Source organism: Lissotriton vulgaris, chromosome 3_2, assembly GCF_964263255.1.
Source record: "Lissotriton vulgaris chromosome 3_2, aLisVul1.2, whole genome shotgun sequence".
In the NCBI taxonomy this organism is placed as follows: domain Eukaryota; kingdom Metazoa; phylum Chordata; class Amphibia; order Caudata; family Salamandridae; genus Lissotriton; species Lissotriton vulgaris.
The window spans coordinates 253,205,855-253,277,943 of NC_141690.1; positions in this window are offsets into that span (position 1 = coordinate 253,205,855).

Genomic DNA, 72,089 nt, shown 5'->3' on the forward strand with positions numbered 1-72,089 from the left:
GAGCACATTCAACTGCATACACAACAATACAATTTCTTTAAGCAGTCTCACAATCCATTTGCAACGTGCTGCCTGACTATTGATACACTCAACCACGGTCATGTTATCAGACCAGAACACCACAGAGTGATCTCGGAACCCCTCAGGCCATGTTTTCAGGGCCACCAAAATAGGGAAGAGTTCGAGGAAAGCAATGTTACTTGTCAGCCCGCACTCGTGCCACCATGTCGGCCATTTCTGAGCCGACCATTGCGTACCGAATATGGCGCCAAAACCTATACTCCCCGCCGAATCTGTCCACAGCCCCAGCTCCTCGGAGGACACCGCCGGCTTGTTCCAGACAATTCGACCATTGAAATCCGCCAGGAATGCCAACCAAATGCGCATGTCCTGGCGAATCTCTGCCGAGAGCCTCGTGCTGTGATGTCCCTCCTTAAGGCCGACCATGGCTTGTGCAATCGAGCGGGAAAAGGGGCGGGCCATTGGGATTACTCTAAGGGCAAAATTCAACTGGCCCACCGTTTGTTGCAATTGATGTAGGTTTACTTTAGTCTCTCGAATACATGTTTCAAGGGATGCCCTGAATTTCAACACCTTCTCTTTGGGCAACCGAAAACAACCTTCCTCCGAGTCGAGCTCGTTCCCCAGAAACTCGAGTGAAGTCGAGGGACCCACAGTCTTACCTGGTGCCAATGGCACGCCAAAGTGATTCATTAAGACACAAAACTCTTTTAAAGCCTGTCCACATTCTGGATCCCCGGCTGCCCCCAGGAACAGAAAGTCATCGAGATAATGCATCACATGCTGAAAACCCGTCTTTCTTGTGAATACCCATTGCAAAAAACAACTGAACTTTTCAAAATAAGCACAAGATATGGAGCAACCCATTGGCATACATTTATCCATGTAATAGCGACCCTGAAACATGAAACCAAGGAGACGCTGATCGTCTGGGTGTACCGGGAGCAACCGGAATGCTGACTCGATGTCTGATTTGGCCATCAGCGCTCCGGGCCCCAGGCGATTCAACATGGCGACGGCCTCATCGAAAGATGCGTACCGCACCGAACACACTTCCGGGTCTATCGCATCATTCACGGAAAGACCTCGTGGGGCTGACAAATTATGTATTAGCCTGAACTCACCCGGGTCCTTCTTGGGGACCACCCCTAAGGGGGAACAAACAAAGTTAGCAACCGGTGGTAAATCGAAAGGACCGGCAACCCGCCCTTGAGTTACCTCTTTCCCAATCTTTACCTGTACCACCGCCGTATGCTGCGGGACCGACAGTTGGTTCTTACAATTTGTTTCACCCTGAAAATTCCCCACTGGAATGCGGAAGCCATACGAAAACCCGTCTCGCAACACCCCAGCGGAGACATGATCCGGGTATTCATTGAGCCAAGGAATCATTGCCATGGTATCAACCGGGGTAGGTAAAGGCGCCCCTCGGACTATTTCAGACCTGTTTGGCGCTTCCCCTACCACCGTTATCACCCGTTTTGGCTCTGCACATGGACTCGGGATGAGAGGACTGTCCACACCCCCCACATTCGTGTCTAAACTTGCATGACCCCTGAGGCCTTGTACATTTTCCCCTGTTAAAATTCCAACAAATCCCCTTTTTACCTGCGTTGCCACTCGACTTCGAGTGATGCTCGTTACCTGCACCCGTCCGAAAGGGTGTCCCAGAGGTTTGGCGGGAAGACTCACCCCCGCTACCCCCCGACAATGGTACCTTTAACATGCCTGAATTCTCCATTTTTTGCCAAGAAATAGAGTCATAACAATCCCAAGTTAGAGCTGGGTCGTGCTCCTTAGCCTTCCTAAAAATATTGTCATAACAAAACCACTGATTGCCCTCGTACGCTAGAGAATACTCCATAATACGTGTCTGATAAATAGGCAATTCCGTCAACAACTCAGGCCTTCGCTCACCCATAATGGAGGTGAAAATGCCAAACGCTCTGCCCCAAGTACCTATGTTCTCGTCGACCTTAAAGGCGGCCATTTTTGCGCGCCAAACACTCGGATGCATAAGCTCTTTTTGGGCCTTCACATGCTCGATCTCGTAATGGTCAGTAAGCAAAGAAAACATGTTCACATACTTCTCAGCCCAAATCTTTTCCTTAATTTCGAGTGGAACATGCTGGGCCACTTTCTCCCTTTGCGAGGGTACAGACCCCTCCCCCGCAATCGGCAGTAGCCGCTTACCTGAACTAGGTGCTGTACTTGCTGGCGAACTTGCGCCTGCTGCGATTTCAGCCACCGGAACCTGCGAGGGAACAGAAGATGGTGCCTTCGCAGCCTGTCTAGATTCCCGCAATTGCCTCATTACTGCCCTGGCGTCGTCCGCCGTGGTGCCCTCACTATCCTTTCCCAACCACGCTGCCAGTTGTGCAGCCAACTCGGGAGGCATATCTTCTCCGTTCACGGGGGTGACTACCACGGGGATCGGATGCCCCTCCTTCGGAACGGGGATTGGCTCCTCTATCGGTGTATCGGGAACCGGGGCCTCCCCCCCAGGTGCCCCCCTCTTGGACCTCTTGCCTCTCCCGCTAGGGACTACTCCCGGCAATGCTGGTCCGACGATTCGCTTCGGGCCTCCCTCCCCGTTTTTTACCGCCATCTGTTTCTTCAACTCGGCTACCTCCTTTACGAGCATGCAGAGCATCTGATCGGTACCGACCCGCTTTCCGACCTTCTTGCCCGGCATTCTCCAACGAAGATATCTGTAAAACAAGAACAAAATTACAACGCTCAAAATTGGCTCTTCGTTCCGTCTCGAGCTCACGTGCAGCGGGGAGGTGCAGCTTCAGAGCACAGGAACAAGAGGATGCTTTCTTGGCTTGTTGCTCCTTTTATCCGTCTTCGGGCGGGCGTAAACCCGCCTCCGCCTGCCCCCCGGGGGCGTGGTCGGCGGCGTCAGCGTCTAGGACGACCCACTCCAGGGCGGGATAAGGCGCGCCCCGGCTACGCCGCTTCGGGCATACCAGCCGAGACTCGCCTACCGCCCAAGATGGCCTCCCGGGGGGATCGGGGTACTCCACCATACGTTCGGGGGGACCGAGTGGTCGCCCCTTTCCATTTATAAGAACTAATATTTTAAAAGGGATAAAAAAAAATATAGGAAAAAATAGAGATGCAAAATAAAATGTTGCAAAATTTTCTGCAAAATAAAAAAAATTTCACTAGTCAGCAAATAATTTAAAAAGGCATATAGTAACATTATATGTGTAATTGGAATGTAATGATTGGAAAATAAATTTTAACAAATAATGAAAATAAAAAAATAAAAATTACAAACTATTTAGCAAAAAATTTGGATAAGTACATCTTTTACCACTTGTATGAAAATATTTAAAAATAATAAAATAAACATAATATTAGTTTTAGGAATATAATGTGTGCAAATAAATGAAATAAAATATTAAAAGAATAGAAGAAATATTAGAGTCTAAAAGTTGCAAATTTATCTGCTAATTAAAACATTTAGCACTAGTCTGCAAAAAAAGTTAAAAATAAAATTTTTAAATAATTTATTTTAAGGAATATAAATAGTGGACAATATTTTATACAATAAGATTATACTAAAATAGTAATACTAATTTATACATGGTCAGTGTCTAGCAACTTCCCTGATATTAGGTAGAGTGGAGTAGGAATATAAATATTTTTATGGTCTGTGTCCAGCACCTTCTCTGATATTAGCTTGTCAGGAGTTGGAATAGTAATTAATAATTGGTCAGTGTCCAGCACCTTCTCTGATATTAGCTTCACTGGAGTAGGAATAGTAAATAATAATTGGTCAGTGTCCAGCACCTTCCCTGATATTAGCTTGACTGGAGTAGGAATAGTAATTATTAATTGGTCAGTGTCCAGCACCTTTCCTGATATTAGCTAGACTGGAGTTGGAATAATAATTTATTTTTTTCTGTGTCCAGCACCTTACCTGATATTAGCTAGACTGGAGTTGGAATAGTAAATATTAATTGGTCAGTGTCCAGCATCTTCCCTGATATTAGATTGACTGGAGTTGGAATAGTAATGATTAATTGGTCAGTGTCCAGCACCTTCCCTGATAATAGCTTGACTGGAGTAGGAATAGTAATTATTAATTGGTCAGTGTCCAGCCCCTTCCCTGATATTAGCTAGAGTGGAGTAGGAATAGTAAATAATAATTGGTCAGTGTCCAGCACCTTCCCTGATATTAGCTTGACCGGAGTAGGAATAGTAATTATTAATTGGTCAGTGTCCAGCACCTTCCCTGATATTAGCTAGACTGGAGTTGGAATATTAATTTTATTGTTTCTGTGTCCAGCACCTCCCCTGATATTAGCTTGACTGGAGTTGGAATAGTAATTATTAATTGGTCAGTGTCCAGCATCTTCTCTGATATTAGCTAGAATGGAGTTGGAATATTAATTGTATTGTTTCTGTGTCCAGCACCTTCCCTGATATTAGCTTGACTGGAGTTGGAATAGTAATTATTAATTGGTCAGTGTCCAGCACCTTCCCTGATATTAGCGAGACTGGAGTTGGAATATTAATTTTATTGTTTCTGTGTCCAGCACCTTCCCTGATATTAGCTTGACTGGAGTTGGAATAGTAATTATTTATTAGTCAGTGTCAAGCACCTTCCCTGATATTAGCTTGACTGGAGTTGGCATAGTAGTTATTAATTTGTCAGTGTCCAGCACCTTCCCTGATATTAGCTTGACTGGAGTTGGAATAGTAATTATTAATTGGTCAGTGTCCAGCACCTTCCCTGATATTAGCTAGAATGGAGTTGGAATATTAATTTTATTGTTTCTGTGTCCAGCACCTTCCCTGATATTAGCTTGACTGGAGTTGGAATAGTAATTATTAATTGGTCAGTGTCCAGCTCCTTCCCTGATATTAGCTAGACTGGAGTTGGAATATTAATTTTATTGTTTCTGTGTCCAGCACCTTCCCTGATATTAGCTTGACTGGAGTAGGAATAGTAATTATTAATTGGTCAGTGTCCAGCACCTTTCCTGATATTAGCTAGACTGGAGTAGGAATAGTAAATAATAATTGGTCAGTGTCCAGCACCTTCCCTGATATTAGCTTGACTGGAGTAGGAATAGTAATTATTAATTGGTCAGTCTCCAGCACCTTCCCTGATATTAGATAGACTGGAGTTTGAATATTATTTCATTTTTTCTGTGTCCAGCACCTTCCCTGATATTAGCTTGACTGGAGTAGGAATAGTAATTATTAATTGGTCAGTGTCCAGTTCCTTCCCTGATATTAGCTAGACTGGAGTTGGAATATTAATTTTATTTTTTCTGTGTCCAGCACCTTCCCTGATATTAGCTTGACTGGAGTTGGAATAGTAATTTTTATTTGGTCAGTGTCCAGCACCTTCCCTGATATTAGCTAGACTGGAGTTGGAATATGAATTTTATTTTTTCTGTGTCCAGCACCTTCCATGATATTAGCTAGACTGGAGTTGGAATAGTAATTTTTATTTGGTCAGTGTCCAGCACCTTCCATGATATTAGCTTGACTGGAGTAAGAATAGTAATTAATAATTGGTCAGTGTCCAGCACCTTCCCTGATATTAGCTAGACTGGAGTTGGAATAGTAATTTTTATTTGGTCAGTGTCCAGCACCTTTCCTGATATTAGCTTGTCTGGAGTTGGAATATTAATTTTATTTTTTCTGTGTCCAGCACCTTCCCTGATATTAGTTAAAATGGAGTTGGAATAGTAATTACTAATTGGTTTGTGTCCAGCACCTTCCCTGATATTAGCTAGACTGGAGTTGGAATAGTAATTAATAATTGGTCAGTGTCCAGCACCTTCCCTGATATTAGCTTGACTGGAGTAGGAATAGTAATTAATAATTGGTCAGTGTCCAGCACCTTCCCTGATATTAGCTTGACTGGAGTAGCAATAGTAAATATTAATTGGTCAGTGTCCAGCACATTTGCATATAATTGTACATTACTGTGTTATTATATTAGAAAATAATGCAACATGGATGTTTACACAAAACTTTATTCAGATTTTTTTATTTCTTAAACCACAATCAAAATTAACATAACATTATTTTGCAATGTAGTATTTGCAGAATGACACATTATCATTTATGTACATGTTGTAAATTATCACACAAAATTATTTCACACCTTTTTTTCAGTAAATAATCATTTTTTATTCATTAAGTTTGAATAACAAGTATTTATATTTAATAAAATAATAAATCACTTTTGTATCTGCTTCTTCCACTTATATTTAATAATGTTAATATTATATATTAATATTATTAAATATATATTTTTATTATTTACATTTTTATAAAGTAACAGGATATTTCTTATATTTGTTAAAGATATGTAAATACAAATTAAGACATTTTTTGGTACATATTTAATACAATGTTCATTTTAAATAAAACATATAAATATATTATGTTGTAAACTTTATAACAGTATAGGGGAACAATATGTTTAATAATAATATCTGGTATTGGAAAAAGATTATTTATGCAATTATATTCTTTTATAATACTTAGTAAGTATTACAAAACATTTAGTAATAATTAATAAAAATAATAACAAATATATTTATTATTAGTATTATTAATTACTAAACATAATAATTTATCTCTTCTTTTCAGAAACACACACATTCAGCCAAAGAAAAATGCATTATTTTAGGTCATTGTTTATATATCAAATGGTTATAATTTTTATATTAATAACAATAAATAAGTTATATTATTTATTATTATTAATAATTCCCTTAAAAAATTGTAATGTTTTGTTAAAAAGAAACAAAAAGTTATTCCAATAAATGTACACAATAAGAAATTATTTACATCTAATATTTCCAGTTTAACATAATTGTTTAATATTATTAATATATAATAATTACTATATATTAATTAATATTAAAAATATATATTTTTTGAAACACTTTAAATTATAATGAGTCTTGTGTATTAATTTTATATAAAAAGTATGGGTATGTATTATATTTTTAACTATAACATTGTATTTTCTATAATACCTTTTCAAATATGGTTTAAGGGGACTACTTTTTTACCACGTAAGGTTATTGAGCTTCTTTCAGGACTGGAGAAGCTCGCGGTTGGGAGTTGCTTCACGTGGAGAGAGGTAAGGTTAATTTTACATTCAATTTTTAACTGAGTGATGCTGTTTGAGGGTATATTCGAACTGTGTAGAGTTTTTGTGCGTATGTATGAATTGTTTATGTAGCTTTTAGGTGAAATGTCGTAGTTATGGATGCGTCGTGTATGTTTCAGTTCTAGTGTTCTTTTAAGTGTTAGGAAATGTCTTCTTACATGGTTAATGTTAATTGTGAGTGTATTTACAAATGTTATGGGGTATTTGTGGGTGGGTTTCGTTATGTATGCTTTTGTACAGGTTCCGGTTCCTCGCATGAAAAGTACATGGAATGAAGCGTGTTTTTTTGAGGAGAAACTAATGTATGACTTATTATGGTTATATTTTTACATGTATCTCCTATTTTTCGTGATTGCCTGGAGCGGATTTAATTTTTTTTTAACATTTTTCGGGTTTTTGGAGGGTTTCGTATTGGATTGATACACTAATATGCGTGACTGTTTTTTTTAAAGGTGTGTGTATATCACTTTAAATACTAAAGTGTCCACACTAGTGTTTTCGGGATTTCCTGGAGCGTTTATTTCATTTTTACATAACTTTCGGGTTTTTGAGGGTTTCCGATATTGGAATTGTCCTGCATTGGAAGGGATTGTATGGATTTTATTTTGCTGGATTACGTCTTTCTCATCTACATAAATTGTAAGTCTTTAAAGTTATTTTTTATTGGGTGGGAAATGTCGATATTTATGTAATGTGTATGTGTGATGTTATTATAAATATTGCATATTTGTTCAGAAATAATGTCCCAAAATTTTATTAATATGTTAAACAAATATGTATTATTTATAATTGTTTAGAAATGTTTATGAATTTTTTATTTGCCATTCTTGTAAGAAGACATTAGTATTTTTTGTTTACTTTTTTATAGTAGGCTTTTAGCTATTACTGACAGGTTTTCTAATCCTCTAGTTGTAGGATGTAGTGTGACTTGACTTTGCAGGAGTCTGAACATTTGTTTAGTTTGTTTAGTTAGTTTTGGACCAATTTGGGTCACAGATTGTTCCATTCTTAGTTCTTGATAGCTTTGTTCTTTTTTTAAAGCTTCTAGTAGGTTATGGAATGTGGGTTTGGCTCTGCTAGTGGTAGCTTGGAATGCATTATGCCACCCTTCTATTTGTTTTTTTTTTTTTTTTTTAATTATTTGTATAGCGCAGCTGATACCTTGCAGGCTTCCTGGCGCTGGAGAATACTCTACTGAAGAAGAGACCGAAAGTATATATAGGCGGGGGAGTCTAAGGGAATAGCCAGGTCTTGATGCGCTTCCTAAATGGAAGAAGTTGAGGGATCTGGCGTATGTCAATGGGCAGGCTGTTCCATAATTTGGCCGCTGCGACCCTAAAGGATCTACCCCCGGTTCTGGGTTTGTTGTATCTGGGCACCTTTACCAGACAAGCCGAGGATGATCGCAAATCTCTGGTAGGAGTGTACCACAGAAACAGGGCTTGCAGGGGCCTGGGCCCAAGTCCATGCAGAGCCTTGAATACAATGCAGAGGGACTTGAAAGCCACACGCTGCTTTAGGGGTAGCCAGTGCAGCTCGGCCAGTGCCGCTGTGGCCGAAGACCTTCTCGTCCAGCCAAGATCCAGCTTGGCAGCGGCTGATTGAATTCGTTGCAGCCGGTCCAGCAACGTGACTGGAGACTCAAGGAGCAGGGCGTTACAATAATCGAGGCGACTGAGAATCGTACACCTGACTACCAACGCCCGGGCTTGTGCAGGGAGAAGTGGCATAATTTTTCGCAGGGAGTGTAGCAGAGCCGTGCAAATCCCCACTGTTTTTGCCACCTGGGTTTCCATACTCAGCTTGTTATTGAGCATGACTCCCAGGTTGCGGACCGAGGAGACTGGCTGAGGTTTGTCCCTTGTCTCTGGAGGCCAGAAGTCATTCGGGAACTGGCGAGGTATATTGGTGCCAGCGCAAAACAGAACCTCTGTTTTGGAGGAGTTGAATTGGAGAGAGTTTCTGTGGAGCCACCCAGCCGTCTCTCTTAGGCAGTCATGGAAGGAGGTCAGAGGGATGGAATCTTCTCCTTCCCAGGAGAGAATGAGCTGGGTGTCATCCGCGTAATTAATCGTTTTTAAACTAAATCACTTAATTAATGTGATCAGCGGTTTAAGGTACACATTAAAAAGGATGGGACTGATGACAGATCCCTGGGGAACTCCCTGTGGCACAGGTGAGAAAGCGGATTGGAATGGGGGAGGGAGACAGCCTGTCTCCTGTCCCGCAGGTAAGAGTGAAACCAAAGCAAAGCTGTGCCATCCACACCAGCTTCCCCGAGTCTCAGCAGCAGCGTCCTGTGGTTGACCGTATCGAATGCGGCAGACTAGTCCAGCAGTATTAGTGCTACTGGCTGGCCCCTGTCTGCACGCATGCGAAGATCCTCCATGGCTGTCAAGACCGCAGTTTCGGTGCAGTGGGCAGGGCGGAAACCGAACTGGAGATCGTCTAAAAAGTTGTTCTGCTCAAGATGAGTGGAGAGGCAGGAGCTAACCCATCGTTCAGCGACTTTCACAGGGAATGGCAGTAGGGAGATGGGTCGATAGTTAGAGAGACAATCTGGGCTCAGGGAGGGTTTTTTTAGGAGCGGAGTGACAAGCGCCTGTTTCCACGGGGTTGGGACGTAGCCACAGTGCAGAGACTGGTTACATATTTGGCGCAAGGTGCCAAAAAGTTCTGTTCCAGAGCTTTTCCAAATTTTTGGAGGCAGGTGGTCGAGCGGGGAACCCGAGGTGATTCCGAGCGCCAGGCTTTCAAACTCGGGTTCAGAGATCGGGGGGAATTCTCGCAGTCTAGCCGTGGAGCTGGAGACTCGAGGCGACAAGTCGTGAGAGCTGGTGCTGGCTCCCTGGATGTTGGGGTCTCCCAGTGAGGGGGGGGTCTTCAGGTTTTGAATGATAATGTTGATTTTATTAATGAAAAATGTTGCAAGATTATCACAGAGGGCTTGGGTGGGAGGCTGCGTCGACGTGGCACAGTCTGGGTGAGTTAAATTTTTAAGTATCTGAAAAATACTTTTCGAACTATTGGTGGCGTTGGTAATAGTAGAACAGTAGTAGTTAGCCTTTTTTTGGACAATGGCAATTTTGTACGCCCGAAGGTTGTCTTTCCAGAGAGTTTTGTTGGTGTCGGAATATCCTTGCCTCCACTTTCTCTCTGATTGTCTGCAGGCAAGTTTAAGGGCTCTCAATGAGTCGTCGAACCAAGGGGCGGGTGCTCTTCTCTTTGGTTTGCACTTTTTCTGAGGGACGAGGCGCTCTGAAGTGTTGGTGATCCTAGTGCAGAGGGACATGTAATTGTCCTCCACCGACTGAGCGGTGGAGAAGCTGTCTTCCACCTCAAATACGGGGCCGGCCAGTCTTAGTTTGTCTAAGGCTTTCCAATCTCTATACAGAGGGGCAGAGGTGGTGCTGAGAGACGGTCTGCTGGCTCTGCCGCCGGCTATGTGAAATTTGATAAGCGCATGGTCAGTCCAGCACATAGGCAGAATGTCGCTCAGGAAAACCAACTGGGGAGAGGAGAAAATTAGATCAAGCTGGTGTCCAGCAGAGTGTGTGGGTTTACTGACCAGTTGGGAGAGTCCCATACCTTCGCAGGAAAGTAAAAGATTGTTTAGAGCAGAGTCCAGACTGCCATTAGGCCATAGGTTAAAGTCACCCAGAACAATCAACTTGTTGTGGGAGGTGGCCATATTGGTAAGAGTAGTAAGGAGCGACTGCTGCTGTGTGGAATTAAAAGCTCCCGGCGGGCGGTAACATATCACAGCCGTGAAAGTTATTCCGGAGAGACAATTGATTGAGAGACCAAGTATTTCCGTACCAGCCACTGGGTCCATTTCAAGTGTTTTTATGGACCAGGAGGCTCTATATATTATGGCGACTCCACCACCCCGACCCTTGGGTCTAGGGAGATGCACTGTTGTTTGTTTTTGCCTCTTGGTTTAATGTACTAAGATAGACATTCCACCAAGGGATGTGGAATTTGGGTTGGCGTCGATGTCCAGATCTGTGCAACCTTCCCACCCAAGTATCTTCGGAATAGTCCAGTAATGGGGTTAGTTTATCTTCATTCCTCTTGTAATATGTGCTGTCAATTAATAAATTATAGTGTTCCGCTACATCGGTAACAGGAACATAGGCCAGTGCTATCAATTTTTTAATTTGATAGGCAAAGGTGCTATCTGTTGAGTATAGAATACTTAAGGTTGATTTCTGGAGATGTCTCCATATGCTCTGATTGAAATGATAGTAGCAACCCTGGATTGATGGTTGGGGAAATGTTTTCAAAATGCTATTAATCATAGCTAATTCGAAATCAATAATTATTTTTTGTGGAAAATAATTATTGATTTCGTTTTTGAGAACATTTAATATTTCTGTATAAGTGTTTTGCTGTTTGTTAGGTAACAAACAGTAAATGAAAGGGATGTTATAGTTATGGTATAAACCGTGGATGGAATATAGTTGATAAAAAGGTTTTGGGCATGGTTTAAATGTTCCATCCATCATCCATTGGGGACATTGTTGGATTTTTATTAAATTACTTGCAGTTGCAAACATTATGATTCTGTTTGTACTGCTTTCATTGTCAAAAAGGATAAATTTGTCTTTATTGTGTGTTATGCTCATTTCTGGCGAAATAATATTTTCCTCAAATGTAGTAGGGTTAGGTTGTGTTGTGGTAGTTAGTCTTTTAGTGCGTGCAATTGTGCGTTTAAGGGGGTCAATAGAGGGTAGTTGACCTGAAGCATGGGCTGGGACTTTTAACAGTTCTTCTTTAAGGATTTGTGTTGTTGGTTTGTCACTTTGTGTACTAGCAGTTTTTATACTTTCCAAAGCATCTCTTATTTCTATTTCTGTGACATTGGGGGGATGATTGTGTTCCCTGGTAAATAACACATTTGTTTCTTCAGTAGTAGCCCTCCCATAACATTTGTTTGAGTAATATTTGGTACATTTCCAGAAAACTTTTCTACCACTTTGTCTTTCCTGATTATAAACATAACCCATATAACATAACAGTAATTTATTTTTCTGTGACATAACAAATTCTGCACCTTCTGTCATTTTGTTGTACTTGTTCTAGGAAAGAGTAGAAAGAAACAAATTTTAAAAAGATATATTTCACTTTGTGGTGCAAACATAATTTTTGATGCATTTATACTTACAGTTACTAAAAGTTGTTATCAAAAATGCTGAACTGTGTTTTGAAGGATTATCTTGTATGTTCTTCTTTAATTACTGTTGGTATGAAAATATAGAAATGCAAAGTAAATGTTTAGACATAACAAACGTTTTTCCTAGGATAAAGCTGTTTTCTATTTAGCTTACTAGTACATTTGATGTAAACATTACATATACTTACTTGTTTAAATTGTTGAGTTGTAGTATTTGGTGGAGTACATCAAGGTAGTAAAGTAGAGATCTGTAGAGAAGATAGAATAAATAAATGTAATTTATTAGTAAAAATATTATGAACGGTTGGGAAATGGGAAACATTTAAAAATATACTTACTTGTAAAAAGTAGTTTTGTTTGCTGTAGGTAGAGTAGATGTATGATGTATTCAGAATATCTGTAGAGGAAATATAAAATATATAACATGGTGTTTAGAACATAGTTTTAGTTTTTTTCGGGAGTTTTAGACAAATTACAAGTATACTTACATTTTTAACAAGGGTAGTCTTGTCTTTTGGTATAGTTGATGTAGGATATTTTTATATGATCTGTAGGGAAGATGTAATATGCAAGAAAAGTTGTTTAGAAAAGTTGTTTAGAAAATAGCATATTTAATTTAGGGTATTTAATAACAAATACATATATACTTACATGTTTAATTAGTGTAGTTTTATACATTTGTAGTGTTGAAATCGGAAAATCTCAGACTATCTGTGAATAAAATATTGAAAATAAAGAATGAATCTTGTAAAATAGTGTTTAAAAACTGCAATTGGTGTATAACAGAGCATTAATATATACTTACAATCAGAAATTCCAGGTGAAGAAATAGGAGCATGTATTAGGAATTGTTTAGGAGTAGTCTCTATCAGAAATGTAGGAGGAGATAAAAATAAAATAAGTGAAAGAGTTAGGAGATATAAGTTAAATAGTAGACTACAAAATTTTTTACAAACATTTCTAAATAATTCACTGTAACTTACTTGAATAATTTGCTAGTAAGCTGGATCTTTTAAGATGTTTGTTCAGGAACAAGATCCTCAGAGTGTTGGCATCTTCTTTCTATAGAGTTAGCAGCAACAAATGGTAGCATGCATGTATCCCTTTTATAGTATGTGTATTTTGTGTGCTTTGATTTGATTGGGTGTAGGATGAAATGAAGCATTGTATAGGCTAGTTTGAATTTTTTTTTGTTAATTGGTGTGTTTGTTGATGTGAGAATGGTGATTTGTGGTTATTTCAGCATTAAAGCAGGTTAGTTGTAAAATAAAATAGATGTGTAAGTGAAAATAAAGAATCAAAATGTTAGTTAAATGTAATGAATATTTATAAAATAATAGAACGCATTTTATAGAATGTATATCAAATGTAGATAAATAGGAATGTTATAAAAGTAACTGGTATTATATGTAAAAAGTATTTAGTATAGTGCAATGCCTTTTTTAGACTATTAATATGGTATTTTAGACATGAAAGGGTAAAAAAATAAACTCGATATTTATAAGGAAACGATATTTTAGTACTCTATATTTTTGTAGTCGATATTTGTGTAGTGTTAGGTGTAATTTCATGAAAAACGATATATTTGTAGTCGATATATAGTAAGTCGATATTTATGTACTCGATATTGTAAAGAGTCGATATATTTTACTCGATATTTTTGTAGTTTGTGTAATAAGTATAGAAAGTCGATATTTTTGCCGTCGATAATTTTTCAACAATATTTTTGCAAGTCGATAATGTGACCGTTGATAATATTTCAGTGATCCGCCTCCCAGCTAGAATACTGCATGCTATGAATAACTGGACACATGGACTTGGATCCAAGATAAAGTTGTAGGTGGTACCAGATTATCAAGTATTAGTTGTGCTTGATGTTTAAATCACAATTTTAACTTTTTAAACGTAATCAATCTAGTTCACTTCACTTTCTTACCTGCACATGTTGCTCATTGTTGGGCGCCTCCCCGTTCCATCGCAGATTGTTCCGTTTGCATGGAGGGAGTTGACACCAACCGCAAGTAATTCTGGAACACTAGCGCCGCACACTAGATGGGGGAGTTTAGCAGTTCAGCTGTTTGCCTTCTATAAAAACTGATGGAGGGCTCAATGCGCAGAGGACAGGCTTGAGGCCACTAAGGTGATATTCACCTAAACAGTAAACCTGATACTGCAGCTCGAGGAGCGCCTGGCAAAGGGCTCCTAAATCAGATGTTAGTTGTGCTTGATGTTTACATCGCAATTTTATCTTTCTAACCGCAATCATTCTAGTTCACTTCACCTTCTTACCTGCACACGTTGCTCATCGTTGGGTACCTCCCCGTTCCATCACGGATTGTTCTGTTTGCATGGAGGGAGTTGACACCGAACGGAAGTAATTCTGGAAAACTTCCGCCGGACACCAGATCGGGGAGGTTAGCAGTTCAGCTGCTTGCCTTCTATAAAAACTGATTCAGGGCTCGACATGCAGTGGAGGCAGGCAGCGGGTGCGCTGCTGTCGTGCCAAAGATGCGCCTAAGGCAAGCCCGCCTGTACCCGTCCGCGCCTGGACATCGCCAGGAGCCAGAACCCCAGTCGGTTTGCCCTCCAATCTAGCAAATAATGCTGGCATCACTCTTACCTACTTAAGCCAAGAGTTAGTAGGGATTAGAGAAAAGTATTTCTCTAGACTTCCAGTAAATATAGCTAGCACCACACCTCCAGTCGTAGAAGGACCTTTTTCATGCAGGACTTGCAGATTCAAGAGCATGAAGGTCATACTGTCCCTGACTAATAAAACCACATCTGACCTGAAAATCAATCTACCACACAGCACTTGTGAATAGGAAGGCCCCCCACACACCCTCCACCACAACAATGGAGGCTGGAATTTTTTCCTGGCCTATGTCAGATCAAACATGCAGTCAATATTTGGGACTTGCTCTCCTCTACTCTCCCACATATTTGGTTTCTGACTGAAATGTGGACTAAACCTTGCTCCAACCCCGACATTGCAGTTGCACTTCCAAAGGGCTATCACATTCAAAAACTAGATAGACCCCATAGTCCGGGGGGATTAGCTATTATCTATAAAACCCCCATTGAAATTTCCATCTTGGACCAACTATGCAATGACACAATGGAGATCTTAGTCTTCAGAGTTGACTTACATCCACAACTTAGTTGTAAAGGTGCCCTCGTATACCGACCTCTGGGACCACTCACCAATTTTACCCCCCAACTCATGAAGCTCACTTCTCATCATGTTATTTCGACCAGAAATGTTCTACTCCTTGGAGATTTAAATGTGCACAGTGACAATCTTGATAATATAGAAGCTTCTTCACTATTGACAGACCTGTCCACAATCGAATTGGCAGGGCACACGTTGGATCTAATTCTAACCAACTCTCCCAATATTAGTTGTGGAGCAACCTGTCCTCTGACATGGTCAGATCATTCATTGATCGAATTTCAAATTAACGGCCCTAAAGAAAACACAGCCATCAAAAGATACCCACTCAGTTTCAAGATACTTTCATACCACCTCTGAATTCTGACTCTGACAGTATGGAGGAGCGTTTAAACTCCTTCAAGGCCAGTATGAAATCCACTATCGACCACCTAGCTCCACTGAAACAGCTCCCAACATCCACCAAATGTCCCCAGATACCATGGTACTCTCCCAATCTCCGGATAGAAAAAATTGAGCGACACTGGCGCCGTTCCCATGACTTGCAAGATAAAGAAAGATTCAAGTAGGTACTGGCACAATACCCCAAAAAACCTGAAAACCTCTCAAAAAATGCATATAGCACTGCAACTCGAACTAGCAGAGAACTCCCTACGAACATTATTTCAGGTTTTAAAGTTGTTCACTAACCTTAGGGCGTGCAACACCGAAGAGGCCCCATCCCAAATCCTGTGTGACAACATTGCAAATCATATTTCCCAGGAAAATAGAAATATCTCTACAATAAGATTACTCCGGCTAACGGCTCCCAGACATGCCCCAAAATAGACCCTCCCCCCGATTACTCCTGATGCCTTAACACAGGAGAACTTCCCAGCTCTTATATCTTAGGAGGTAGAATCTCTACTAAAAATAGTTAAATTAGGGTCTCCACTTGACATTATACCTGCCAAGACCACCACCCTGCTATCTAAGACACTCGCTACCCCCATCTGCTCCATTCTTAATAGTTCCATGAAGAAAGGCAGTCTCCATCTTGAGTGGAAAGCAGCACGGATGCTCCCTATCAGGAAAAACCCTACAGCTCCCCCGGAAGATGTCTCTAACTACCGCCCCATCTCCGTGCTCCCTCCACATAGCAAACATCTGGAGAAACACATCAACAAGCACTTGTCTAAGTTTGTTGAATCCTCAAATCGTCTTGACTGTTCACAATCTAGATTTCATCCCAGACACAGTACTGAGTCAGCGTTGGTGGCAGTTACTGATAACATCTGAATGCTAGAGGACAATTGTCAGGCAGTACTCTTGGTGCTGCCTGACCTGTCTGCAGCATTCAATACCATCCCCCACCAGATCCTACTAAGGAGACTTAGGGACATAGGCATCCAAGGAATGCCTTAAAATGGATGGCCAATTTCTTGACCGATAGAAGCCAGATCATTAATCTGGGCCCTTTTCGCTCACAGACCACAAGAGTCCTGTTTGAGTCCTACGTTATTTAACATCCATGTTACACCCTTGGCTAGGCTACTGAAGAAATTAGGCTTTATTCCAATGTCTTATGCCAATGACACCCAACTCCTTCTCTCCTTTGATAAATCCAACCCCAATATTCCGACCACCTTTTCGGAGGGTATGAAAGTCATCGCTCTCTGGGTGAGCGACAACTACCTGCAGCTTAATGCAGACAAATCTGAAATAATGCTGTTTGGAGGAGCTTCAGTGAGATGGTCCCCCAGTTGGTGGCCAGAGAAACTAGGATCTGCCCCATCCCCTAAACAGGTGGTGAAGAACCAAGGAGTGTGGATATACTAAATCTGGAGGAGCACGCTACCACTACTGCCGGGGCCTGCTATCACACACTCGGCCTCCTTTGAAGGGTATTTTCCCTCTGCCACTCTCTACACGGAACAACGCTGTTCTAATTCATCTTCCCCTTGGTTGGTACTGGCAGTCACAGTGCGGAGATACCCCGTTGGGGTGATTCGGGCACTTTACAAATTAAATAAAAGAAAAATACTAACAAAAATAGGCCTCAAACAAGGCTGCGTGTTAGCCCCAACCTGTTCAAGTTGTTCGTGGCCGATCTATCCAAAAGAGACGACCAAGTAAATTCTCATCCACTGTACCTGGACCCTTTACGTTCGACACACCTCTACTATCCACTCATGTCAAGCTAAGCAATGCTATATTGCTTAGCTTGACAAGAGTGGGACTCCAAAGATTGGTCAATGAATTAAAAAATATGTCACTGTTATTAAACTTGAAATCAATGTAACAAAATCTAAAAAAATGGCTATTAGGAATCGACCTGGGCCACCCCTAAAAATCAAGCTGGACAATAATGTCCACAGGGGTATCTTGGGCCTACCTTAGGGGTGACTAACGTGGGTGCACTTACCAAGTCGAAATGGCAGTACCAGACTGCACACAGGCTCTACAATGGCAGGCCTGTGTTACATTTGCAGGCGGCTTATATGGGTGGCACAATCAGTGCTGCAGGCCCATTAGCAGCATTGTATTTACAGGCCCTGGGCACAGACAGTGCACTGTACTAGGGACTGACTAGTAAATCAAACACGGCAATTATGGAAACACCAATCTATAACAATAATTTACAAAGGGAGCACTTTCACTTTGGCACTGAAGAATCTAGACTAGCAAAACGAAGTCCAACACACAGCAAAAACATAGGAGGCAAGGGCAAAAATACTTAGGAAACTCACAGCAATGGTGCCAGGTTTAACACCTCTCCAGCACATGTTCGCTTGGGATTTGGTCTCATGCAACACGCCCTAGGGAGAAGCTATTCCACAATAAAAACCTGGTACAAAATCCAGTCAAATTATGGAAGTTTAATAAATAACTCGCTATGGCTGGCACTGGAAAGAAATCCTCAATCTAGTCGCCCTGGAGATTTGTATACATCAATGAAATTAAGAAAGACAACAGAGCTATGGAACATGAACCTGTCCTTCCCAGTCTTTCAGCAACCAATGAATAAAGCTTCAATAAGTTATCCATGCAAAGTGCGTGTCCTTTTCTTCCAACATCATGAGGATTCTAAAGGTATCCACGGGTTGTAGATTCTCCTGTTGGGGACAGAGAAATTAGGCACATTTGGGTTTTCTGGGGTAAAAATGGAAAAACAGTGCTGAAGAAGAAATAGTCTGTTTTTTCCCTGCAAATGTTATCAACAAAGAGTTTATGATGCTAAAATCACCATGTTCGCAGCTTTCATGAACAGGCAGACTTTTGCTAGAAAACCAACATTTTCGACATAGTTTTGGCATTTTACTAGGACATATCCTATTTTTCCTATTTTTGTGCTTTCAGCCTCCTTTCAGCTAGTGATAAAAATCAGTATGAAATCAATTGTGGGTCCCAAAATGATATACATTTCTGAAAAGTAGAAACAATTCTGAATTTAACAAGGGGGATTTGTGTAGACCCTTCCAGGTTTTCCTATAGAAAGTAGCAGATGAAATAAAACAATATTGACATTTTGCTAAACAAACAGCCATTTGTGCCTACATTTTCACCTGTGACTTCTTCTAACTATGGTAGACTTCTTAAGGCAATATACCGTTATATCTGTGGGACCCTTTTGGTTGTGGGGATGTATAAGACTTGTAGGTTCACCAAGAAATGGAGGTATCCAGAGCCAACAACTGAGCTGCCCCTTGCAATAGTTTTTTTATTGTGTACCGGGTATACATCAATTCATTTTGTAAAATATAAAGAGTGAAAAATAGGTATCAAGAAAACCTAGGCATTTCTTAAATGGGAATAAGATATGAATTTCAGAAGCAGTAATTTTTAGCGCACCTCTGAATTTGTGGGTACCCATATCACCATGTGAAAAAGAGGGTATTATTAAAAATTACTTCCTTTTTGCACATTGTCTGACATTTGGAAGGTTGAAATGCATAGAAAGACAATTTGTAATAACAGATGTTCTACAATTTTGTGTTCCCCAAAATCTTCTGATACAAATGGTACCTCACTTGACTGGGTAGGCCTAGTGTTAGCAACAGGAAACGGCCCAAAATGAAAATATGGATACATCACATTTTTACACTGTAAACTGACCCTTTTTTAGCAATGTGCCTAGCTCTGATGTTTGAGTCCTAGATCAGCTGACACCTAGGGAAACCTAGCAAACCTATACATTTTTTAAAACTAGACACCCAGGAGAATCTAGGATGGCATGGCTGGTGTGGCTCTCAACAGGTTATGTTACCCAGAATCCCTTACAACCCTAAAAATTTGTAATACAAAATGCATTTGCCTCACATTTCTATGATCGAAAGTTCTGGAATGTGTAGGTAACCACAAACATCCACACACAACATTACCCCAAGTCTCTAGATAAAAATGGTACCTCAATTGTATGGGTGGGCCTAGTGTCGCAACAGAAAACAGCCCATAACGAAAACGTGGATACTTCACATTTTTCCAAGAAAAAATGACCCTTTTTTTATGCAATGTAGTGAGCTGTGGATTTTGGGTCCTAGTCAGCCGGCACCTAGGGAAATGTAGCAAACCTGTACATTTTTTTTAAACTAGACACTCTGGGGAATTCAGGATGGGATGGCATGTGTGGCTTTCACCAGGTTCTGTTACCCAGAATCGCTTGCAACATTTTCCCCACATTTCTGTGATGGAAAGCTATGGAATCTGTGGGAAGCCGCAAACATTCACTCACCAGCATTTCCCCAAGTCTGCCAATAAAAATGGTACCTTGCTTGTGTTTGTAGGCTTAGTGCTTGCAGCAGGAAATGGCTCAAACTTTCTTGGACACATCACATTTTTCCAGTGAAAAATTACCCTTTTTTGCAATGTGCCAAGCTGTGTATTTTGGTTCCTGCTTCAGGATGCACCTGGAGAAACTTGTATATTTTTAAAAACTAAACATCCAGGGGAATCCAGGGTGGGGTGACTTGTGGGGCTCTCACCAGGTTCTTTTCCCCAGAATCACTTCCAAACTTCTAACTTTGGAAAACAAAACACATTTTCATCACAGCTCATGCTGGGTGGTGCTAGCGGTCTATCGCCCTCCCAACGCAACCCCAACCTTCCAGGACCTATTCGCCCCCATCATATCTGACCTTTGTACTCGCTACTCGAAAATTTTAGTCACAGGAGACTTCAACTTGCACTGGGATAAACCCCACTGGGACGCTCCTATGCGCCACTTGGACACTTTGATGTCTGCGCTAAACTTTAAACAAATCGTGAATGTCCCCACGCACACCAAAGGTCATACCCTTGACCTGGTATGGACTACAGACCCCTCACTAACGCTGAAAGAAGTTGCCCCATGTATCTGGTCTGATCACCACCTAATTTCCTGTGAGTTACGTATTAAGGGCCAAATAATCAAACCAACATTGGAGGCTAGGAAAACCCGCAAATGGGCAGAGGTCGATCTGAGGACCCTGACCGAGGTATTCCTGCCCAGAGACTGCCCCTTGAACTTAGATCATAGCCTAGATCAGCAATACGCGGATTTAACGCGTTCCCTGACACTTGCTATTGATCAGATAGCGCCAATAAAAATAAAGGCGCTAAAAGGCCCGGGTAAGGATGCCCCTTGGTTCACGCCAGCACTGAGGGACCATAAAAAGAAACTTAGAGCCCTAGAAAGAAGCTGGAGGAAAACCAAACAGGACTCAGCCAGGAACCTCTACTGTGCCTCCCTGAACGCATACAAAAAACACATCATCCTTGCCAAAGCCGAGTACTACGAATCCCGTCTAAGTAAGGCAGTCAACGTGCAGAAAGAGACTTTTAAGATCCTGTCGGAGTTGACCAAAAAACCAGACAGCGTTCAGTCTCCCATAAACTGCAATTCCTTTCAGGATTATTTCTTGGAGAAAGTAAGAACCATCATCCAGGACATAAAAAATGGGCCGCTTAATGGAATGGCTACACCTATAATCCCCCAACATCAAACTGACTGTGCTATCACACTGTTTCCAGAGATTGACATCTTGAGCCTGCAGCAGTTGATGGCCAGAATCAAATCTGGATCCCCAGCGGACCCTTGTCCACCTAAAGTTTTTCAGGCAGCCCGTCCACTATTGGAGGAGCAAGTCATCCATCTCCTAAACAGATCCCTGGAATCAGGACAACTACCAGCAGCACTTAAGGAAGCGCGTGTAAGACCGCTGTTGAAAAAACCTGGCGCAGACCCCGCAATACTAAAAAATTATAGGCCGATCTCTCAGCTACCATTCCTCTCTAAAGTACTGGAGCAACATGTACTAAAATCTTTGTCCATGTACTTGGAGTCCCACTCCCTGCTTCACGAACGACAAGCAGGACTTCGAGCACACCACAGCACCGAGTTGGTGATGCTCTCGGTGCTGGATGAATTGAGAGGCTTGGCTGACGGTAAAAAACCGAGCGCCCTGATTTTATTAGACCTATCAGCGGCGTTCGATACCGTCAGTCATGCGCTGCTACTGGAAAGGCTGAGTGACTTTGGCATCACTGGCCGGGCTTTCGAGTGGTTGCAGTCCTTTCTGTCAGGAAGGACACAAAGAATACAACTCGGAGAAGAAATCTCCGCAGTGGGAGAAATAGAATGTGGGGTACCTCAGGGCTCGGCCCTATCCCCACTGCTGTTTAACCTATATCTGCAGCCTCTGATTGCCTCCCTGGCGAGTATGGGCTGCACGGTATATAACTACGCAGATGACACGCAGCTGCTGCTGAGTGTTGACAATACAAACACCGCCCAACTCCACACTCAGAATATTTTGAGACACACGGTCCAGTGGATGACAGGTAACCTCCTAAAAATCAACCCAGACAAGACTGAGGTCCTGGTCATTTCATCTACCACCTCACCATGGTGTGACCTCTACTGGCCCGCAGAGTTAGGTCCGGCCCCAAAACCCAGTCTGAACGTGAAGAGCCTAGGGATTAAATTGGACTGTGACCTCTCTATGGTCAGCCAAATCTCTTCAGTGGTGGGCAGCTGTACTAATATCATCCGACAGCTACGGAAATTAGTGCCTATCATTTCCCAATCTATGCTACGTTCCATCGTCACAGCTACTGTGATTTCACGCATAGATTATGGAAATGCCCTCTACCTTGGCCTACCAAAAACCTTGATAAACAGGCTACAGGTGGTGATGAATGATGCCGCTCGTCTTATCTTCAGACAGCCAAGACACACTAAAGCATCCCCCCTGCTACAAAGCCTCCACTGGCTCCCCATTAAGGAGCGAGTGGAATTTAAAAATCTATGCATCGCCCATAAAGCCATCTATGGCATGGCACCTGCGTACATCAAAGATCGCCTGGCAATGTATAGCCCAAAGAGAGCTCTTAGGTCCTCAGACTCTCAGCTATTAGTGTGCCCTCGGTACAAACTTGCCACCAAGGGCGGTAGAGCCTTTTCGGTATTGGTTCCGCATTTATGGAACACACTACCTGAGCCACTACGAAAGGAAGGAAACCTCCTACGTTTCAGAAAGGGGCTGAAAACGTGGTTGTTCAGGAGAGCCCTGTGAGCCACGTAGGCTAGTGGATGACCTCTGTACTGTCAAAGTTGTTGTTTACCATCGATTCCCGAGCGCTTAGAGGCCTGTAGGTGATTGAGCGCGCTACAAATCAAAAATAACAATAACAATAACAATAACATTTCTGTGGTGTAAAGTTCTGGAATCTGTAGGGTGCCACATACTTCCACCCACCCAGCATTCACCCAAGTCTGCCAATAAAATGGTACCTCACCTGTGTGGGTAGGCCTAGTGCCCACAACAGGAAATGGCCCATAACACAACGTGAACAGTCACATTTTTTGTGGATTTTGGGCCCTAGCTCAGCCATCACGAGAGAAACCTAGTACACCTGTACATTTTGAAAAATAGACACCCCTGAGAAGCCAGGATGGGGTGACTTGCGTGGCTTCCACCAGGTTCTGTTACCCAGAATCCCTTGCAAACCTCAAAAAGTGTCAAACAAAACTACTTTTCCTCACATTTCTGTGATAGATAGTTCTGGAATCTGTGGTGAGTTACAATCTTCTTCCTACTCACCATTCCCCCAAGTCTTCCGATAAAAATGGTACCTCACTTGTGTGGGTAGGCCTAGTGCCCGCGACAGGAAACAGCCCAAGACACAATGTGAGCACATCACATTTTTCCAGTGGAAACAGATCCTTTGTTTGCAATGTGCTTAGCTGTGGATTTTTGGCCCTAGCTCAGCCAGCACCTGGGAAAACCTAGCAAACCAATACATTTTTAAGAACTAGACACCCAGGGGAATCAAGGATGTGGTGACTTGTGTGGCTCTCACCATGTTCTGTTACCCAGAATCCCTTCAAACCTCAAACTTTGTAAAACATAAAGACATTTTCCTCACATTTCTGTGATGGAAAGTTCTGGAACTTGTTCACACCCAACATTCCCCCAAGGCTGCTGATAAAAATGGTACCTCACTTGTGTGGGTCGGCCTAGTGCCTGCAACAGGAAATGGCCCAATACTTATTGTGGAGACATCAAAATAATTTATCACAAAACAGCTTGGTTTTGCAAGGGAGTCACCTGCATTTTTGGTCCCGGGCTCGACGGCCATCTAGGGAAACATATCAAACCCAGACATTTTTAAATTCTAGACAACTGTGGATGTCCAGCAAGGTGGGATTACATGGACCCCCCTATGTTTTCTTTCTTAGAATCCTCTGCCAGCCTCAAATTCAGCTTAAGAAATCTCATTTTCCTCACATTTCTGAGAGTAGGGGGTGTTGTATTTGAAGAGTCGGACATGTACATTTAGGTTTTACATGTGCTGGTAGTAAAAAACTCTTTCACTACTGCAAAGCCTACTTCTCTCATAGTATAACACTGGTTTGCCTTATTACATTTAGTAAGTGATAACTTTTATTTGAGAGGAAGGAGGAAAATCGAGTTTGGAACTAAAGAATTGTATTGTAAAAATCGCTTTAATGGTAAAGTTGCATTTTAAGTCACAATTGACATTTTCTTGTCCTAAACATTTGGCGCCTGCAGCCTATATTCTGGGTCACATGACTAGGTTTAGCTGGCAGTTGGCATTTGGGTATTGCTCCTGGGCAGCAAAACAAAGGGGGAATAGGGGTTGGCAGGATGGGCCATCTCAGACTTGATCTGGAGGAATTGCAACTTTGTACATCACAAAGGCTTTGCCTCAACTCACTCACAAAGTATTTGAAACTCGTTTTTTGTGCCCACAGGCAACTCTGGGCCAGGGCAGGGAGAAAAGAAATTCCAAACACCTCTGGGGGTGGAAACCTCCAGAACCTTCTGCTCCTTCAACGCTGGCACCAGGTATAATTATTGGACCCTCAGACCCAACTCTTCAGTACATCTCTGGACCTGTGGAAGACACATAAGGACTGGTGTGCTGCTCTGTTGGAAAAAGGTCTGACACTGTGCTGTACTGTTGCCCTGCTGCCTGAGTGAAAAGGACTGGGCCTGCATCGTGGACCCAGGACCATTAGAGTGTCTAGGGCTAGTTGATAAGAGTCTATGGGGCAGAATAAGCTCTAACCACCATGAACCCAGCACCTGGACTCTGCCTGCTGTGAGTTGTCACCCCCAAGTGGTGCCACCCCAGTCCTGGACCCTTGGAAGGGGCTCTGAAGGTGCTCTGCCAGTCCAGCTGTGCTCCAAGCAGAACACACACAGCATGATTCATCCCCTCGGGACTTTGCAGTGGGAACACCGATATGGAATGCATGCCCAACGCAAAATCCCAGGGTTTGTGACTGCAAAAGGGCTCTTATTTATGTACAAGTGCTCTTTAATGAGTCAGAATAGCTTTGTGAATCGTGAATTAACTTTGGTGATCCTTTCTGAATCGCAAGTAGGAGAGGGAATGAAAGGGACGTTCATCTCTCAGCTTCGATTCAGACAGAGTGCATCAATGGTTAATAGCAGCAATTGCAGTTGCAACCCATTGATGAGTTACTGACCCCTGAGCTGGGTTGGTAACTGAATCTCAGTGGGGAAGGGGCCCCTTACTACTTTGATATCTTGATGGGTGAAAGTAGTAGCCAGGGTAACAAATGCCTCCTCTTACTGAAGTTTTCCAAAATGGAAAACATTATTTTTAAAAAGCGGCACTTGTTCTTTTTAGGAAAATGTACTGCTTTAAAAAGAAAACAAGTTGTATATTCTGCAAATGCAGGCTTAAGGTGGTTGCCTGCAGTCCCTTGTAGGTCACATATCCTGTGACTGCAGCCAATCACAGGCTCTCACATATTGCAAATCTTGATTTTTGTTGAATAATATCCCAAAGTAACTATGCGCTGGTTTGCGGTATTATGAGTTAAGGGGAAGTTCCACCGGTGGGCTCCCAGAGGAATGGGAAATGAGGACAAGTATTTTTATTTCTCCTTGTATTTCCAACTTTGCATATGTGTTGCATTCTACAGCACACACAGAAAATGGGAAAATTCTTAAAACTTTGCTTTGATACTGGAAGATAACCTTCCAGTACAAACCTATGCTTAAGAGAATGCACACACCCTTGCACTATGGCACAGGGTTGTGTGCGTTGGGGATTGGTTGCCAAAAGTGCTTCATCAAACAGACAGAGAAAAAAATGCTCCATATCTATTAAGGTAGGGTGTATTTTTCTCTCTCTCTCCCCTTTTGAGGCAAGGCAGCACAGAAACTTTGGTGCAGCATTGCCTTACGTCAAAGAATAGTAAATCTGGCCCACCATCTCACTACTCTCTGTCACTACTGTCACTCAATTTCACACGCACACACTTGCGCACACATACACGCGCTATTTGTCACATATAAACACTCTCACACACATAACATGCATTAAAAACCATTTTTACTTACCACAGCTACCAACAATGGTCCAGTTTCCAGCTAAGTGTGTTCCATTTTTTATTACACCAATAGTGAATAACCCAATATTATTCACTATCAGCATAATGAAAAACGTGCACAAAATCAGCAATGTGGAGCTACCCCATTGTTCTTGGCATTGATTTTACCATCTCTGAGGCCAGGAGTCACAAAGGCAGTGCCAGGGGTCATAAGGAGCAAGCCAGGGGTCACAGCTGTGACTCCTAGCGAACCTTAAATGAAGTCCTTGCAGTTGTTGTGCAAATTGCACATCCTGGTTTGCAAATGGGTATGAGCACAATCAGGCTTAAGTCTCAATATTATATCCTCACCTATTTCCACAGGTGACTGTAACTCATGTGAATGTATTCTGAAAGTTGTCTGAACACAGCCTTTGCCATTTTCTCCACAAACTCAATCAGCCCCGCAACGAAGGCACCCGTGCACCAAGGGCACCTGCGTTGGCGCATGGCAGCCCATTGTGCTGTGGGGACAAGGACAGGAATGTGCCATATCTCATAGATACGACGCATTACTGTCCTTTTGTTTGGATGTAGTGCAACACAGCAAGATTCCTTGCAGCACTGCCCTACGTCAAAACCTCATAAATGAGGCCCGCTTGGGTTTAAGGGATTCCTCATTCTCCTGACAAACTGTCTTTTGCAAGGGCATAGAAAAATGGTGCCCTTAGTGCAGTCATCAAGTAATAACTTGTTGGTAGCATGTAGGATACAAAACAATAATATAATTTAATATAAAACCATTCTTTCATTGGCTTGGATTCTCTTGGTGTAATAATCATACAGTGTCTACTCTTCACAGAAAACTGCAGAATTGTAATACCTTATGGTCAGCCCTTGGCTGTGAAAGCCCTGTAGGCATTCAGTGCATAGTTCCTGCATCAGATTTGATATTTAAGAATGTTAGATTGCGATGTCAGCTCAATCCGACGCACGCACAATAGCACGTGTAACTTGGCTGAGGGCACGTTACGCTGATGCGTAGGGCGCAGGCACGTTTGCGCAAACGCCATCTGCGCTTCCCAGATGTGTCATTAAGGGCATGCCTACTGCCTGCTGGATCCTGTGTGATGCTCCACGCCACAGGCAAGTGGAAATTGGTAACACTCTGTAACTGACTGAACAGGAATCTGCCCTACATAAAATATTTGTATTTATAAAATAAATACTGTCACGAGGACCGATCTCGTCACACTATTTCACATGCTGCTGTTTTACAGCCAGAACGCAGGGGCAGATTTACAAGCCTCTTGCATCGTTTTTGAGCCACAGTTGCGTCACATTTTGTGATGCAGCAGCAGCGTAAAAATGCGGCCCATTTACAATGTGACACATCTAGGGAGATGCGTCACGTTGTAAAGCCCTGCGCCACCTTAAACCTGCGTCAAGTTTAATGTATGCAGGGTGGGCGTTCTAATGCAAAAAAGCCTCATAGAAGTGACGCAGTGAAATCTTGTAGTTTTCACTGCTCCACTTCTAGGATGCCACTTCGTCAAATTCTTGAAGCAGGCGTAAGGAGTGACACAGCACAATGAGGATAGGCCTCCCCTGCATTGCTGGAGTTGCGTCGTGGTTAGGACGCAACTCCAACAATGCGTGACTTTTTGCGTCAACAGATGCGTCAGAATTTCTGACGCATCTGTAAATCCTTACGCCATGGTGTGCCGTATTGTAAATACGGTGCAACCATAGTGGCGCAAGGGTTTCTCAAAGTGGTGCAGGGAAAGTGACGCATCTTTACAGATGCGTCACTTTCTTGTAAATCTGCCCGCAGTGCTTAATAAATGGAAACATAAAATTGACATTATAATCGATCATAGCTGTCGAGGACATAAATAAAATGACATTGCACGAGTGTTAAAGCGAAGTTGCGCTCAGTCAATCCTCCAGTGTTGCAAACCACTTGGAATGCAGTCCAATCAATAAATATGCATATTGCCTCTAATTGTATGCAAAATATGTAAATGCACAGCATCTGCATCACTTTCAACTATCCTGGAGACCCGGCCAGTGTACGACCCTCAAGAGTGGTTTGGTGTAATGCTGAACAGAGGTGATGAACCAGCAAATGAGTTTATGAGCACAATACAGGATGTGGTGTAAGAGCCAGAGCTGCTGACTTTAGAACTGCGGAACCAACATCTTGTGATTCTGGGTAAATCTCCATTCCTTAAAAAATATGAATGTGTCCTCCTGTAATTTAACTGGTGTTCATGTAAAGCCCTCCAATACCTTCGGTTTGCGCTTTATAAAACTACAAAAGCAAAAAACAGCAAATCCTGCTCATAACCAGAGCAGGTCTGACTTTCAGTGTTGCTAGCTACATTAGATGGCAACCTATGTCTCCTCCAGCTGGGTGCGATTTGACCTGTTGGTAGATTACATCAGTCAGGCATGCCTTGTTCCAAGTCATGAAGAAGGTGCTGCACGTGTCTGTAAATGACAGATGAAGCACCTTTTATATCACTCAGAAACTCTGGGATTCTCTTTCACCATAAGCGTGGAAGGCTATACTCAGATGTGAGTCCCTAGCTCATTGCACCATCAGGATTCAAGCAAGCCGGGCCGAAGACGGCTGAAATGCCAGAAACCGGTCCCCGGAAGCTTGTTTCCTTCCCAGTATAAGAATTGGCTTGGTAGTTTGGTCTGCCCTGTTCCCATGATGCACTGGGCCAGGGGCAGACTAATTTGCATATAGCCAAGTTCTGAGCTGGGATGGTGCAGTGAGCTGAAAAACGGTGATGGATCAAGCCCTGATCCTCGGACTGGGTAAGAGTGGTCTGCTTAATTCAGACACTCTGTTCATCACCACCCCCTTTTCTGAATCATTCTGGCTATGTCAGCGCTGTATAAAATTGCAAATTAAAAGCTCAGTCATACTGTGTCCCATCAAGATTTCCAAGTCACCAGGGCCGATTCACTAAATAGAAACCTTTATTTTATTCCTTTTTACACCAGAAGTAAATTTATAACTTTTTTCTTGGAATACCTAAAAAATGCAGCAGTATCACAAAGGAACTACGACACTCCCAGCTTTCTTGTACTGACAATTAATAGAAAATACCCATCCATAAATGTACGTGGCGAAACAATTACACATGCTTAAACACTACTCATTTACAGATATGTAAAAGCATAGTAAAAGCACAGTTCCACTGGCTAACATTTTTTTGAATCAGAGTTAAAGTATTCTTTGGGGAGAAGAATTGCCTAGCCTCACAGCCCCTGGGTTCAGAATTTATCGGGTGCCAAAAGTATCACCAATCTGTTGACTCGCTGTGCTTCTGCTCGTGCCTGGAAGTTCTGTCTCCATGGCAGTGCCACATGTGTGGCAGTGAGAGAGCCAGAGAGCTGATAGGCTGGCAGCAGATGTTGGTGGTGCATCATGAAGACAATAAGTTTTTCTACTGATTACCAGTGTCTGACTTTGTAACACAATCCCAAGTTTTTTTTACCCACAACCGGGAATGAGATGGATGCAGATGTTGGTGCTTACTCCACCAAAATCTTCATGTTTTGGTAATTACCCGACCGTTTAGACCTGCTGAATTTTACAGGGAGGTGCAGACTTAATCATACCCAGTAATTAGCAGGGGTAGGAAAGTCTGCCTTTTCCACTGGGCGTTTCCCTGTGGGCTAGAGCCTTTGGAGTCCAGTTTAGAAGTCAGAGGGCTCTGGCTGGTACCTCTGTCTCTCTCTCCAGCTCCCGCAGGTGATTACAACAGGAAAGGAAGGAGCAAGAGAAATTATCTTTGGGTTTCAAGTCTGGCAGTGCACAGCTCATACTGGCAAACAGGAGTCAGGGGCACAGGTAATAAGACCACGTTATGTTAGAATTACTTAGTTACTCACTGTCCTTTTGTGTTAGTAGGACGCTGGTAGTGTCCCACTTGAATTTTGTTGTGTGTATTTTATGTCATATACTTATTTGATATTAAACCCTGTCCGGCTGGACAAAGAATATAGCACCTATTTAGTCTATATTTATCACCCAAAATATTCCATTTTGTCTAGGGACTACTGTCTTTAGAAAATAAGTACTTCATTGGAAAGCACCCAGAACAAGCAGATTCAGAATACTACTTTCAGGCGTATGTAGTGCTGGCTTTAGTGCAGTGCGACTGATGCCCTTGTACCGGGCACCAAGGTTAAGGGAACAGCCTTTGCATACACAAAAGTGCCCTTGCACTTGGTGCCAGGGGGGCACCCTCTGCATACATAGGAGCGGCCTATAAAAAGCTTTGTGTGTGCACCATTTTTCACGAGAAATTACAATGGCATGATATTGGAAAATGTCCCTCTCTGAAGGGTCACACCCCAAGCTTTTGCCTTCCTCCTCCTCTTTTTCTGACCTCCTTTTTGTTGGCACACATTATCTGATCGATTCAACAAAGACGTCAGTCTGTGCGGTCGGCTGGTCACTTCGGAGTTGGAGGCTCCCAGTCCATCCTAGTCCCACTCAAACACGATGAAACACACTGGAAATGCCAACTCACAAAAGATCTGACCAACGAGATTTGTGAAATCATCTATAACATTACAGAAGAAGGTAAAACAGCAAGCTTTCTAACCCAAACTTAATTCTTGTTTCTCAACACTCAATCCTCCAGAACAGCTATCATCTACACCCTCCACAAAACCCACAAAAACCTTGATACCCTTCTAGGCCGCCCAATCGTTTCTGGCTGTGGGACCATTTTGGAACCCTTGGGACAATAAGTCAATTTCTTTATAAAAGACTTTGTACCCACCACTCAGTGTTACATTAGGGACAGGATGAATTTCATAAACCAATTGGAACACCACCCATTTAACCCACATACAGACATCTTATGTACCTTGGATGTTGAATCCCTGTAACCTACCATTCCCCAAATGGAAGGGTTAACAGTCATGGAGAGTAGTCTTAACAGTAGAGCACGCCCAGATGCAGTTCCTATTTCCTTTATTTTACAACTGTTAACCCTAGGCCTCATGAGAATTATTTTTCTGTTTAATGACCAATTCTATCAGCAGATTAAGTGTACATCTGTAGGTGCAGTTTTTGCCCCTAACTTTGCTATTCTTTACAAGGGCAATCTAGAGACTACCAAAATACTAACCACAACAAATCCACACCAGAGTAGTATACTAATCTGGAAGCAATATATTGATGATATTTTCTAATCTGGCAGGGTGCTCAAGTCACATTACTCAATTGTCTAGATTGGCTCAACAACAACAGTAACAGCCTGAGATTCACATTAACACACAGCAAGATGGAGATCTCCTTTCTTGACCTTACAAACTTTTCACTGCATTGTACAGAGCAAACCCACTGAAAGGAACACATTACTATTATATGGCAGCCACCATCCTCGCGCCCTATATGACTCACTCCTGTTTTCACAATTCCTCAGAATCTGAAAGAACTGCATGTTCAAGGCTGGCTACTTCCAGGAGGCCAATACCTTAGCAGAGAAATTACTGGCCAGAGGATACCCACGTAGACTAGTGTGGAGATCCAGCAAGGGAGCCTGGTGCTGCCCGAGAGAAAGCCTGCTAACACCAAAGACACACAAAACTAGTTATTTTACGTCACTACTTTTACCCCATATCGAACAGAGTTAGGAAAAGTGTTTTGAGAACACTGTTATGTTAATAAAATTTGTACAGCGCATGAATACCCTCCGGTGTCTTGGCGCTTCCAGTGCAACATGCTGTACTAGGTGCTTCTACTGCTGAAAAAGCCAGGTCTTCAGTTGTTTTCTGAATTCAAGAAGGAGGGGAATTTTTCTGAGATATGAGGGGAGGGAATTCCAATCGTTGATGGTGTTCAAAGTAAAACTCCTCCCCCCAGTTCATCTTTTTGATCCTGACTGACTGCATCAAATGTGCATGGGGAAACATCCTTTACAACAAAACTTTTACAACGCAGTGCTATTACAACGCAGGAATTACAACGAAAACCATTACAACGCATTGCGCTGGGGGGCGCTCTCGGATAGGGAATAGATTTAATTTACTATCCAACACCTTCCCAAGTGTCCACGGGGACTGGAATTGGAATAGTAAATTAAACTATTCACTATCCAGCACCCCAAAGCGCTATGCGTTGTAAAGGTTTGCGTTGTAAAACTGGCCTTGTAACAGCATGCGTGGTAAAAGCATGCGTTGTAACGTCATACATTCATGTGCATGAGGTGAAGGCAGAGTTCTATTTAGAGAATACCATCTGAAAAGGTCCTCTAAAAATGTCGGCCCTTCTTTGTATAGTGCCTTATGGGCCATGCAGAGAGTCCTTAACTTTATCCGCTGGCAGACTGGCAGCCAGTGGAGTTCTTGCAATGCTGATCTGACCGACTGATATTTCGGTATGTCCAGAATCAGTCTTGCAGCGTCGTTTTGTACTGCCTGTAACTTCCTCAGGAAGGTGGATTGCACATTAATGTACAGTCCATTACAGTAGTCAAGCTTCGACAATACTAAGGAGGTTACTACTAACTTTCTGCATCATTTGGGAATGAAAGGCAACATTTTCGTAATAGTCTTAATCTTAAAGAACAAAGAAGACACAACCTTAGAGACTTGATCTTTAAAACAAAGCTTTTCATCTATAATAACCCCAAGATTTTTGGTTTTATCTACCGGGGTAGGTGGGGGCCAAGATTATCTGGCCACCAAGCTGGCCAGAACTCAGTGCCAGTGACTATAGTTTGGAACGGCCTCTGTTTGCATTTCATAAATATAAAAACATTAAGGACCATCTGGTCAGAGCTAGCCCCCCCCCCAAAAAAAAGACCACACAGACACTGAATGACGTCTGGGGCCTCCCTCCCCTGGTGGGCCACTTGAAATGTGGCAACTGCACTGTATGTCAATATACTATTGAAAGCAAGGAATTTGTATTTATTGCTATCAAAGTCTCTCATGAACAATTCTCCAATTGTAATACTTCCAATGTAATCTATGCCATCATGTGTCCATGTAATATGATCTACATTGGCCAAACTAACAAAAAAGTAAGGATTCGGATTTCCCAGCACCAAAGCAGAATTTGTTGTAATATCGGACACACAGAGGACGATATACGTTGGCAATTCCTTAATGTGATTAAACTACCACCAGGAGGAGCTGACTTCAAGTAAATCCTTGACATAGAAGAACTTAAATGGATTCTTCAGACGAAGAGTCTATATACTGGTCTCAACCGCACTGAGGACTGGCCTACCCTTATTTGACAATGAATTCAAGTGCATCATAACTTATGCTCTTATCTGAAATTGTCCTTTGTACAGATTCATTTGTGCACAAATTGCCTCACAGACTGTGTGCTCCCAACACTGCAACCACAAGCTGATGGAGAGTAGTACACACAATATCACTGGGCTAAGAGTTTCTCTTATTATGTTTGTACCTATGACCATCATATAGATTGGTGTGGGAATATCTCTGTCATCCTATGACCACTATTGCCATGTCACACACCTTGTCTACACTCAATGCAGTATTACACTGCCATTATGTGCTTGAATAGGCCCAGAGGAAATATTAACTTCTATGTTCTCTGGATCAACCTTATTAAGATGGTTACAAATTCCAATACTTATGTATAGTCTCATAATATCATGACATGCTTGTTGAGGCTACAGAGTGAGCACCTCATGTAATTCTCTGTGTCTTAATGTATTGATAGCTGTTGCTAATCACTGCGTGTTTTCCACATAGGATGCAGTTTTACACTATCAATTTGCACTTGGTTAGGTTGCACAATGTGCCCTCTAAGGAATGTTAACTTATGTTTGCACTGGATATACCATATGTAGGTAAATTTTTACTGATTCAGTAAAGTTCCGAAAAAAAACACAGAATCCTTAATACCAATCGGTATTACCGAATCTGTATTACCGAATCGGTAAATACCAAATCGGTAATTCAAAATTCCTGCAATTAAGGAATCAGCCAATCCTGTGCATCCACACCACCTCCCAACCAGGAAGTGGCCACACCCATGCAACTGCAGAATCTGCTGGAGAGGCAGGGAGTGCAGAGGAGAACACAGGAGCAACTGAAAGAACTTTTCCTGACACAAACTGCAGAATGGCCAACAAGGAGAGTGAAAATGAAGGTGCAGAAAGGAAAAGAAAACTCAAATTTAGTGAAAGGGATCTGGAGGTCATGATTGAGGAGGTGGCAAGAGAACTCACAAAGCTGTTTGGGAAACAGTCACTGCAAGTGCCAAAATCCCAGAAAAGGAAAATATGGACTGGAATACAGGAACATGAAAATGCCATTGGAGTGACCCACCGTGAAATAGACATACTCAAGAAAAGGAGGTACAACGTCAGGATCCTGGCAAAGAAGATGGCCAAAAGGAAAAAACAAGCCAGCCTGACACGTGGAGGAAGAAATAGGGCACCTGCACTGATTGCATTGGAACTGCTGGTGGAGTCCACCATTGAGCCTGAGAGTGTCAGCGGGATCTGGGATGTAGACAGCTCAGCCAGAGAAGCCAACAAACAAGGTAAGATGCATGCACACCAAGCTGCGCCCCCCCCTCCCTGACCCCATTCCCCAATGAGGCAATGTGAATCCCACTCCAGTAAATGTTTTAGTAAAGTCCAGCAATGCATTATCGAAGATGTAGTCAGTGTAAGACCTATCATAACAGTCATCCCACTGAACACAAAGGCATGTGACACACATCAGTGATAAGCAAGCATCGGACAGTCAGATATATTGCCAGACATGAACATTTATTTTTCGAAATGCTGCCAGACAAGTGAGCTAATGTATGATTTGTGTCCAAAGGCAAGACATTCCGCAGGTCTGCACATGTCAAGGCAGTAAAGGCACCCCAGAGGGAGAGAACAGAGGAGGGCATTTCAACTGCAGGTCACACCACCACCACCGGCATCACCACCACCGGCATCACCACCACCACTGCCGGCATCACCACCACCGCCGGCATCAGCAGCAGTGTCACCACCGGCATTACCAGGACCCAGGAGGCATGCAGTTGCCAGACTCCAAGAGATGGAGCCGTCCATGGAAGACTGCAGGGGTGGAGAACAGTCAACGGTGCCAGTGGATGGCAATAATGCAGGATCACAGTCCCCCACAGAGTGATCACACACAGGTACCAGACGCTGCAGGGCTAGGGAACCCAGTCCACCTTTGCAGGGTGAGGAGCATGGTGTAAATTGTAAATTGATACTTGTATAGCGCACTACTCACCCGCAAGGGTCTCAAGGCGCTTGTACGAATACCGCTGTGGAACCCATCCTGGCTTTCCCTGTGAGGCGTCCACTCCTGGGCACCCCCAAGGTGGAGGCCAGGCATCCTTAGCGTTGTGGGGGCCGTTGTGGAGATTAAGCAAGCTATTGCCCAGAGTTGCAGAGTGGGACTCCATGATGGGAATAGGCACCGAGGCGAGAATTATCAGGTCCATGGAATTTTCTGAGCCCAAGACCCGCCGAGGCGGGGAATTGAACCCTGGTCCCGGGCTAGACCTCTGCATCAGGGTCTGCCGCTCTAATCATTGAGCCACACTTCTCCACTGTGTGTTCGCAGGTATGGAGGCGAACATGTTTAAGGACCAGCAACTACAGGGGAAAGCAATCCAATCAGTTCAGCGGCAGATAAGACACGTGACAGCCAACATGCAGAATATAGAGAAGGGCATCTGGTCAATGAACACAACACTGGCTGAGGGCATGAGTGACATGGCCCAGTCAGTGAGGCTACTGTGCAGCAAGCTTGATGAGGACAGGATGGCACGGCGCAGGGAGAGGCAGAAAATGGAGAATCATGCAAAGGCGGTGAACCGCCTCTCTACTGCCACTTCTCTGCTCTGCAGGTGCTCCGTGGCCATGCAGGAAGGGATGGCACACTGTAGTCGTGATGTGTCAAGGGGGCTTGTGAAAGTGACCACTGCACTTGAAGTGCTCCTAAATAGTCAGGCTGCCAATACTGGTGCAGGTGATGTGGGGGACAGTGAGGAGACAACAAGCTGCAGCAGTGTAACGCCCCCTGCAACAGGAGGAGCAGCAGACATCAAGGTGCTGGCACTGGATCGATTGCCAGTGACGACAGTCTGCAAAGGTTGTACGTGGCCGCAGGCACTGATACAAGCCACGCTTAGTCTAGCTAAATGGGTGACTTAACCCATGACATATTTGTAGGGTGTTTACAAATAGGACTGCCATGTTGAGCCCTTCATGTTGTGGCATAGTGCCAATATATTAAACTACGTCATTAAAATACAACAACTGGCTATGTCTCCTTAATTACTCAACAATTGTTGCATGTGATCTCAGCCCATCTTTGTCTCCCATCTGGTGCTGGCGCCACTCCTGCTGCGTTGGGCTCTAGCTGTGCAAATTCATCATCATTGTCCTCAGAGTCAGTTAGTTCAACTGCTGTACCTTTCTTAGTGGCAAGGTTATGCAGCATAGCACAAGTTGCGATGATCTTGCAGCAGATGATGGGTGTGTACTGACGCGTGCCTCCACTTTTAAAGATAAAATTACAAAAAACAATTTGATGGACAGAATGTAGATCAATGTCTTACATTCACCCCAGTACAATGATCTGGGCCTAAATCCATCGTTTTTTGCACTCCACACCACCCTGGGTTAGATACTGGCTTTATGCAAATCAGCTCTGACCCTGTGCCCCATGGGAACAGTCCAGTCCGAAGTACACAGCCATATCTTTCCCAGACCGGAATCAAGCATCCGAGGACCGGACCGGTTTCGAGGTAACACCTCTCATCAGCCCGGCTAGCTTGACTCCAGTGGTGTGGAGGCTCTGGGACCCACGTCTGGGCTACCCCAGTACACTCAGGGAGAAAATTACAAAAAACAATTTGATGGACAGAATGTAGATCAATGTCTTACATTCACCCCAGTACAATGATCTGGGCCTAAATCCATCGTTTTTTGCACTCCACACCACCCTGTGTTAGATACTGGCTTTATGCAAATCAGCTCTGACCCTGTGCCCCATGGGAACAGTCCAGTCCGAACTACACAGCCATATCTTTCCCAGACCGGAATCAAGCATCCAAGGACCGGTTTCTGGCTATCAGCCTTCTTCAGCCTGGATAGCATGACTCCAGTGGTGTGGAGGCTCTGGGACTCACGGCTGAGCTACCCCAGTACACTCAGGGAGAAAATTACAAAAAACAATTTGATGGACAGAATGTAGATCAATGTCTTACATTCACCCCAGTACAATGATCTGGGCCTAAATCCATCGTTTTTTGCACTCCACACCACCCTGGGTTAGATACTGGCTTTATGCAAATCAGCTCTGACCCTGTGCCCCATGGGAACAGTCCAGTCCGAACTACACAGCCATATCTTTCCCAGACCGGAATCAAGCATCCAAGGACCGGTTTCTGGCTATCAGCCTTCTTCAGCCTGGATAGCATGACTCCAGGGGTGTGGAGGCTCTGGGACCCACGGCTGAGCTACCCCAGTACACTCAGGGAGAAAATTACAAAAAACAATTTGATGGACAGAATGTAGATCAATGTCTTACATTCACCCCAGTACAATGATCTGTGCCTAAATCCATCATTTTTTGCACTCCACACCACCTTGGGTTAGATACTGGCTTTATGCAAATCAGCTCTGACCCTGTGCCCCATGGGAACAGTCCAGTCCGAACTACACAGCCATATTTTTCCCAGACCGGAATCAAGCATCCAAGGACCGGTTTCTGGCTATCAGCCTTCTTCAGCCTGGATAGCATGACTCCAGTGGTGTGGAGGCTCTGGGACCCACGGCTGAGCTACCCTAGTACACTCAGGGAGAAAATTACAAAAAACAATTTGATGGACAGAATGTAGATCAATGTCTTACATTCACCCCAGTACAATGATCTGGGCCTAAATCCATCGTTTTTTGCACTCCACACCACCCTGGGTTAGATACTGGCTTTATGCAAATCAGCTCTGACCCTGTGCGCCATGGGAACAGTCCAGTCCGAACTACACAGCCATATCTTTCCCAGACCGGAATCAAGCATCCAAGGACCGGTTTCTGGCTATCAGCCTTCTTCAGCCTGGATAGCATGACTCCAGTGGTGTGGAGGCTCTGGGACCCACGGCTGAGCTACCCCAGTACACTCAGGGAGAAAATTACAAAAAACAATTTGATGGACAGAATGTAGATCAATGTCTTACTTTCACCCCAGTACAATGATCTGGGCCTAAATCCATTGTTTTTTGCACTCCACACCACCCTGGGTTAGATACTGGCTTTATGCAAATCAGCTCTGACCCTGTGCCCCATGGGAACAGTCCAGTCCGAACTACACAGCCATATCTTTCCCAGACCGGAATCAAGCATCCAAGGACCGGTTTCTGGCTATCAGCCTTCTTCAGCCTGGATAGCATGACTCCAGTGGTGTGGAGGCTCTGGGACCCACGGCTGAGCTACCCCAGTACACTCAGGGAGAAAATTACAAAAAACAATTTGATGGACAGAATGTAGATCAATGTCTTACATTCACCCCAGTACAATGATCTGGGCCTAAATCCATCGTTTTTTGCACTCCACACCACCCTGGGTTAGATACTGGCTTTATGCAAATCAGCTCTGACCCTGTGCCCCATGGGAACAGTCCAGTCCGAACTACACAGCCATATCTTTCCCAGACCGGAATCAAGCATCCAAGGACCGGTTTCTGGCTATCAGCCTTCTTCAGCCTGGATAGCATGACTCCAGTGGTGTGGAGGCTCTGGGACCCACGGCTGAGCTACCCCAGTACACTCAGGGAGAAAATTACAAAAAACAATTTGATGGACAGAATGTAGATCAATGTCTTACATTCACCCCAGTACAATGATCTGGGCCTAAATCCATCGTTTTTTGCACTCCACACCACCCTGGGTTAGATACTGGCTTTATGCAAATCAGCTCTGACCCTGTGCCCCATGGGAACAGTCCAGTCCGAACTACACAGCCATATCTTTCCCAGACCGGAATCAAGCATCCAAGGACCGGTTTCTGGCTATCAGCCTTCTTCAGCCTGGATAGCATGACTCCAGTGGTGTGGAGGCTCTGGGACCCACGGCTGAGCTACCCCAGTACACTCAGGGAGAAAATTACAAAAAACAATTTGATGGACAGAATGTAGATCAATGTCTTACATTCACCCCAGTACAATGATCTGGGCCTAAATCCATCGTTTTTTGCACTCCACACCACCCTGGGTTAGATACTGGCTTTATGCAAATCAGCTCTGACCCTGTGCCCCATGAGAACAGTCCAGTCCGAACTACACAGCCATATCTTTCCCAGACCGGAATCACGCATCCAAGGACCGGTTTCTGGCTATCAGCCTTCTTCAGCCTGGATAGCATGACTCCAGTGGTGTGGAGGCTCTGGGACCCACGGCTGAGCTACCCCAGTACACTCAGGGAGAAAATTACAAAAAACAATTTGATGGACAGAATGTAGATCAATGTCTTACATTCACCCCAGTACAATGATCTGGGCCTAAATCCATCGTTTTTTGCACTCCACACCACCCTGGGTTAGATACTGGCTTTATGCAAATCAGCTCTGACCCTGTGCCCCATGGGAACAGTCCAGTCCGAACTACACAGCCATATCTTTCCCAGACCGGAATCAAGCATCCAAGGACCGGTTTCTGGCTATCAGCCTTCTTCAGCCTGGATAACATGACTCCAGTGGTGTGGAGGCTCTGGGACCCACGGCTGAGCTACCCCAGTACACTCAGGGAGAAAATTACAAAAAACAATTTGATGGACAGAATGTAGATCAATGTCCTACATTCACCCCAGTACAATGATCTGGGCCTAAATCCATCGTTTTTTGCACTCCACACCACCGTGGGTTAGATACTGGCTTTATGCAAATCAGCTCTGACCCTGTGCCCCATGGGAACAGTCTAGTCCGAACTACACAGCCATATCTTTCCCAGACCGGAATCAAGCATCCAAGGACCGGTTTCTGGCTATCAGCCTTCTTCAGCCTGGATAGCATGACTCCAGTGGTGTGGAGGCTCTGGGACCCACGGCTGAGCTACCCCAGTACACTCAGGGAGAAAATTACAAAAAACAATTTGATGGACAGAATGTAGATCAATGTCTTACATTCACCCCAGTACAATGATCTGGGCCTAAATCCATCGTTTTTTGCACTCCACACCACCCTGGGTTAGATACTGGCTTTATGCAAATCAGCTCTGACCCTGTGCCCCATGGGAACAGTCCAGTCCGAACTACACAGCCATATCTTTCCCAGACCGGAATCAAGCATCCAAGGACCGGTTTCTAGCTATCAGCCTTCTTCAGCCTGGATAGCATGACTCCAGTGGTGTGGAGGCTCTGGGACCCACGGCTGAGCTACCCCAGTACACTCAGGGAGAAAATTACAAAAAACAATTTATTTGATGGACAGAATGTAGATCAATGTCTTACATTCACCCCAGTACAATGATCTGGGCCTAAATCCATCGTTTTTTGCACTCCACACCACCCTGGGTTAGATACTGGCTTTATGCAAATCAGCTCTGACCCTGTGCGCCATGGGAACAGTCCAGTCCGAACTACACAGCCATATCTTTCCCAGACCGGAATCAAGCATCCAAGGACCGGTTTCTGGCTATCAGCCTTCTTCAGCCTGGATAGCATGACTCCAGTGGTGTGGAGGCTCTGGGACCCACGGCTGAGCTACCCCAGTACACTCAGGGAGAAAATTACAAAAAACAATTTGATGGACAGAATGTAGATCAATGTCTTACATTCACCCCAGTACAATGATCTGGGCCTAAATCCATCGTTTTTTGCACTCCACACCACCCTGGGTTAGATACTGGCTTTATGCAAATCAGCTCTGACCCTGTGCCCCATGAGAACAGTCCAGTCCGAACTACACAGCCATATCTTTCCCAGACCGGAATCAAGCATCCAAGGACCAGTTTCTGGCTATCAGCCTTCTTCAGCCTGGATAGCATGACTCCAGTGGTGTGGAGGCTCTGGGACCCACGGCTGAGCTACCCCAGTACACTCAGGGAGAAAATTACAAAAAACAATTTGATGGACAGAATGTAGATCAATGTCTTACATTCACCCCAGTACAATGATCTGGGCCTAAATCCATCGTTTTTTGCACTCCACACCACCCTGGGTTAGATACTGGCTTTATGCAAATCAGCTCTGACCCTGTGCCCCATGGGAACAGTCCAGTCCGAACTACACAGCCATATCTTTCCCAGACCGGAATCAAGCATCCAAGGACCGGTTTCTGGCTTTCAGCCTGGATAACATGACTCCAGTGGTGTGGAGGCTCTGGGACCCACGGCTGAGCTACCCCAGTACACTCAGGGAGAAAATTACAAAAAACAATTTGATGGACAGAATGTAGATCAATGTCCTACATTCACCCCAGTACAATGATCTGGGCCTAAATCCATCGTTTTTTGCACTCCACACCACCGTGGGTTAGATACTGGCTTTATGCAAATCAGCTCTGACCCTGTGCCCCATGGGAACAGTCCAGTCCGAACTACACAGCCATATCTTTCCCAGACCGGAATCAAGCATCCAAGGACCGGTTTCTGGCTATCAGCCTTCTTCAGCCTGGATAGCATGACTCCAGTGGTGTGGAGGCTCTGGGACCCACGGCTGAGCTACCCCAGTACACTCAGGGAGAAAATTACAAAAAACAATTTGATGGACAGAATGTAGATCAATGTCTTACATTCACCCCAGTACAATGATCTGGGCCTAAATCCATCGTTTTTTGCACTCCACACCACCCTGGGTTAGATACTGGCTTTATGCAAATCAGCTCTGACCCTGTGCCCCATGGGAACAGTCCAGTCCGAACTACACAGCCATATCTTTCCCAGACCGGAATCAAGCATCCAAGGACCGGTTTCTGGCTATCAGCCTTCTTCAGCCTGGATAGCATGACTCCAGTGGTGTGGAGGCTCTGGGACCCACGGCTGAGCTACCCCAGTACACTCAGGGAGAAAATTACAAAAAACAATTTGATGGACAGAATGTAGATCAATGTCTTACATTCACCCCAGTACAATGATCTGGGCCTAAATCCATCGTTTTTTGCACTTCACACCACCCTGGGTTAGATACTGGCTTTATGCAAATCAGCTCTGACCCTGTGCCCCATGGGAACAGTCCAGCCTGAACTACACAGCCATATCTTTCCCAGAGCGGAATCAAGCATCCAAGGACCGGTTTCTGGCTATCAGCCTTCTTCAGCCTGGATAGCATGACTCCAGTGGTGTGGAGGCTCTGGGACCCACGGCTGAGCTACCCCAGTACACTCAGGGAGAAAATTACAAAAAACAATTTGATGGACAGAATGTAGATCAATGTCTTACATTCACCCCAGTACAATGATCTGGGCCTAAATCCATCGTTTTTTGCACTCCACACTGTCCATCACCTGTTTTGTTTGCAATACCGCCATAAGTGCGCTGGGGATGCCCAGACGTGGGTCCCAGGCACTCCACACCACTGGAGTCAAGCTAGCCGGGCTGATGAGAGGTGTTACCTCGAAACCGGTCCGGTCCTCGGATGCTTGATTCCGTTCTGGGAAGGACATGGCTTTTGTAGTTCGGACTGGACTGTTCCCATGGGGCACAGGGTCAGAGCTGATTTGCATATCGCCATTGTCTAACCCAGGGTGTTGTGGAGTGCAAAAAAACGATGGATTTGGGCCCAGATCTTTGGACTGGGGTGAATGTGTGACATTGATCCACATTCTGTCCATCACCTGTTTTGTTTGCAATACCGCCATAAGTGCGCTGGGGATGCCCAGACGTGGGTCCCAGGCACTCCACACCACTGGAGTCAAGCTAGCCGGGCTGATGAGAGGTGTTACCTCGAAACCGGTCCGGTCCTCGGATGCTTGATTCCGTTCTGGGAAGGACATGGCTTTTGTAGTTCGGACTGGACTGTTCCCATGGGGCACAGGGTCAGAGCTGATTTGCATATCGCCATTGTCTAACCCAGGGTGGTGTGGAGTGCAAAAAAACGATGGATTTGGGCCCAGATCTTTGGACTGGGGTGAATGTGTGACATTGATCCACATTCTGTCCATCACCTGTTTTGTTTGCAATACCGCCATAAATGCGCTGGGGATGCCCAGACGTGGGTCCCAGGCACTCCACACCACTGGAGTCAAGCTAGCCGGGCTGATGAGAGGTGTTACCTCGAAACCGGTCCGGTCCTCGGATGCTTGATTCCGTTCTGGGAAGGACATGGCTTTTGTAGTTCGGACTGGACTGTTCCCATGGGGCACAGGGTCAGAGCTGATTTGCATATCGCCATTGTCTAACCCAGGGTGGTGTGGAGTGCAAAAAAACGATGGATTTGGGCCCAGATCTTTGGACTGGGGTGAATGTGTGACATTGATCCACATTCTGTCCATCACCTGTTTTGTTTGCAATACCGCCATAAGTGCGCTGGGGATGCCCAGACGTGGGTCCCAGGCACTCCACACCACTGGAGTCCAGCTAGCCGGGCTGATGAGAGGTGTTACCTCGAAACCGGTCCGGTCCTCGGATGCTTGATTCCGTTCTGGGAAGGACATGGCTTTTGTAGTTCGGACTGGACTGTTCCCATGGGGCACAGGGTCAGAGCTGATTTGCATATCGCCATTGTCTAACCCAGGGTGGTGTGGAGTGCAAAAAAACGATGGATTTGGGCCCAGATCTTTGGACTGGGGTGAATGTGTGACATTGATCCACATTCTGTCCATCACCTGTTTTGTTTGCAATACCGCCAAAAGTGCGCTGGGGATGCCCAGACGTGGGTCCCAGGCACTCCACACCACTGGAGTCAAGCTAGCCGGGCTGATGAGAGGTGTTACCTCGAAACCGGTCCGGTCCTCGGATGCTTGATTCCGTTCTGGGAAGGACATGGCTTTTGTAGTTCGGACTGGACTGTTCCCATGGGGCACAGGATCAGAGCTGATTTGCATATCACCATTGTCTAACCCAGGGTGGTGTGGAGTGCAAAAAAACGATGGATTTGGGCCCAGATCTTTGGACTGGGGTGAATGTGTGACATTGATCCACATTCTGTCCATCACCTGTTTTGTTTGCAATACCGCCATAAGTGCGCTGGGGATGCCCAGACGTGGGTCCCAGGCACTCCACACCACTGGAGTCAAGCTAGCCGGGCTGATGAGAGGTGTTACCTCGAAACCGGTCCGGTCCTCGGATGCTTGATTCCGTTCTGGGAAGGACATGGCTTTTGTAGTTCGGACTGGACTGTTCCCATGGGGCACAGGGTCAGAGCTGATTTGCATATCGCCATTGTCTAAGCCAGGGTGGTGTGGAGTGCAAAAAAACGATGGATTTGGGCCCAGATCTTTGGACTGGGGTGAATGTGTGACATTGATCCACATTCTGTCCATCACCTGTTTTGTTTGCAATACCGCCATAAGTGCGCTGGGGATGCCCAGACGTGGGTCCCAGGCACTCCACACCACTGGAGTCAAGCTAGCCGGGCTGATGAGAGGTGTTACCTCGAAACCGGTCCGGTCCTCGGATGCTTGATTCCGTTCTGGGAAGGACATGGCTTTTGTAGTTCGGACTGGACTGTTCCCATGGGGCACAGGGTCAGAGCTGATTTGCATATCGCCATTGCCTAACCCAGGGTGGTGTGGAGTGCAAAAAAACGATGGATTTGGGCCCAGATCTTTGGACTGGGGTGAATGTGTGACATTGATCCACATTCTGTCCATCACCTGTTTTGTTTGCAATACCGCCATAAGTGCGCTGGGGATGCCCAGACGTGGGTCCCAGGCACTCCACACCACTGGAGTCAAGCTAGCCGGGCTGATGAGAGGTGTTACCTCGAAACCGGTCCGGTCCTCGGATGCTTGACTCCGTTCTGGGAAGGACATGGCTTTTGTAGTTCGGACTGGACTGTTCCCATGGGGCACAGGGTCAGAGCTGATTTGCATATCGCCATTGTCTAACCCAGGGTGGTGTGGAGTGCAAAAAAACGATGGATTTGGGCCCAGATCTTTGGACTGGGGTGAATGTGTGACATTTATCCACATTCTGTCCATCACCTGTTTTGTTTCCACTTTTAAAGAGGCAGCGGAACCTGCTTTTCAATAGTCCAAACGTGCGCTCCACAACGTTGCGTGTTGATTTGTGTGTCACATTGTATTGTCTCTCACTTGGGGTGGATGGGTTTAGGTAAGGAGTGAGGATGAATGACAGCACAGCATAACCTAGGTGGGGAAGACAGTGCCATAAGTAACAGTCACCAACACATTCATCTGCAGTATACATCAGGGTTTGTCACAGTGATTTACCTAGCAGGTATCCTTCTCCAAATTCTCCCGCAGCCAGGCGTGTGTAGATCCCAGTGTTCTGGAATATGTATAAGTCATGGGTGCTCCCAGGAAATTTGTCCACAATGTCGGTGATTAAGTTGGGTGCATCACAGATTACCTGCACATTAATGGAGTGGGTGGATTTTCTGTTTCGGTAGATGTACTGAGTGGATGCCGGTGGGCAGATTGGAATGTGTGTCCCATCAATGTACCCTATGACATGCGGGAACTATGCCTTTTGGTAAAAGTCTGTCTTGGTTTTCTGCAGTTCCGCCTGTGTGGTTGGGAAGCTTATGTAGTGATGCATTCTCTGCATCATGGCATCCAGGAACTTGTTAAAGAAACGGGACAGGCAACTCTGTGACACACCACCTACTGCAGGTATCACTCCCTGGAAACAGCCAGATGCAAGTAGGTATAGGCTACAGAGCACCTGCACATGTGGTATTATAGCTTGCACCATTGGTGTTGGATACTCCAGGAGTGGGTGCAGATCGTTTATCAGCTCCAGGATGGTTTTAGGGTGTAGCCTGTACCTTTCATGGATCTCTGCCTCAGTCAGTTGGAAGAGTGTGATGCGTTGTCTGTAAACCTGATCCTCCTGTCTCCAGATCCTCACTCCGGCTGCCTGTAGCCGTAGCCGCCTTGCAATAACATAGCGGGCTGCCATAGTGATCACACTGTTGCATTTTGGAGCTGTTTAAATACAGTGCACCTGATTACCACCTGCTTTGAGTCAGTGGTAGTTACCGACTCTTAAATACTGAGTTTGTGGGGGGGCGGAGCTTGCCGGCAGCTAAAATGGCTGCTTAAACCCGGAGCTTCGCGCCGCACTGCCATTTATCCTACAAAATCCTGTCAAACCATTTATAATACTGCCTCAAACCTTCCCCCCTTGCAGCGCGAACTTACGGGGACTCCAGTGATCCCAAGTTTGTGGAGATTTAGTGCTTGGGGACCCAGCTGAGACCGAGTGCAGAGCGGCCGATAACCAGGCCGAGAAACCGCGACCTCCAGTACTCGCCTCTGCCAGCTGACGTACCCTTGCGTGCGGCGAGGGTGAGCTCGGCTGTCCCGGCCGCCGTTGGGGGTGCCCTATCGACCGCTGGACCCCGGCGCTGGCGACGAATGAGACACCTGTTAATTGCGGTGTGGACGCCGGACAGCTGGGGGGAGCGATCAGCCCTTACCGACATCTCTAAGAGCACCTCCGGGGGTGAAAACGAAGAGCTGACTGCGTCACGTGGAGGCTGACTGGAGAGGCCGCGATCCTACGGCCGGGACATATTGGAGCCTGCTCCCGACCACTGGTGCTCTATACGGGTAAGCAGGGGACACCCCACAGGCACGTGGGAAGTGCACCCCCCCCTGGGAACAAGACGAAGAGTCGCGGTGCTACAGCCCTACAGACAGCGGTGGAACACTGTGGTGAGGGGCTCCCGGGGGCTAGGATTTGGAGCCCTTCCGAGGCCTCATGGGAGTCACGCTGGTTCCGGCCTGGGGAGGGGTTCCCCCCTAGTGCTTACCACCCTAGGAGCGCTGACCCGACTGAGCGTGCATGGAAGACATTTGTCGGCTGGTGACGGCAGTTCTTCTAGTGCGAAGAGGGCATATCAGGGTACACAAGCTTGGAGACGGAGCGGCCCCTGTGATACCATCACATCATCGTTCCTGTATGCTGGTCAATCGCCGATAAACTGCTGCGTTGGGATAGACGTGCGCTGACCGGCGTAGACAGCTGGCGTTATTTACTACCCCTGCAACTTGGAATTGCACAGACCCTGCGCACTACACCGGGAGCTCCTGGTGAAACACTTGTTGCACGCACCTGCTGTGGCACTGTGATACGGCTGCCACGATGGGGAAAGGGGACAAAACACAAAGCAGACTTCCATTTGCGCAGAGACGATTACAAACGCAAAGCCCCACACCGGAGCTCAGAGAGCCCACGCCGCCATCGGAGGAGCGACCTCCTGATAACGACATCAAGAGTATGCTACGCTCCATGGAACAAAGCCTTCAAACCAGCATATCTGCGCTAGGCGCTAAGATGGACGCCATGACCTACAGAATGGACCGGATGGCCGAGCGCCTGGATAAACATGCGGAGAAGCATGACATGGCCGAGAGGAGAAGTACTGATGTTGAGGAGGCACAAACCGAGTTGGACACGGCGCACAGGAAGATTGAACACCTGATGCGATCCCTTCAGGACAAGTCGGAGGACTTGGAAGCGCGCTCACGTCGCTGCAACCTTCGCATCACAGGACCTCCGGAGACTACGCAAACGGGCAAGATCGAACTCTTCGTGGAAAAGTTGCTCACTATTCTTTTGGGATATGGAGTGTTCTCATTGATGTTTGTGGTGGAGCGGGCACATCGGTCCTTAGGCCCCCGCCCGAAGCCGGGAGCACCTCCCCGCCCGATTATAGCTGTTACTCAATTACCGGGATAGAGATACGGCCCTCAGACTTGCTAGAACACAGGCTGCTCTTCAATTTGAAGGATCGGCGATATCAATATACCCTGACTTTACGAGGAATGTGCAGGAAGCGCGCAAACACTTCCTCCCCCACAAGAAGCGACTCCGAGAACTAGGCCTGGACTATGCGATGCTGTACCCGGCCAAGCTGCGTGTCAACAGGCAGGGTCACTCACACATATTCACAGACCCAAAAGAACTGATGCAGGCTATGAAGAACTGGTCAAGGGACCAGAGAAGCAATGGCGCGGATAGGCCAGCTGACGAGGAAAGTAGCCACCAGGATGAACAGGAATGACTGGGTCACTGATGAAACACGGGGTCCACCCCCTGTATAACCAGTGGAACGACAGTGAACTGCTGTGCAGTGATCGAGCGGAGGTGGTTGGGTCCTGCGCTCACTTTTCTGATGGAGAAACACTGCACAGATATGTAGAGGGGGTGAAGGAGAGCGTTTGGGACGTTTGGTTCATACGACAGTACAGGCAAGTCACCAGTAACGGCCTGCGTTGACACATTTTGAAATGATTATGCTCGGGGGGTGGGGAGGGATGGACAGTAGATGGGGGAAAGAAGTGGCCATCATTGGACAATCTGCGGTACTGGTAGGATGCAATATTTACACTTACGGTGGTGCATAGCGGGGGGAGGGGGAAAGCCCGACATAGTGCCTTGAGAACATTGGAAGTCACGGGCTGCTAGACAACCTCGACCCCCATGTGCAATGCACTACTGATGTTCTGGTTGCTGAGTTGGGGGAGTTGGTATTGGGGTGGCGGGGGTGGGTAAGGGACCTGCATGGCCGAGTTGGAGGGGTCTGCTGTGGGAGGGGGGTGGAGGGATGGGGAAGTATTTATTTGTGTAATGGAATTCTCTGCCTGATTGTTCTGTCTTCTCTACATGACCGAGTTGGGGAGGTCAACTGTGGGAAGGGGACGGAAAGAAGGGGAAATCTTTGGAGATGTTATGGTTTGCTCTGCCTGATCGCTCTATCTTCATTGGTCATTGAGATTGCTACTGTATTTCACTGCATTACCCCACCACTGCGATGGCTAACTTAGACAGTATAGCAGCGGATAGGGAGGCTGGGTCGCTTAAGGCATTGACGTGGAATGTGCGGGGTCTGAATGATTATAGGAAACTCAGGAAAGTTCTGCATTATTTACAGCAACATAACAAAGACCTGGCACTGTTACAGGAGACGCACCTTCCGCTCACGAGTAAAATGCTTCTTAGCAGGGGGCAATATTACGGCGCACTCTCTGGCCTCCGAGTTAATTGGCCGAAACCAGTGGCCTTCCCCCTGACTCCGAAAACTACTCAGTTTGATATGGAATACCCGTTGCATTGGACTACGGAGCCGGTCAGGCATTTAGGGATAATGCTCCACTCAGACCCGGAACTCCTAATCCGTGAAAACTATGGAGTAGCATACAGCAAGCTGGAGGACGATATAGAAAAGTGGATCAACCTCCCACTGTCCTTAATGGAACGTATAGCGATCATGAAGATAGTGATCCTCCCCAGATTCTTGTTCCTCTTTAACAACATCCTGATTGTGCTTTCCAAGTCCTTTTTTAATAGCCTGACACAGCTCCTTATTAAACTCCCTTTTGGGGGGGTAAACAGCCAAGAGTGAAATGGACGACCCTAACACAGTCGTACGCAACCGGGGGATTGAACGACCCGGACTTGAAAAGGTACTATAGAGTAGCGCAAGCGTCACATATGCACACGTGGATACACGGGAAGGAGGCGATACCACATGTCCGGTTGGAGCGACTATTCGCAGCCCCGCTCCAGCTCCTTGCCACGGTGTTTGGCCCGTCTGACCGCAGAACTGGCCTACTGGCCTCAGTCAAGTCCACAAACCACACCTGGAATATACTTCTACGAATGCAACAGGGTGCCTTGTTGTACTCCCCACTCATGCCCATTGAATGGACACTATGGCTGTCCCCGATAGCGGAAGGAGGAGTGGGTATCGTTAGGGCGGGAGACCTCTTCCTGAACGGAGCAGTGAAAACCTGGGAACAAGCTGCAGAGGCTCCGGCTGCTTCTACACTGATCACTCGATTTCAATATCATAGGGTCCGTGGCGCCCTGCAGGCTCTCCTGGGGCCTGAACTGGCGGAACCGCCAGAAGTGCCGGAACTCACCTACTTCATTAAATCCCCCTCCCCCCGCAAACTAGTCACAAACTTATATCGGATGAGTGGAGAGTGCGACGAGCTATGTCACTCCAAGGCCAGAACAGCCTGGCAAAATGACCTCCATATTACGATAGACGACGGCATGTGGACATACAGCTGTCAGAACACCAGAAAACTTTCATTGAACGGCAGACATAGACTGATCCATTTCAAATTTCTTCAGAGAGTATATTACACCCTGGAGAGGCTGCATAGGTATGGGCTCCGTCAGTCTGCCGAGTGCGAGCGCTGTCATGCTCCATTTGCGGACTTCATTCACTTGTCGTGGCGGTGTCCGGGAATCCAACATTTCTGGGACGGGATATTCACTGCATTGAGCGGGATACTAGGAATAGAGCTGCCGATAGACCCGGCCCTGGCACTCTTAGGCCACTCCCGGGGCCTTCCCGTCGCGGTACGGCGACTAACTGATATGGGTATGCTGATGGCTAGGTGAGTTGTGGCGATGTGCTGGATGAGAGGTCCACTGCCGACCACCGCGAGATGGGAACGGGACATGCAATATTGCTGTATGCAGACTGAATACTACAGTGAGTTACTCCCAACCACGAGTCACCCAAAGAATTTCTGGAGCCTCTGCCGAGATTACCTCAGGAGGCCGAAAACGCATTGCCCGCGGAGGTCCCGGGGAGACAGGAGAGTTTAAGTGGTGAGACTCTTGAACCCGGAACGCCCTGAAGCACTGTGAGGGTAGGACCCCGTGACCTGACGCGCGGAGGCGCAGCGGTTCTGGACCACGGAGGCAACACGCAGTGGTGGCAAAACAGACGATACATGACTCACTATGGGAGTGATGACTGGTCAACCAGTAGTACAGTTACAAGATCTAGAGCTTAGACACACACCACGCTACATTTCATCTCGGAGGTGGGTGGCAAACAGCGGAGCTTAGAACCACTTTTTAGATAAGGCAGAGTAGGGGGGAAGGGGGGGCTTTTTGGAGCACGGGTAATGGGGTGTTTGGGTATTAAGTTTGTTTGGAACCTTATAGACACCATAGCTGTACAAGTGGCGGTTGAATGGCACTGGGGTGTGTGCAGTGAGGTGCGGATTACACTCATACAATCATGGTACAGCGCATAGTGTGCGGTTAAAATTGCGCAGATGCCCAAAGGTGCGGACAAGATATTCCTTAGGGTGCCGCCGGACCCCCGGGTTGTCGGCTACGGGCTGTGTATCAACAGTTTACAAGTAACCTCGCTCCTACTCCCGCAGCCGGCCTCCGAGTTGTGGCTACAAGCTGTGTATACCAAATTTGCAAAATAACGGTTTTTCAAAAATAAAAAATAAAATAAAATAAAATACTGAATTCGTGGAAATTCGGTATTACCAAATTTTTCTACATCTCTTTTCTCATTTTTACCGTTTCTTATTTACCGATTCGGTATTTGGGTGTTCGATAAATCCAAATCGGTAACTTAGGAATCGGTAATAAGGAATCAGCATTTACAGATTCCTTATTACTGATTCCGTTCCTATATTGGAGATTACTATATACCAGTCGGTAATGCTAAAATCTACCAATTTTTGGTATTACCGACCGGTATTTAGCTACCTACAACTGGCTCTGAATTGGCTACTACTTCTAATAATTGCGTGCAATTCCATACTGTCATGACGCGCTCGTCGAGGTTGCGCAACCTGCCCTTCAGTATCTTTGACATAAGTAACTCAATGAATCATAGGGGGATATTTACAAGGAAGTGGCAGAGAGAGGCATTAGCCATCATGGCTTAACGCTTCTCTCCACCACTTCTGAAACCCAAGGCTGCACCATATTTACAACGCTATGGTGAAGCATTGTGTTTCCTCCTGCGATGGTGCTACACTTGGCAATGTGGCGTCAACGCAGGCACCCTTGTACTATAGTGCGAGGGTGTCTGCATGCAGGGGAGGATTGTTTTTGTATAGGAAGGTGTCCCTTCCTGCACATCAACAATTCTGAAATGCCATTTTGTCACTTTTATGATTGCTGCTTAATGGAGTCTGAGGACTCAAAATATTCGTCAGTATTGACCAGGGCCCAATAACATGCAAGCAACTGCTTTTCAAAGGGAGTGTAATGCTCTACAGCATCTGGTAACTTAAATTCTAAAGGCACCCTCTTCTTTCCTTGTTCCTGCCATGGACTCCATTATGCATACTGCCCTCGGACTGTCACATTCAGCTCAACATTCCCCTCTCGTACTGGCTGCAAATCGAAAGCACGCTGTATAGCTTCCTTTGTCAAATTAAATGCATTCTGTTGCTGCTCTCCCTATTCAAACTCATTTTTCTTTTGTGTAACTTCATACAAAGGGGCCAAAATCTGACTCAAGTGAGAAATATGCTGTCTCCAAAAACAAAACAATCAAATATAACTCTGAGCTTCCTTCCTATTTAATGGCACAGCAAATTCTTTAATCTTTTGTCTAATTTGCGGCACCATCTCCCTGTGTCCCTGATGCCATTGGATACCCAAAACCATCACATTTTTAGAAGGTCCCTGTACCTTTGCGGGATTTATCTCCCACCCTTTACTGTGCAAGTGTTCTACAATCACGTCCAGTTGGATTGGCACTAGTTGTTGTGTCTCTCCCTGTATCATCACATCATCAATGTAATAGCGAAGCTGCAACCCGGTAATAACCGATACCTCATCCAAGTGCTCCTACACCAGCCGGTGACAGACGGTAGGACTATACAAATACCTCATATAAAGCCATTGAAATGTCAATTGCCTACGTCCAGGAGAAAGCAAATCGCTATTGGTATTGGTATAGAGTAGAAAGCATTTGCAATATCAATAGTGGCATACCAGTTCCTATTGTTTTTCTGTATTTTCTCGATTAAGGTAATCCTATCTGGGACAGCAGCAGTCAGAGGAGGAATGTGCTCATTCAATTTGCGATAATCAACTGTCAGGCACCAACTATTATCACTTTTGGGCGCAGGCCACACTGGGTTATTCTAGGCAGTAGTGGTTGGAATCACTACTCCGGCCTCTATCAAGTCTCGTATGGTCTCACTGATCTCCTAATGCCCTCCTGGAAGTCTATACTGTTTCATATAAATTACCTAAGTAGCTTGGGCCACCTTCATTGGAGGAATCTTTAAATGACCCACTGTTGCAGAGGAAATTGAAATGTATCTTTTTGACCCAAATTGATCGCACCCGTCCTCCAAGTACACACTCATTCCCTTCAAATTATTGATTCCAATAATATATTCGGAGAGGTGCACTATCAATTCAGTATACTCTCTTTTTTGTATTCTCCCTACTTTCATTTGGCACTTAGATTGCACAGCTGGGGAGTTTTTTCTGCCCAAACCTGTAATGGTGAAATTCTAATCTTCAAACAATTTCGGGTTCCCATATATGAAAGTGGCCTCCACTCCAGTATCTACAAGGGCCCGGGCCTTCTCATCATTACAATGTTTCTAATAAATGTCTATGTCAACATAAGGTCTATAATCCTTGTGAGCATATCCCGGTACTAAAGCTTGACCTACTCCCTAATATGCTATCAATCTGTCAAACTTCACCTAAGTCAAATCCGGGTACAAACTGTCATAATCTCGGGGGAACTCCTGCTCTCACTCGGCCACTCACTGTCCAAGTCTTTCACCCTTCACCTTCAAATGGGTAGTTCTCTTTCTCTCTTGGTCTTTCCTCTTTCTCCACCTCTGACTTACTTGCTTCTTGTCCTATTTGCTCACCTTCTTCCTTCCTTCTTTCTTTCCCAGCCCTAGGTTCCGAAACATCTCCCACAGACTCTTGGTCTCTATCCCACCTATCTCCTCTTTCTTCACTCCATCCTTCAACAAGGCCATAAACATACCTTTCCAGGACACTCTATTGTTGTCTGTCTAGGTCTAGGGCTCGGACCGGGGCGGGTCTTTCAGTCTTCATCCAGTCCCCTAACTCTCCCAACTCACGGACTTCCTCAATCACCTGCACTAAATTATTACTGATCTGGTAAATTAGAAGGTTCAGGCTGGGTGAGCTGAATGAAATATTTTTTTTCACACTGATACTATCAGCAGTCCATCCATTAACTCATGTGCATTACCCAGGAAAATACCAATTTTTATTACTTCTTCCTTAAGTCTCTGCATAGCATCTCTCAATGTAAACCAAGTTTTATCATTCACTGGCCAATCTGACTCTGTAGGATACTTGTGGCTACACCCAGCATCTGATAATTTTTACAGGTTGATTTGATTGTCTATTCTATAATTTCTAAACTGTACCTGTACAGTGGGGTCAGTGCTAAATGTACAAAACTATACTGCATTGCCATGATCTAACATCACCTCAGAGGCTCCCATGTCAAACAGTCGCACCACCAATGTAAGCAAAGCCTCCCCGGCTCTATGTCGATATCTATCTAGAATGTCATTAATCTCTTGCTGAGCAAAATCCTCCATGGAGTGCATCGCAACACCTGTGGATAATTTGGACCACATTGTGGGGCATATTACCAAGCAATAGCGATAATTATCACTATTGCTTGATTAGAGACAATAATTTATCGCTGACCTGCGGCGATTTTTAGCGCAGATAAACCTTGGTATTACCAAGGTTTATCGCAAATGCGGTAAAAAACGGCCGCAATGCATGAATATCGCTGAAAAGTCAGCAATATTCATGCATTACCGAGCTAATGCTCTTAGCCATGTTATCCACCTCCCATTGGATAACATGGCTAAGAACTGCTCAAGGCAGGTGTTAGCTTTTGGAGATATTCGTGCTTAGCGCGAATATCTCCAAAAGTTTGTAATAGGAGATAGCGATGTTAGCGACTGTTTTCAGTCTCTAACATCTTGGTACGCCCACTTTGCATGTCATTAGAGATAAATTTCTCTGACATGCAAAGTGGGGCCCAAGATGGTCGCTATCTCCTACTAGCTGTCGCTAACTGGTGTTAGCGACAGCTAGGTAATAGGGAGATAATTTTATCTCCGCTTTCTTGGCTTTTAAAGCCAAAAAAGCGGAGATAAACCCCCTTGATAATATGCACCTATATCTTTCATTGATATAAGGGCTCTGTATGGACAACCTTCTGATTTTCTCACTCACCCTGGCAACTAGTTTGGCCACACTCTACCTTAGAATCTGAAAATTCTGATGAATCCCAGATGTTACCATCCCATTTTTCTGGGTCCCAGTTTATTCCTGCCTTCGCAATGGCTAAGTGAACTTTTCTCTTATTGACCTTCCGCCTCTTTTCCCTATATTTATATTGTGCAACGCGTGCTGCGGCTCTCTCAGCCACAGTCTGGTAAGTTTCCAACCTATCTTCAGGGCCGGCTCTAGGCTCATGGTGGCCCTGGGCAGGGAGCGTAGGTAGGGGGCCCGGAAGAGGGGGTCCGGGCGGGGGGGAGCGCGCAGGCCAGTAAAGAGGGGAGGGGGTCAGGGAGTTTAGAAGTGGAACAGAGCCGGAGGCCGCCAAATCCCTGCCAGGGGCCACCACGCAAATATGTATCCATCCTCAGAGGATTAATATATTAAGGATATATATTGGCGTGGTGGCCCCTGGGGTTTGGTGGCCCTGTGCAGGTGCACAGCTTGGACATGCCTAGGGCCGGCCCTGCTATCTTGCAATAGCTTCTATTCACAGGTTAGCATTGTGGGCGTTTTCTTGGCTTACTTCAACTATTTTTGATTGCGTTCGTGTTGAAATTGCACACATTTTTCATGCATTTTGCAATAAGCACATAAGAGTTTCCAGCCTGTTCGCCCTAACGTGCTGAGCTATTTCCCTTTCTCAATTGGCACTTTCTGCAGACATGCCACTATTTGTGCTGGCTCAGCATCAGCTATACATGCATTCCAGTTTTGACTTGGCCCAGCACGAGACCATTCGTGCACAAGCATACCGTAGGGAGCTAGGGCCAGATGTAGTTAGGCATTTACCGGTCAGTAACGGCCGAATACGGCCGTTACTGACCGGTAAATGCAATTTGAGATGTAGGGCCCTGTATTTTACAGAATCTGTATTTTTTCGGATTCTGTAAAATTGATATGTAGGTGGGACTCTTCTGAGTCCCACAAGCATTACAGAATCGGTATTTTACCATCAAATGCTATTTGATGGTAAAATACCGATTCTGGTGTGCATGCACATGTGTGCATGCACACCTGTGCCATATGACAGGCAGACCTGCCCTTAGGGCAGGTATGCCTGCCACATGGCCCCCGAACCTTTTTTGGGGGTGCTAGAGGGTGTCAAAGTGACACCCCCTGCACCCTTGTCAGAATCGGTATTTACCGATTCGGTAAATACCGACCGGTAATGCCCCATTCATTCCTATGGGCTTCAAAGCCCATAGGAATGAATGGGGCATTACCGGTCGGTATTTACCGAATCGGTAAATACAGATATTTACCGATTCGGTAAAAGGAACATCTGGATGTTCCTACATATCCACCCCTCAGATTTACCGATTTCTAATTACCGAATCAGTAAAATTCGGTAATTAAAAATCGGTAAATCTCATTTACCTACATCTGGCCCCTACTTCCCACCCCAGTATCTCATTTGGTATGTGGGAATCTGCCTTTGTCTTTTTGGAAAACATTTTCCTCTTTAATTTCCTAACCTGCAAAGTGACACTAAAATGTCCTGCTTTAGACCTGAAACAATAGAACACACTTATACTCAGCACTTCCAAAATGAGGCAAGTATATAGGTATTACTGCACCTTTAAAAGACACAAATATAAAAGGAACTCAGCACTCTCAAAATGAGGCAAGTAAACTAATCCGGGTGCTTTTAAAATGAAACTCGTGTATTTATGAGTACCACATTTTTAAAAGGAAGACAAAATATATTAGACCATGCACCTTCCCAGACGTCAAATAAAAGAGGTGAAATATAAAGAGCATGCATACACAGCAGTAAAACATATGAAATATATATACAGAGCAGTGAAACTCATAGTACATATACACAGAGTAAATAATGGAAAGGGGCGACCACTCGGTCCCCCCGAACGTATGGCAGAGTGCCTCGATCCCCCCGGGAAGCCATTTTTGGGCGGGAGGCGCGTCTCGGCTGGTATGCCCGAAGTGGCGTAGCCGGGGCGCGCTTTTTCCCGCCCTAGAGTGGGCTGGCCTAGACACTGACGCGGCCGGCCACGCCCTCGGGGCAGGCAGGGGCGGGTTTACGCCCGCCCTGAAGATGGATAAAAAGGGACGCAAGACCAGAAGACATCCTCTTGTTCCTGTGCTCTGAAGCTGCACCTCCTCGCTGCCCGTGAGCTCGAGACGGAACGAAGAGCCAATTTTGAGCGTTTTAATCGTTCTTGTTTGTTTTACAGTTACTCTGTTGGAGAATGCCGAAGAAGGTGGGAAAACGCATGACTACTGAACAGATGCTGCGTGTTCTCATGAAGGAGATGTCCGAACTAAAGAAGCGGGTGGATAAGAACGAGGAAGGAGGACCAAAACGTCCTTTGGCGGGAACAGCCCCGGGAGGGAAAAACAAGAGGCCCAGGAGGGGAGCAGCGGGAGAAGATATCCCGGGTCCCAGTGCCCCGCTCGAGGCACCAACTCCCGTGCCGGAGGAGGGGAATCCGATTCCCGTTGTGGTCACCCCCGTGTCCGAGGATGATATGCCGCCCGAGCTGGCAGCACAATTGGCAGCGTGGTTGGGTAAAGGTAACGAGGGCGCCACGGCTGTCGACGCGCAGGCGCTGATAAAGCAATTGCGTGAGAAACGGGAGGCAGCCAAGGTGTCCGTGCCGGCTGCAGTAGTGGACAAGACACCAGGGACGATTGCGACCACAGAGGCAGCGTCCGGTGCAGGTAAGCGGCCATTACCGATTGCGAGGGATGAGTCAACACCCTCTCGTAGAGAAAAGTTGGGCCAACATGTTCCTTTGGCAATTAAGGAAAAGATTTGGGCGGGGGAGTATGTGAACATTTTCTCATTGCTTGTTGATCATTATGAGGTAGAGCATGTTAAGAGTCAGAAGGATCTCATGCATCCGAGTGTTTGGCGCGCAAAAATGGCCGCCTTTAAAGTGAACGAGAATATTGGCAATTGGGGCAATGCTTGGGGAATTTTTACGTCAATCTTGGGGGAACGTAGGCCTGAGTTGCTTTTTGAGTTTCCAATCTATCAATCGCGAATCATGGGGTACTCGACATCGCACCAGGGTAACCATTGGTTCTGTTACGATAATCTTTTCAGAAAGGCAAAGGAGCATAATAAAAGTTTAACCTGGGATTGTTATGATTCTTTGACCTGGGATAAAATGAAGGAGACAGGAATGTTAAAAATGCCATTGGTAGGAAGTAATGTTGGCGAATCCTCCCGGCAATATGCGGGGACGCCCTTTCGATCAGGTACGGGTACCGACGATTACTCGAAACCTGCCGGCAATACTGGAAAAAGGGGTTTCTGCTTTAATTTCAACAGAGGTAAATGTACTAGACCCCAGGGATCGTGTAAATTCAAACATGAATGTAGTGGTTGCGGGTCGTCCCATCCTGAGTCCACGTGCAGAGCCAGAACGGGTGATAATGGGGGGAGAGGAGGCGCCAAACAGGTCTAACATAGTCCGAGGGGCGCCTTTACCAACCCCGATTGATACCCTGGCGATGATTCCCTGGCTCAGTGAATACCCGGATCGTACTTCTGCTGGGGTGCTGCGGAACGGTTTTTCGTATGGTTTCCGCATCCCGGTAGGGGACTTTCAGGGTGTGGAGAAGTGCAAAAATCAACTTTCCGTCCTGCAGCATACGCCCATAGTACAGGATAAGATCCGTAAAGAGGTTGCCCGAGGTCGGGTCGCCGGCCCGTTTAGTGTACCCCCGGTTCAGAATTTTGTTTGTTCTCCCTTAGGGGTAGTCCCCAAGAAAGACCCAGGTGAGTTCCGACTGATTCATAATTTGTCAGCTCCACGAGGTCTTTCTGTAAACGATGCAATCGATCCAGAAGTGTGTTCGGTGCGGTACGCATCCTTCGATGAGGCCGTAGCCATTTTTGATCGCCTGGGGCCCGGGGCGCTGATGGCGAAGTCAGATATCGAGTCAGCGTTCCGATTGCTCCCGGTACACCCAGACGACCAGCGTCTCCTGGGATTCATGTTTCAGGGTTGTTATTACATGGATAGGTGTATGCCGATGGGGTGCTCTATATCCTGTGCCTATTTCGAGAAATTCAGTAGTTTTCTACAATGGGTCTTCACAAAGAAAACGGGTTTCCAATATGTAATGCACTACCTTGATGACTTTCTGTTTCTTGGGGCAGCCGGGGATCTTGAATGTGGCCGGGCCTTGGCCGAATTTTGTGTGTTAATGAACCAGTTTGGTGTGCCATTGGCGCCGGGTAAAACAGTGGGTCCTACGACTTGCCTCGAGTTTCTGGGGATCGAGTTGGATTCCAGGGAGGGTTGTTTCCGTTTGCCAGCTGACAAAGTGTTGAAGTTCAGGGCTGCACTGCAAGTGTGTATAAATGCATCTAAAGTTACGCTGCAACAATTACAGCAGTTGGTGGGACAGTTGAATTTTGCCCTGAGGGTGATACCAATGGCCCGCCCCTTTTCCCGTTCAATTGCCCAAGCGATGGTCGGCCTAAGAGAGGGCCATCATCGCACGAGACTATCGGCTGAGGTCCGCCAGGACATGCGTATTTGGTTAGCATTTCTGGCGGACTTTAATGGTCGAATCGTCTGGAATAAACCAGCCGTGTCCTCTGAAGAGCTGGGGCTATGGACAGATTCAGCAGGAAGCATAGGTTTTGGCGCCATCTTCGGCACAAAATGGTCGGCACAAAAATGGCCGACATGGTGGCATGAGAATGGTCTGACGAGTAATATTGCTTTCCTGGAACTGTTTCCCATCTTGGTGGCCTTGAGAACATGGCCCGATGGGTTCAAAGATCACTCTGTCATATTTTGGTCTGACAATATGACCGTGGTCGAGTGTATCAATAGTCAGGCAGCACGTTGTAAATTGATTTTAAGACTGCTCAAGGAAATTGTTTTACTGTGTATGCAATTGAACGTGCTATTCAGAGCAAAGCATGTCCCAGGGGTGATGAATCAGGCGGCTGACGCACTGTCTCGTTTTCAAATGCAGGCTTTCTCGGGTTTCCTCCCCTCAGCGGACCCAGAGCCGGCACCCTTTCCCGAAGCTCTCTGGTCTCTCGGTGCCCCGAACTTCGTCACCTCGTGGGAGAGAGTCTAGCACCAAGGACGAGGAAGGCATATGAAGGGGCGTTTCGGGCCTATTTAGCCTTTTTGGGGACTGATAGAGAGGGGCTTTGGGGCCACGAGGAATGGGTGGTGCATTTTCTGATGTCCTTGCGTAGGGCTGGGAAGTCGGTGGCTACGGCCCAGAGGCATCGTGCTGCCATTTCCTTTGTTGCCAGGGCTCATAATTTCCAAGACCCGACAGCGTCTTTCGTGGTACAGAAAGCGCTGCGAGGGTGGCAACGCCTTGAGGGTCGCAGAGTAGACGAGAGGCGCCCGATAGGTTTGGATAGGTTGGCCCAGTTGTTGGCCACACTCCCTGCTACATGCTCATCTCAGTTTGAGACAGCATTGTTCCGAGCCGCTTTTACGCTTGCATTTCACGGGGCGATGAGGGTGAGCGAACTGGTGGCAAGGAACAAGCTGGATGTGTCGGGGGGTTTGTGCCAAGAACACGTTCAGATCAGAGGAGAGACGATGACCGTCTCCTTTGTCAGGTCCAAGACCGATCAAGATGGGATGGGTGACTGCATAATCATACGCAGGATTCCCGGGTCCTCCATGTGTCCGGTAAAGTGTTTAGAAGACTACCTAGCACGAAGGGTGGCATCATGGGGGGGACGTTGTTGAGACACGCGGACGCCACCCCACTGACGAAATTTCAGTTTCAGCGGGTGCTTGCGATGTCAATTGCCGCTGCGGGCTTGAACCCGGGCGAATTTGGGACCCATTCCTTTCGTATAGGGGCTGCTACAGAAGCTACAGCCAGGGGTCTTAATGTGGAACAAGTGAAACGAGTGGGGCGTTGGTCCTCTAACTGTTATAAGAGATATGTGCGGTTGCACATGTTGTGAAGCTGTCATAATGTACTCACGCTTCTTGTTTTTCTTTGGTTTTCAGTTGCGCAAGCCTACGAGGCGGGGCGGACTATGCAGTCGACCCAACACCGGGCCAGCGGTCAGACATCACCGTCTGTGAAAAAGGAGGTGTGGGTCGTGGGCCACTCATACGTGAGGCGCGCCGCAGACGTATTCAAAGCAGGTGACATGATTCACGTAGCTGGGGAATACGGGTACAGGGTGTCCTTCTACGGAAGAGGCGGTCTCTGTATTGACCAGTTTCAAACGTTTTTCGAGGGTTTGTTAGGGCGGACGAGGTCACCGCTGTCTATAGTTATAGTACATGTAGGGGGCAATGATTTGGTCACCACCGGTAGACGACTTCTCCTAGAGGCAATGCTTTCCACTGTAAGTTGGTTGGCGAGGAGAGTTCCGGGGTGCACGATTGCGTGGTCCCATTTGATTCCACGAAAGGTGTGGCGGGGGGCTATTTCTATTCCTGCTTTGAATCATTCTGTTAGAAAGCTTAACAACAAAGTGAGTAGGTTGTTCCGTTCCAGGACATTGCATTCTATTTCTCATGGCTGTATTAATGATGACAGTATGTATTTGGGGGATGGTGTGCATTTGTCTCGGGTGGGGAATGAGTTACTCATAGGAGACTTCTTAGCATGGTTGAAAACGTTGAAACATGACCTTTAGGTAGGAGTTTTGTGGGGGGTCCGGATAGCCGGTCAACTATCCGGCCTGTGGCGGTAAGGTCATGATCGGTGAGCACTAATTGGAAGATCCCTATGAGTGGGCGTCACCCAACACGGATGGGAGCGCTCGGGAGAGGTGGCCTTTGGCCCCTCAACGGGGAGGCGGTCCCTTCTAAGGATGGGTCGCCGAAAGAAAAGGAAAGGCGGTCAAGGCCCCTTCCTGTGTAGGAGGGGTTACAGCCCCCTCCTGGGGAATTTCCCGGGGCCAGTGACATCTGCGACGGCAGATGCGGTAAGTTGTGTGGGGTTGGGGGTCTACGATACCTTCTAGATACCTCACACAAGTCTTCGAACGACCTTTAACTGGCGTCGAGTTTATAGGTGCCCCCGTCAAGTCAAGGGAAATTGGTAGTAGTTGCACTCGAGTACGCCTCAGTGCTGTCGCCCCTCCCAAGTGGGGGGGGTATGTCTGGTTAGGGATCTTGACACCGGTTACGACCTTGCCGTTGGCCCTTAAACGTTAGGATGTACAATTTCAATATTTCAAGAAATGTTTTGTAGGATGTTAGTTCGGCTAGGAGAACCTCTGTATTAGAGAATCTGTTAAGGTTAGCCAAACATCGCAATGTGGTAATGAAATTGTACATTAATATGAAACTGTTTAATGTTTTAAAATTTTGTTTTAATAAATACGGCCGGGAGGGTCACTCCCTCCCACTTCCAAAAAACTTCAAGAACTGTTTCCGGTTTCCCTCCTTTGGGGATTGTGTTGAGAGGGGGTGGCGGGTATCTCAGCCATATAGAAATACATCACAGAAAGAGTGTCTTTCAACATTCTGGTCAGCACGACTGGGAAGCCCTTTACAGTCAGTTAGAAGTCTTGATCGAGACCATCAAAAGTTACCTGCAGTAACACATCTGTTTCACAGAAAGCTCCAGTTTGAGAGTCGAGATTCCCTGTCTTTAATACCTTTTGCTCAGCCCAAGGAGAGATTTCTAGAAACCTCTCCCCTTGCAAAAACAAGGCTATCGGTACCGGTCTGCATCAAGGTCTGTCACAGAAGGTGGCCAGGCACATGGGTTTGCTTCGAGGCACAGCTGTACATTCCACACATTGCTCTGGCAAACATTCTCAACCCTGTGAAGGGTACCAAGTGTGCTTACCACACAGTAGGTTATAGTTTACTCTTCATAATGAAGAGTGAAAACAGGTAAAGAGTAAAAACATGCCTTCCCGACCCTGCAACTGCGTGACAGCACAGAAAATGGAGTCAGTTGTACAAAGTGGAGTCAATGGTCCTTATGGCATCACACCAGGTGCTTGCTTTAGGTGAACCGATGCATCTGCTGTCTGTGTGTAGCAGGACTGATGCATTGTTGCTGTTGTTGGAGCAGAACTGGGGTATTGCACTCAGAATGAGTGCAGTGCCTTAAACAACTGACTCATCGGAAGCAACACATCACAGTACCGACGTATCACTACCACTGCATGAAGAAAATCGAAGCATCAGCATTACTGCGTGATCAACACTGACACATTGCTTGGCTGCACCCTTTATCTCACTTGCATGGCTACTGTATCCGACCAATGCTCCATCATGGTTGGCCTGAACTCTTGACTTTGCCCCGGTCCAGCGGTCCAGCGTGACCAGATAACCTCTATGGGTGCTTATTGCTTCTAAGAGCTATCTAAAAATTCATATCACGACTTTGACCCATTGGATTTTTTATGTTTTTGTACTGTTTTATTTATATAAACCATATCTATTTTAATAACCTGATTTTGAGTTTTTTGGGGTATTTTCATTGTGTTACATTGTGTTGTGTTGAATAAATACTTTACACATTGCCTCCTAAGTTAAGCCTGCCTGCTCTGTGCCAAGCTACCAGAAGGAGAGCACAGGTTAATTTTTGGTGTGTAACTGACTTACCTTGAATAGGACTGTGGTTCCTACTTGGACAGGATGCATATCTCTGCCAACTAGAGACCCAGATTATTACATGATAACTCTGGTTATTAATGATTTAATGCACTTAAGGGAAAAATCTGTGACATGTCTAGTCATAGTTCTGACTCACGATATGGTATCTAAGAAATGGGGTTATTGGTTGAGGAAGGTGGAAGCCCCACTCAGACAACAACCACAACCCTTGTCAAGGTGAACCTACACTCCTTAACCCTCTGATAGCTTGGTACAAAGCAGTCCGACTTAACTTAGAGGCAATGTGCAAAGTATTGGTTACATGTAGTACCATATACTAGAGACTTGCAAGTAAATTAAATGCACCAAACAGGTGTAAGGCAATTATACTATGGTTTAGGAAGAGAGGAAACTCACTTTAGCACTGTTAAAGTGCACAGAGTTCTAAAAGACAACAAATATTAATTCAGCCAAGCAGGAGGGGTGAAGGCAAAAGGTTAGAGTGACCCTGCAGATAGGGCCAGGTCCAAGAGTATCACAGAGGGCAAATGATGGTGCTGAAAAGCATGTGTGGCAGTCAGATCACAGATTAATATTTTATGTTGATAACTCAGCGGGTTGTGGCTGCTGTCACAGAGATGCTTTTGTTGCTTACAGTTCATAAGTTAAAATCCTACTAATAAAGAACAGTGATCTATGAACTGGCATCAAACAACTGCATGCAAATTAAAAGGCACAGGTTTACAACCTTATTCATTTTCAACCTCAATCGTTCGTTTTTTAAGGTTGCTAAAAAGGGATCCTTTGGTTAGCAATCCAATAATATTAGCATAATACCCCAATCGTTCTGTTACGTTAATGAATCAAACTCAGCACCTGCTTTGCATCATAAAGGTGATGAAAATATGGTGTAAAGTGTTGTTTTTGGGCTTACTTTCTAGAGCAAATCCTGAATGTCATTGTTCAGTAGCCCTAAGTACCACAAAGGTGCACTATGTGGCACTTTACGTTAAGGAGGCATACCATGGGTGGTATATGGATGTTTCCACCCACTAACCCTTGGAAATTGACACGTATCCCTGTGTACTAACTTTGATAAAAAGAGATTGCCATAAAAATATGCCTCCTCGGGGAAGGCATAAGGTTGGAGAAAAGATGTGTTTTCTGTTATCCGTTCCAACCTTGCATGTGTGCTTCACCATACAGAAAACTTAAAAAGTGGTAAAGTGGTAATCTTTACCAAAACATAAAATGTTGTGCTGGAAACATGCTCTTCCCGAAACTAAGCTTGACATCACACGACCATCCCTGCACTATGGTGCCGGGTGTGTGCATTGGCACTCTGTAGCCTGAGGCATGCCAGCACAAGAGGAGAGAGCAACAGTGCCATGTCTTAGTAGGTATGGTGCTGTTGAGCTCTCTCATTTTCACACAATACATGGCAGCAACTATGGTTACCGGGCCTTGTAAAATGTAGTTCATCTTCCACTTCTTTTTCTCAGATCAAGTACCATATAATGCCTACAAGTATGGATGTCATGTGACTCCTTCACCTTCTAGTCCTCATTGTCTTGAGTAGCAATTTCTACACCTTGATTTACACACTTCTATGAATCCTTGTCTCTGTATATTATGTTTGTGATGTAAATAGCTCTGTCAGTTTACATTGGGGTGATTAGGTAAGTAGTTCTATAAAACAAAATGTGAGAGAGGGGCTAAGTAGAGTTTAGGGGCATCACTGGAGTGGGATGGTAACAGAATCCAAGATGAAGAAGGTCATGGGTGGGGTCAACAAAGATTGTTGCACTGGGGGCCACTAACACTAAAGCCGGCCCTAGGGGCATCAGTGACTCAAATTAGTAAGCAGAGCCTCCAGCCTCACTTTCTGACATGTAGTGATAGTGCAATTTGTTTAAAATGTCTGCCCCCCGGGATTATTGAGAGGGTGGTGAAGTCCGGGCGACTACCATCTTGTTTGGCCTTCTTCCTCCTGGGATATAGCCCAAAAAGAATTTAGTGGCTGTTTTGGGCTCCCTGCCACCATTTTAGGTACAGGTGATCTGGTGACTGGTGGCAGGGAGTTATTGAGGATATGGCAAGTATGAAAGAGAAAGTGGCGTAGGTAATACGATTCTTAAGGAGGATGGGTGCCTCAACCTCATTGCAGGCGGGGTGGCAGTGAAGAGCGCGGTCCGCCTTGTACACAGGGCATAGGACCATGTGGGGGTCTCTCTGTGTGCATAGTCTCCTCCCCATAAAGGGAGAGTGGCAGCGAGTGGCAAAGTTAAGGTGAGTGAAAGGGGCTGCTTAACAACGCTTCAAGCAACCCCAAGAAGTGCTGCAAGAGACAGGATCTCAATTGCGGGGGCAGGCCTGGCTGGGAACGCCGCCTGCGAATTGGCAGGCTCGCAGAACGGAGTAGCACAGTGTGGGAGAGGCCAAGGAGATAAAAAGTGATGTTGTGGGAGTAGCGGGCCGCAATTAAGGCAGAGACAGCAGCGGTCCGACCATGCTGGGTGCGAGTGTATGGGGCTGCTGCCAAAACCCATGTGACAGCCATTTTAGAGCTGGCTGTATATAAAAGCTGCAAATTGGGAGAGTAGGCAGCAGGGAGGGACGTATTGGAATAGCAGAGGGCATTTTGTGTGTGGGGCTCTTGCAAGTCAGGGGGAGCAACAAAAAAACAATGGGGACACATGGGGAAGGGGATGAGCTCAATGAAAGGTTTCATTGCTGGGAGAGCAGGAGTGGGTATGTAGGGCCCCTCAGCGCCTGTGCAAGTGTTGGGGGGCAGAGGGTCCTTGAGGGTCAGGGAGAGTAGGAGAGACAAGTGAGGATCACGCGAGAATGAGGGCTGCAAACATTGCGCCACCACTAATTAAAGCAGAGGGGCCCACAGCGGCCCGTGGGTTCGCACCATCAATAGGGGCAGCACTTTTAGGAGATGGAAGTGTGCAAAAAACAGGACAACATGGAGCCTGTTTGCAAGACAGAGCTGGGGGAGGGTGTGTTGGATGGACAGCAGAGGAGTGGGCAGCAGAAGTTAGCATACAAAGCAGAAGCAGTGGGGCCAATGGGTGATTCACAGAGGGGTGCGCATCGTGCAATGTAGGCGCAGAACAGGGTTGTTGGTTGTGGGTCCCAGATGAGGCCATGGGCTGGGCTCCAGGGTCACAGGGAGCCAGCACACCAGTCCTTTTGGGAGAGTCCAGTGTGACTCACAGTCCCCAAGGAGATGTGATGGCATGGCCGGGTGCGGTCTCCCAGACGTCAGTGGACATCGTTTCGGGTCCAAGCAGCAGCCTGCAGAATCAGGTCCGGGGAGGCCTCGTCCATGCAACCAGTAGGAAGGTTTCACACAGCCTCCAGATACAGCAGCAAAAGACTCAGACGGGTGGCATCGGTGGAGTGGTATGAGGGGATTGGTACAGTGCCTGACATCTTGTAAATACGAAAGGAGTACGCCCTAGCTGGGCAAGAGTAGAGGACCATGCGGTGAGACACTGGTGGATTATGAGGAAGAGAGCCTTGAGGAAGGTGAGCTGCTGGACGAGGATGCTCCTGGTAAAGAGGAGGAGCATTGGTGGGAAAACGTGGGCAATGAGCCAGAGGAGAACATCAGGTATCTGGTGATTCAAGGCAGAGCTTGGTGCTCAAGAAACGGAGCCAACTGGTGAGGCAGCAAGCTTCTGCATTGGCGCTCACCTTGAAGCCAGGTAAGGGCAGAAGGGACACTGTAACAGGTCTGGTGATGGTGTCCTCAGGTTTGGATGCAGAAGGGGACAAAGTGGGAGAGGGTCAGCAGCTAAACAAGGGTAGGTATGTCACAGAGGTGGCTGTGGGTACAGAAGAAGTAAAAGGAAGTACACCCAAGAAGTAGAGTACGTGTGCTCACAAGGGTAAGGACAGCCCCAGGAGCAAAAGCGGAAAAAGGGAAGAAAAAGGAGGGGCTGAAGAGTAAGAAATTGAAGATTAAGAAGTTATCCTATATGGGCATTGTGAAAGGCTGGCCTGATATATGATGTCCACTTATGTAAGTGGGCACCCTGCACCAGTCCAGACAACCCTTATGGTCATTTAAGAGGTCTTATTGAACCTTAGAAAGCTAAGTGGTAGCTGTGGAGAGCAGAGTGTGGATCAGTCCAGAATGAGTGTAAAGCAGCTTGTTTTACCAGAATGCAAACTTATATGTATAGATTAAGTGAAAAAGAACCACACAAGGCATTTATAAAAATATGTATTCATTATATAATATCCTCTACCACATACAAATATCTCCTACTGGAAGATATGCACAATGCACACAATAGTTTGTAGTTTTCAAAGAAATCAAGTAAATAGCACAGAATACACAGCGGACCCCAGGGGGGACCAAACAATATACTAAGAAAGTGGTACAAGAACCACAACTCAAGTCAGGACGATGTTGACAGGACGTAGAAGTGCTGGGGACCCAAGTATTCACGCAAGGTGAGTAACTAGGAATCCCACGGAGAGCATGTGCTATGTGGGAACACGACTGTGTGCACCGTACAAATCAATGTGTAAGTCGCAGTTGGAATTTTAAAGATTAAGGACCCTTCCCAGTGGACCCTGAAGAAACCCCATGGAAGACAGAAAGTTGGAGAGCCACACATCCGTGGATACCCTAGTACCCAAGTCACTTACACCAGGGAAGCTGGGTCAATAGGTGTGAAGTTGTGTAGTAAACCGCCTTCAACCCCAATGGAGGACTTGAGGAAAGTGCCGCTGCTGAGGAAGGAGAAGGTGTCCGGTGGAATCCGAAGGTGGATTCTCATTGGGAGGTACCTGCAAGCAGGGCAGGCCTCAAGAGTTGTGGAGAACCACCACCTGTGTTGCAGAACCATTTAGATTCCAGAGGAGCTCAGGATCGGCAGACCAGTCAGCTTAGTTGTGGTGCCTTCGAATGCAGGGAAGTGACTCCTTCACTTCAAGGGAGATTCCTTCAGGAGTATTTGATGCCCACTGTCCTTAGAAGGTTCCTGTATGGTGCACAGGCACAGACGACGCAGCAGACTGGAAGGGAGACGAAGTTGAGTCCAAAGAAAGTTCAGCAAAGTCCAGAGTGCCCAGACAGTTAAAGTAGAAGTGATGTCTGACTTGAATCTTGTCCCACGACTAATCTAGGGACCAACACCCAGGTAAGCCCTTAACTACCCTAAGGAAAGGGGGGAAGGGTCTGGAAAGGGGGTTACTCCTTGTCCGTTGTCCAGTTTCGCACCAGAGTGGGAGCCAACGGCTCACAGAGCTGGTTTGAACTGGACTATGGACAGAGGCACCAAATGTGCCCCTAATGCAGACTTAGTGGTGCTGTCAAGCGCTCCCACCCAGTCCCAATACACTAAATCCATTCGGGGAGGTGGTCATACCTCCCTGTGACAGGCTGCTTATTTTTCTGCCTTCCCCTGCTCGAGCTTGGCACAGCAGCAGGAGGGCAGAAGCGGGTCGGCAGCAACTATTTTGTGCTGTCTGGGCATAGAAGGCTGGCACCTGGAACACTGAGAGCCTAATGGAGGGCTCTTCCAGTGCTTGGAATCATACCGATCACACCGTTTAGTGTGTGGGGGTATGTTTCCAACATGTTTGATACCAAACATGATATGATTCATTGCAGCCAATTTCGAGATGGTCATCGCGTAATTACGCTTCACTTACAACCCGGGAGAATGGACTCACTAGTCTTTAGGGGTGTCCTGCTTATGCAGGGGCACCCTCACACTTAAAATCAAGGACCCTACCTTCAGGATAGCATAGCCCTGCTATAGGGGTGACTTACAGGTTTTAAATGCAGTGACTCTAGATATAGGAAACCTATATCTTTAGTAATTGGTGCTAGTACCAGCTTACACATGCTGCAATGGCAGGCCTGTACTTCCATTTTGAATGGTCACGCATGGGTAGCATAATGCATGCCTTAACCCATGGGTGACCTCTAGAGGAACTATGCCCTGGGTACCTTAGACCCATATACTATGGACTGATAAGGGTACCCCAGTATCCAATCTGGGATATACCTAAGAACTGAACATAACAATTTAAGGGAGAAAGAAGAGGGACTGGGGTCCTGATTAGCAGGATCCCAGTCAGACTAGTCAATAACAGCTTCTCACCAGGCAAAAAGTGGCGGCAACCATAATCCTACTTTCCCCCTGGCAAGATTACAAAGCCCTGTGGGGTACACTAGATGCTGGCCAAAAGAAAAGATTTGAAAAACGGGAATATGCGAAGATGTTCAAGTTATTGCATGGAGAGCTGGGCTCCAAAGTGGAGTCCAAGGAGGAGGAGTATGAGCTCTCTAAGAGGCTCAGGGGGCCTCTGATGATCAAAAATTGGAAAGGCAGCATTTCTTATATAAGCCAGGTTCTACTGCTAGAAGTTTCCAGAGTGATGCATAGTGCTGTTTAAATACATGGCCGTTATACACAAAGCTTAGATAACATATGGGGGATATGGGTCCAGTATGTTGAGAAGTTCAGGGTCCAGATGGCGTTGGACACAGAAGAAAAGTGGGGAGAGCTTGATTCAGACTTAGGGTAGCTCACCATGAGTCCAGCCAAATTCAGGAAAACCAATTTTACAGCCAGTGGATTACCGATTGTCTGCCGGCACTTTCAGGGATGACCTACCCAGGGAGGTGTGAGAAATGCGGCAAAGGGGCCTAGCTGGATGTGGGGAGCCTGTTGGGACTTTAACGCCTTCAATGCTACAGCAATTCTCCCTGGATGCTGAACCCCCTTGAATACTCTTGTTCATGACGAGCTCAGCTCGTCATAAGCACACGAGCACTGTGCTGCATGACGAGCTGAGCATGGAAGGGGTTAACAAGGGGCTGTGCACACAGGAGTCCTTCAAATTTCTATATGAGTGCTCCAAGTGTTCAGGGAGGCACATGCTCATACACTGCTTTGTATCTGTGGGGGGGGTACATCAGAAGCAGACATCAGGGGAGTGGCAACAGTATTTGGGCCATGACTGGGTAGAGGATGCAGAGATACTGCAGGATGGGTTCCCCTGGGGTTTCTGCCTCGGATTTTGAGGGTCCGTGGGATAGGAGGTGGGCGGATAACCTGCAGTCAGCCATGTAGCACAAACAGGTAGTGTGAGATAAGCTGAATATGAAAGTACAGAAAAGGAGGATGGTAGGCTCCTTTAAGGACTGGCCGATGGCCAATTTGATTGTGTCACTTATTGGTGTGGTGCTAAAAAGGAAAATGGGCAATCCCGGCTAATATAACATTTGTCCTGGCTCGAAGGGGGCTCGGTCAATGATTTCATTTTGGAGGAGATGGCGTCTGTGTCCTATTCATCAGTGGACGTGGCTATGTCACTGGTGGTAAATGTAGGCCAGGGGGCGCAAAAGGCAAAATGTGATGTGAAGTCAGCTTTCAGGCTGCGACTGGTGCACCCAGATGATTTCCAACTGTTGGGCATGTAATTTTAGGGGCAGTGGCACATAGACAAGGCGCTGCTGATGGTCTTTTCCATATTCTGTGCGCTATTTGTGCGTTTCAGTTTTTCCTGCAGCGGCTCTTCACATGCCACATGGGTCATGAGCTGGTGACACATTACCTGGATTCTTTCTTTGTCGGTCAACTTGGCTTGGTGGACTGCCAGCAGCTGCTAGTAAGTTTTTAAGAGGTCGTTGGTGACCTTGGGGTCCTTTTGGAACCAGAAAAGACTGTGGGGCTCAGTAAGCTATTACCATTTCTGGGGATTGAGATTGACAGACAAAAAAGAGAAATTGCAGGCTCTACTGCGTGACAGGTTGGGCAAGGAGAAGGCCAGGGTGAAACAGGTACAAGTGTTGATGGTAAACCTTTGTGCACACTTTTGGGTTTTCGTTGTCATATCACCATGCGTGCTTATCAGCAGGTGCCAAAGAAGATTTCAGGATATAGGGCTTCTTTTTGAATTCCTTCAATGGATTCCATTGTGCTTGCAGGTTGACATGGAATTGGATGTAAATATATTTT